The sequence below is a fragment of the Lactuca saligna genome, chromosome 7, assembly GCF_052625555.1.
Source record: "Lactuca saligna cultivar CGN05327 chromosome 7, ASM5262555v1, whole genome shotgun sequence".
In the NCBI taxonomy this organism is placed as follows: Eukaryota; Viridiplantae; Streptophyta; class Magnoliopsida; order Asterales; family Asteraceae; genus Lactuca; species Lactuca saligna.
This window is the reverse complement of record NC_136423.1, coordinates 71,407,376-71,479,464: the sequence shown is the minus strand read 5'-3', so window position 1 is coordinate 71,479,464 and position 72,089 is coordinate 71,407,376. Positions and strand designations below refer to the sequence as shown.

The window sequence follows — 72,089 nt, the reverse complement described above, 5'->3', positions numbered from 1 at the left end:
CCGAAGATAATGGGGGTCGATTCAAGGATACCCCTGGTAATCTCCAACGCGATGAACTCGCGTAGCCCCTCGTCTACTGGCTCGTAACCTGATCCCGAACCTGACCCCTCTCCTGAACCGCCATCTATCGGCCTCGAACGTAGTACCACCATTCTGCAATACATAATTTACATTCGTTAGTGATACTGATACTTTTTGAGGGATCACATCTATTACAAGTTCCCTGATCTTATCTTGGCCTTCCTTGGTTCGGGTACGGATCCTCTGCTTTCAGTAGTACGGGCCCATACTACATTCCACATCTATCTGTACCTTTTTTAAGGACTTCCACGACTCCACCAGATCCCTTCCACTACTCCTGACCACTGCTATACTCATCCTAGGCTAGCCCTAGGGAAATCTATGTCCCCATCCTACTCGGTCCTCAGCTGCTGAAGGCCTCCTTGTAATGCCAATTAACCATTACCTGAATACCATCACATGTGATGAGGCTCAGATAATCCTTCGAGTAACAAACTCGTCCCTACGATGGTTAGACCCAGACAAGAGCTGTGCAATAGGGCCAAATCCAGCACTATAAGATTATTCAACCCTGATCACATGTGACGTGACGTATTCACCTAATGGCTAACTCCCATCACTCATAGTCCTACGAAGCATAAAGAAAGCAGCATTCAGACAAAAAGAAACAATATCAAGCAAATTCACTCTCATAGAGAGGAACTGAACTAGCATACAGTGCTAAACTCATACTATGAGGCATAACCTAAACAGGCTATCCTACCGCTGACTACTCGATTCTAGCATGCAATTTTCATACACTGAAGCACATAAAGCAAGCACATACGGTATCACTCCTAGATCCTTAGTCCAATTCTAGCATGCTATTGTACTGAAACTGATAACATAACATAAGCTTGTATGGGTACTTTAGGGAATACTTACTTGAGCTTGGCCGGTCGCGCACATCACACACTTTGTTCCTTCTTAAAACTCTTTACTTAACCCTTTAGAAAAAAAATTTCTTTCTCAAAATCTTTAATCCCTCGATTTGAGTTCAGACACCCCCGAAGGTGTGTCCGAATCCCTCAAACCAGGGCTCTGATACCAACTTGAAACATCCCAAAAATACGAGCCAAAAATTCATTTTTTTTTAAAACATATACTTAGTAAAAGATTAGAAATAAAATGTTCACCGATCATAACATTTCATAAAGGATATCGTGTGTCTGAAAAACATTTTCATCAAACATAACAAATGTCAGAGTTCGAATCCCCAGGAAGATCTCCTAGTGCGGAAATACGAGACATGTGTGTGATGGGCTGCTACCGTGCCAGCTCCTTCACCTTCAAAGAAGAGGTACCTGAAACAAAAACTAAAAACTGTAAGCACTAAGCTTAGTGGGTTCCCCCATAATACCTCATACCATACAAACATACGATGAACAACTAGGAGATACGGGCCTCGCCCACACACATGAAGATATGGGCCTCGCCCACACTCATGAAGATACGAGCCTCGCCTACACTTTGCTAGCTGGGAGATAAGGGCCTCGCCCACACTCTGCTATCCGAGAGATACGGGCCTTGCCCACACTCTGCTATCTAGGAGATACGGGCCTCGCTCACACTCCACTATCAGAGAGATATGGGCCCACCCACACTCAACTGCTCAACCATAACATAAAAGTATCACACATACAACAAGTATAAACAATTCTATCATACTGGCATATATCATAATCAAACTCAACTGTGAGATATGGACTCTGCCCACACTCCGACACTAACATATCGTTTATACGGGCCGGCCTTCGTGCCTTAGACCCATTACTATTGGAAGGAAACTCACCTCGAAGAGTAGCTACCGAAAGTCTGACTGCTAGACGTCTGGTTGTTGCACCCGTAGTCTTTCGGCTACAAACCCATAAACATAGATTAGCCACTCATAAATACCCTTAGGACCACTGACTGACCTATCCCTGGTCCAAGGTCAACTTGGTCAAAGTCAACTTCCAGTTGACTGGACTCGCCGAGTCGTGGCACAGACTCGCCGAGTCCTTCCCCTACTAATCCGGTCCTACTCGCCAGGTCCCTCTTTCCACTCACTGAGTCACCCTCGACTCACTACTTGGGACTATGCGGCCTACTCGTGTCCCGAATCGCCGAGTCCGCCGCAACTCGCCGAGTTCCTCGAGTGGATCTCCTACTTGCTTCCAATTCTCACCAGAACACCCCATAAGAGGGTTTGGGGATTTTGGGACTACGTTACACTACTAATTCCACGTGCAGATACGAAGGGTTGAACCTTCAACACTTAAGCCCCTCTTACTCTGTGAAAGTTCATATGACTCGCCGAGTTTAAAGAACAACTCGCCGAGTACCAGGCAATCTTCAAAGGACTCGCCGAGTCTAACGCCATCTTCATAGAACTCAGCGAGTTCCACTTTGGGACTCCCCGAGTCCCCACATCCCACTTCCCAAATAGACTAAAACTGGGACATGCAACGCTTCAAACACATAGATCCATGTTCATAGGGCATGCTTATCACATAAAGTTGCAAACTTTACGTGCATGCATGGCCCTATAAGCTCAAGAAGGCAAATCTAAGCTCTTTAAGGAGTCAAACACTCAAAAGAGACCTCAATAACCCCAACCAAAGAGACTTTATACTTCTAGGATGCCCATAAGATCCCAATCCGAAGTCCGTACAGAAGTTAAAGTATAAATACATGAAATTTGAGGTTTTAGGGCTTGAAAGTTCTAAAGGGGATCTAATGAACTAATGAACAAGGTAAGAACTTTTCTACCTTAATGGAAGCTTCTCACAGTGTAGATTCCAGATCTACCTCTCCTCCTTGCTCACTTCAACCTCCTCATCTTTCCTCTAAGCTCCAAACCTTCTCTACTAAGCCAAAATCACTCTCAAGGACAATATGGGGGCTAGGATCTCCTTCTACGGTTCTTTGGAAGTGCTAGCAACTAAGGAGACCAAGTTAGAGCGTTTAAATAGGGTGGAAACACCCGAATTAGGGTTTTTGTCCAAACAGGGTCTACTCGCCGAGTCCAGGTACCGACTCACCGAGTACAAAGTTCAAACCTCGCGCCATGACCTGCTCCTACTTGGCGAGTTGTTCCTTCAACTCGCCGAGTCCAAGGCAAAAATGCATAAATTTAAAATATAATTCACAAGGAGTACGTACCAGGAACCAAGTGCTACAGTTTGTATAGTGAACCCTAGTGAAATGCTTACTTGTTATGTAAAGTGTAACTTTTGTAGTGACATAAATGAACACATATAAATGTATAAATAAAGTGTTTGATTCGTATATGTATAACAACGTATTTAATTTCAAAAGACAAGATGTTATTGTGATATATTTTGTGTACAAAAGTTTCCATGTAGTAGTTATGAATCACGTATGATCTACTTGATAAAAAGAGTATATAGTGAGACTTTAGGATACACACGATAATAACCGTGTGTTTAATTGTATTCCCCCCCCCCCCTTAAAAGTGTATAAAATCATTGATAACACATTTGAAATGTAGTTTATAGGGGTATGAACTCACTTGTTCGGTTTGAAGAGAGTGAGACTAGAGTCGAGCAGAACTTCAACTACGAAAAGCTGCGTCTTCGAGCTTCTCGGGGATCTCGGTAGTGTAGAACCTTCTTCGGGGGCTCAGATGTAGAATCGAGGGTGTCGGGAAGGTCTCTGGGGCGTACAAGTGTGTGAAAGTGAGTGAGAGTTTGAGAGAAGTCTCCGAAATCCGGAGTTCATGCCCTCTATTTATAGGGCTGACGGTGTTAGTATGAGGGGCGTACCACCGGAGTATGTTGGGTGTACGCGGTACGCTGGGCATAACTTTCCATCATGTCTTACTACTTGGGTCTAGTTAGGCGTAGAGCCTGCAGCCGATGGGACTTGACCCTGCACCTGAGTACGCTGGGCATACTCTTGAATTACGCTGGGCGTAATTCCTGTTTCAATCTTCTAAATTCCGTAACTTTCGCGTTCGGGCTTCGTTTTTCGTGTTCTTTATATCCACGCGTAGGTGAAACTATGGTCTACAACTTTCATTTAGACTCCGTCCGCTAGTTTTGACGTTATTTTTAATACTATGTTTTTAATGGGTCGGGACTGCTAAAGCCCGTTAAAAATTTGTAACTTCTTTATCCGACGTCTGTTTTCGTTTGTCTTTTTACCTTTGAACTACTCTTGTCGAGACCTTCAACTCTTGTTTAACTTGTGTCGGCTAAAAATCGCTCGATCTCTATTTCGATTTCTTTGCTGTCTACTGCTGTCACGAAACATACAAAATTTGTAACTTCTTCATATGATGTCCGTTTTGGGCGTTCTTTTTATGCATGATGACGGTTTAACATAATCTATGACTTTCATTTAGATACCTAATGCTAAAAATTATTGTATTGAAACTTCGCGTTTTTCGCTTAATCGGTGTTGCCTGGTTTTGCTGAGAATTTTCGGTTGGTCATAACTTTTTCGTTATAACTCGGATTTTAGTGCTCTTTATATGTACAAAAGCCTTGATACGATTCCTACCACTTTATTTAACCCAAAAAATATTTTAGGAAAGTTATATTTTGGCCTAAATTTGATTGATGTTACATTTTATTGTCTAAAAATATCAGGTTGTCACATCGAAGAAGATGATTACATAACTTAAGGGCTTCAGACGAAAAATCCTGCTGAAGTTTGAACTAAATTGTTCGTTGTTCCATTTTCACATCCTCTGGAACAGGCCTACTCCCCGAATAGTTACTGATGTGAATTTCCCTTCCATGAATCCGAACGACATTCTTACTTTGACCGCCTACTTCGGAGCAAATCAAAGGGATGACCTTAGTATGGGAGCCTATCATGCTGCAGTAAGCTTCTTGAAAGATTACGTTGCATAATTCAGCCGAAGACATTATGATCTTGCCCATCTTTACGAAACCGAGCAATTTTTTCCTAAAACCGATTTCATCCTTCTGGAAGTTGAACTCCTCGCTAATGGTCCTATTGAAGAGTTTGTCTAGGGTTTGTCTACACAACAAGAAAAACAAACAAGAAGGACTGCTTCTGAGTCCTGGACAAATACCTGATTCCTACCAAAGCTCTAAAGAAGTTTATTTCGTGTGCATCCAAGACTGATCCTCCGGAACATGTGAAGGAAAAGTTTGTGAGTCAACTGGCATGGTACACTGAAGTCTGTGAATGGTTATTACGGGCCTACACCTTCATCAAGGAAGAAAAGATCTAAGCTTGTTGGATTGCTAAGTTCACTTAGGGGAGATTGTTGGAACCTGAAAGTGAACATCTAGCAATCCTAAGTATATATTCTGAAGTATGTTGGTTCCAAAGGGAAAAGTGTTCCGGAACCTGTCCAGAGCTGAAGAGAATAAGAGGAAGAATATTATGAAGAGGAACACATTCTGGAGTGACTCTCACGTCCGGAATGTATGATGATCCGGAAGAACGTTGTTTTGTCTTTTGTCATTAATTATCTTTGTATTGATGTAACGTTTCATAGGACTTAGCCTTTTTGTTGTATTAGACAATCAGAATGTCATAAATACTTCTACTGTCCAATCCTATGTAAGTTACTTGGTTAATTCACTGTAACATTCTCTCCTATATAAAGGAGCATTCAATACAAGTCAATGATGAATCTTTTCACTCAACTTTTGGCATTTACTTTTTTATCTCAAATCTTTTTCAAACATTCTTCTTGTTCTTCATTTATTAGCTTTACCTTGATCATTTACTTTTATTCTTCATTTAATGTCTTGATCATTTGTTGAATATAATATCGAAGAATTGACTGGTCTTTCCAGTCTAGACTTGAACTTTTATTAGTAAGCAGACATTGATCTTAAGCATATATTCAAGGTTTGTATTGTCAAGCCTTGTCCATGCACAACTGATCAAATTCTAGATCCTATAGAAATCAATCTATGGATTGAAGCAAGCTTCTTGCGGATGGAATCTTTTCTTTGACGATAAGGTCAAAGAGTTTGGTTTCTCTAGAAGGGAAGATGAATCTTGTGTATATGTCAAATCTAGTGGAAGTATAGTAAACTTCCTAGTTTTTTTATGTTGATGACATACTTCTTATAGGAAACGGCATTCCAACCTTGCCAGAGGTTAAGTCTTGGCTTTGAAAGTGTTTTGCTATGAAGGATCTAGGAGAGGCTTCTTATATTCTAGGGATAAAGATTTTGAGAGACAAGAGTAAAAGGCTAATTGGACTTAGTCAAACTACATACTTATAAAAAGTGCTAAAGCGTTTTAGTATGGAGAATTACAAGAAAGGAGAACTGCCCATACGGAGTAATACCAAACTAAGTAAGACTTAGAGCCCAAGTACTGATGCAAAGATAGTAGAAATAAGTAGAGTTCCATATGCTTCTGCAGCTGGATCTATCATGTATGGTATGACATGTACTCACCCTGATGTTGCTTTTTCTTTGAGCATGGTCAGTTGTTATTAGGGAAATCCAGGTAGAGGTCACTGGATAGCATTTATGAATATTCTCTAGTATCTGCGAAGAACTAAGGATTGAGTCCTTGTGCTTGCTGGCAATGATATGTTGAGAGTTACTGGGTATATTGACGTCAACTTTTAAATAGACAGAGACAACTTCCGTTCTCAATCTGATTGGGTGTTCACGTTATATGGAGGAGCGGTAACCTAGAAAAGTTCGAAAGATAACCTGGTAAATTTGCAAACAGGAGACTGTGGCTGATTTAACCTGTGAATCAGAGTATATAGTGGCAAGCGAAGCATCAAATGAGGCCATTTGGTAGAAGAACTTTATCGGAGACCTTGGATTTGTTCCAGCCATCAATGAGCCAATGGAGTTTTTTTGTGATAACGAAGGGGTAGTTGCCTCTACAATGGAACCAAGAGATCATGGCAGATCAAGGCATATTGACATAAAATACCATTTCATTAGACATAAAGTTGAAGAAGGTTACCTCGTCGTGAAAAGGGTGTCATCAGAAGAGAATCCAACAGATCCCCACACAAAGGGTTTGAGTAGAGTCAAGCACATTCAGCATGTAAGAGCATTGGTCTGAAGGATGATATTAGTTTTACTAGTTAGATAGGTATTTAGAAACTTGTAACGAAATAAATTTAATTTACTTTTGGTGCATAAGTAATGGAGATTTATTTATGTGTTAGATTACTACCTTTTGTCTATTGTTTATTTTGTGTTTCATTTTGCATGTTTTACTTTCCAGAATAATTTGATTATTCAAACTCCATAGTCGTTCATAATTTTGGAAGTAAGTAGTGAATTAAGAATTTCATGAATTGGGTTGTAGATTATCTAAAGGTTTTAGACATACCAATGGTTTGCTGCAACGTTCATGAGTACATGAAAATAGGGATTTTAAGTATTGGATTAATCCACGCTCAGAGAATTACTTCATGGGATTTATCATGAATAATTATGAAACGATAATATCTTATAATCTTTCAATGGAGATATATGAGATGTAGTTTACAAGTTTGTTGTGCATTGATGATACGAAAATGCACCAATAACTTGATGTTAAAAAATGTATTATTGTCCATAATTTGATGAGTAGATAACACAAGAATATAAGTCAAATCTTAACTATTCCTTTTTACCTTTAGGGGAAAAAGCAATATATTTGGGTCCCTTAGTGATTTGGTGTTTAGGTTAAAACATAGAAACATCATTACAAAACATTCATGATCATAATCCATGTCTGAAAACCGGTGACATCATAATCAGAATACAGAGTACATCCCAGAAAATCCATAGTGCGGAAAACAAAAGCGTGTGTGTGATATGCCGCTACCGCGCCGGCTCTTTTCCCTTAGCTGAAGAGGTACCTGAAACCAAAACTGAAAACCGTAAGCACGAAGCTTAGTGAGCTCCCCCATAATACCTCATACCATGCAAACATATAACATACAACATTCAGCTAGGAGTTATAGGCCTCGCCCACACTCATGAAGATACGGGCCCTGCCCACACTTCGCTAGCCAGGAGATACGGGCCTCGCCCACACTCTACTATCTGGGAGATACGGGCCTAGCCCACACTCCACCCTCGGAGAGATACGGGCCTTGCCCACACTCAACCGCTAACCCATAATATACAACTATCACACAGACAACAAGTATAGACAACTCTAGCATACTATCACATATTTCATAATCAACTAAACCAAGAGATACGGGCTCGGCCCACACTCTAGTGCTAACATCTCGTCTACATGGGTTCGCCTTGGTGCCTTAGACCCGTTCCTACTTGAAGGAAAACTCACCTCTAAGTAGCTGCTGGTCTGTGTGGGAATTGACTGTCTGCTACTGCTGCTCCGGAAATCCTCCGGCTATAATTCCCAGAAAACACTCAATCAAACACCGTTAACTGACCCTCGGGTAAATTGACCATTTTACCCTTGATCAAGTTAAAAGTCAAAGCCAGAGTCAACTTTCAGTTGACCCGACTCACCAAGTTGGCTCTCCAACTCACCGAGTCCTTGTCCAAACAATTATTCTGCAACCCGTCTCTACTCGTCGAGTTGGGCGTTGACTCGACGAGTTCTCCTTCTAAACTAATGTCCAAGTCCTTCATCCTACACGCTGAGTTGTATGAACAACTCGCCGAGTTCATCTTCATCCGATGAACAATTTATACTATGACTCGCCGAGTTGTATGAACAACTCGCCGAGTCTATTCTTGATCTAAGAAGGTTGCCTTGAACTCGCCGAGTCTGGGCATCGACTCGTCGAGTTTCCTCATGGGTGATTTTTGGCTTCCAACTCACCGAGTCCACCCAGGACTCAATACACAACTCGACACAACGAAAAAGGGGACAACTCGGAGATTCGCGACTAGACTCGTTGAGTCAGATGAGCGACTCGTCGAGTCTGCTTCATGCAAGAGCCATATACGTGATTTTGCTAGAATCCAGTCCATGCAATTCACAGATCTGGGTTCCTAGAGCATGAATAACACGTAAAGTTTCCAACTTTACATGTAGATATTCCTCCATGAGAGTTTTAGGGTTCAAAATGCACCAAAAGAGTGGATCTGAGGTCTTCATGCAACATGGGTCCATAAAGGCAGTAGATCTGAGCTCCTGAAGCTCAAACATGCCTAGATCTAGAGGCCAATCAGCTTATTACGAATGATTTTGCACATACAAGCTTGGGGAAGGGCTCAAGAAGGACTTTAATGGAGTAACAAGCATAGAAACATGGGGAAAACGAGTTATACCTCAAACAAATCACTGAGAGAACACGAAGATGTTTGGCTTCCTTCCCTTCCTCTTGATCTACTCCACTTCCTTCTCAAAATCTTCAAGAACACACACTAAAATGCCTCAAACTCACAAGAACATGGGCTAGAACGTATGGAGAGCTTCTGAGGGTTAAGGGGGCTGGCTTAGGGCGGAAATGAGGGCTTAAATAGGGTGCAAACCCCTGAAACATGGGGTTTCACTAAACAGCGGTGACTCGCCTAGTCCAGGATATGGACTCGCCGAGTCGCCAACTTAAACATGTCCTAGGTCCCGTCTCTACTCGGCGAGTCGAACCTATGACTCGCCGAGTCCAAGGCTAAAAATGGAAAATACTTAAAGAAGATTTACGTACCAGGAACCAGGTGCTACAAATATCCCCCACTTATTTTAATCTTCGTCCTCAAAGTCTTCCGCTCGATCCTAAAACAGCTCGGGGTAATGCTCCATCATCTCTTCCACCGGCTCCCAAGTCCATTCCGAACCCTTACAGTTGATGGGTTTTGGCCATATGAACATTCCTATGTGTACATGCAAACCCTAATGCTTGGATCTATGACTTGTAATTTAAACAAGCTTGTATCCAAGACTTCTAATGGCTAATTAGGTATAAAACAATACAAAATCAGATCTAGAAACATACCTTTGATTCTCTTGTTTGTTCTTGTTGTCTTGGAGCTCTAGAGTCATAATTGTCACTCCTCTAATGGCTTACAAACACCAACTAGCAAGAGGATGATTTAGGAGAGAGTTTGGGAAGGAAATCGGTCAGAGTATCCTTGATTTGGACGAGGTGTCGATTTCCCTTACCCAAGGGGTCTATTTATACTTGTAAGGCTCCTAGGGTTTCACCTTTAAACCCTAATTGGATAACTTAAACTTCAAGTAATCCATATCCTCATCTAAGATAACCTTATGGACGATTTTGAGCTTTCCTTAAGCTCCTAAAATCCGTCCATCTCATATCTCTAAGGATATATAGCCTAAAGTAAAACTATCAAACAATTGGCAGTTTATGCCCTCATATTTAATTAATCCCTTTAAGTCACCAAATTAATACTAATTAATCTATGACTTATATTAATTAAATAACTATATTATTAATCCTTATATTATTCCCATAATATATTAATAATATCTATTCTCTCATAATAAATCATCCTATCAAGTTGCTATAGTGAAGGCAACCCAAAAGGACCATGCACAATCGGGTCAAATACTTGCCTAATATAGTTGCAGCCTTAGACACTATTCCAACAGTCTACCACTTCGATAAGTCTAGTAACTATATGTGCAAGTACAATTCGATTTGCAATCGTAGCTCTCAAAGACGCTGTCAAACTCTGATCTAATCAATCTTGTCCTTTAGATAAGGGATCGTACAGTCCTCTGTTAGATATCATGCTGACAATTCTATGGAATGATTAGTCAAGCATTTAGGTTTCTCGATCTCTGGATTATTTGACATAGAACTTAATCGAACACATCAATTCAGTTCTGACCGGGCCCAACACATAAGTCAAATCTAATCATCGAGCGGTCGAGATATCTCTTCTATCCTTTTAGGATAAAATTTACAGACAAACTTCGACTTATATGCATTTACTTATTCAATAATCAACTATACACAACAATGTGTTTTATAACATTGAGTTACCAATGCGTTTTCTCATTATCAATGTATAATCAATTAGCAAATAATAAATCATGTATCTAGGTTTTAAGATTATATGATATTATCGTCTCGCGATCACCTTTTATATCATATTCCATACGGTGATTCCAGCAAGCGCGAGTTTGTTCCAATGCTCAAAACCAGTTCATAAGCACTCATGAACGGCGCAACAATCTTTTGCTATGTCTAATACCATTTAGACAATCTATGCACCAATTCACGACAATCTTCATTCATATCTACTTCCAACATATGAACGATTGTGGACAATTTGAATAATTCGATATTCCTAATAAACTCAATTATTATGGAAGTCAAAACATGCAAAATGAAACAATAGTTAAACAATTAACATATGACAGTAACTTTACTCATAAATAAAACTCCTTTATTTAATCATCAAATGTTAATTACATTTATCTATTACACGTTTCTAAAAACTATCTAATCTATGCTAATAGCATCCTTTAGCCTAATGCTCCTAGCATGTTGCAAGTGCTTAACCCTACTCAATCCCTTCGTAAGCGGATTTGCTGGGTTATCTTCCGATGATATCCTCTTCACTATGAGTTGTCCTTCTTCTACACGATGTCTGATGAAGCGGTATTTTCTGTCGATGTGACGAAATCTACCATGATCCCTCGGTTCCTTGGTTAAGGTAAATGCTCCTTCATTATCACAGAAAATCTCCATGGGCTCCTTTATGGCGGGTACAACTCCAAGATCTCCGATGAAGTTCTTCAGCCATATTGCCTCCTTCAACGCTTCGCTCGCTACAATGTACTCTGATTCGCACATTGAATCAGCTACGGTTTCTTGTTTGGAACTCTTCCAAGTAACTGCTCCTCCATTTAGGGTAAAGACCCAGCCCAACTGCGAACGGTAGTTGTCCCTATCGGTTTGAAAACTGGCGTCACTGTACCCTCGCACCTTCAAGTCACCACTCCCCCCGAGGACTAAAAACCATTCCTTCATCCTCCGAAGGTACTTAAGGATATTCTTCACAGCAATCCAATGTGCTCTGCCAGAATTCCCTTGATATCTACTAACCATGCTCAAAGCAAAGACTACATCAGGGCGAGTACAAGTCATAGCGTACATGATTGAGCCAACTACGGAAGCGTATGGAACTCGGCTCATTTCAGCTGTCTCAGCTTCGGTACTCGGACTTTGAGTCTTACTCAATTTGGCATTGCTTTGTATCGGTAATTCTCCCTTTTTCGAGTTTTCCATACTAAAACGTATTAGTACCTTCTCTAAGTAAGTGTTTTGACTAAGTCCAATTATTCTCTTACTTCTTTCTCTTACTATCCTTATTCCCAAAATGTAAGAAGCTTCTCCGAGGTCCTTCATAGCAAAGCACTTCCCGAGCCAGGACTTAACCTCCTGCAGAGTCGGGATGTCGTTTCCTAGGAGCAATATGTCATCGACGTATAAAATGAGAAAGCTTACTATATCCCACTGGCCTTGACATACACACAGGATTCATCCTCGCTTCGTACAAATCCAAACTCTTTGACTTTCTCATCGAAGCAGAGATTCCATCTGCGAGATGCTTGCTTAAGTCCATAAATGGACTTCTCAAGCTAACACACTCTATTCGGATGCTTTGGATCCACAAACCCTTCTGGCTAAGCCATGTAAACATCCTCAGCCAATTTCCCATTAAGGAAAGCGGTCTTGACATCCATTTGCCAAATCTCATAATCATGAAATGCGGCAATTGCTAGCATCACTCTAATAGATTTAATCTTCACAACTGGAAAGAAGCTCTCTTCATAGTCAACTCCGGGAGTTTGAGTAAAGCCCTTCGCAACCAATCACGCCTTATATGTGTGTACCTTTCCATCCACGTCGGTCTTCTTCTTGAAGATCCATTTGCACCCAACGGTCTTACGTCCGGGCACATGATCAACCAAATTCCAAACTTGGTTATCATACATGGATTGGATCTCGCTATCCATCGCCTCTTTCCATTTCGCAGACTCCAGGCCTGCCATGGCTTCCTTATTGGTATTAGGTTCATCAAGATTTACTAGTGTACCATCACTAATATACGTGTCCCCTTCGGTAGTAATATGAAAACCATAAAACTAGGGTTGAACTCTAATTCTATCGGAACGTCTAAGAGGTAAGGACTCATCAATTGGTTCAACCAGAGTTTTCTCCTCGGGTTGAGTGCCAGCGGTAGAGGTTCCTTCATCTATCGACTCTTGAATCTCGTCAAGCTCGATTTGCCTCCCACTATCCTCTTGGCCTTTGAGTTCTCTCTCTCGGAAAACTCCTTTCCTCGCAACAAAGACAACATTGTCCTTCGGTCTATAGAAGAGATATCCAAAGGATTTCTGCGGGTAGCCGATGAAAATACATCGCTCACTTCGAGGTTCGAGTTTGTCATGAGTATCTCGTCTTACGAAAGCCTCGCAACCCCAAACCTTGATATGTGCCAATGAAGGAGCTTTCCCCATCCACATCTTGTGAGGTATTTTGGCAACCTTCTTAGTAGGGACTCGGTTAAGGATATGGGCGGCAGTCTCTAAGGCATACCCCCAAAAAGAGATTGACAGTGAAGCATGACTCATCATAGAGCGAACCATATCCAATAAGGTTCGATTACACCTTTCTACCACATCATTCAATTGTGGTGTCCTAGGTGGCGTCAATTGTAAAACTATTCCACACTCCTTGAGATATTCGTGGAATTCAAGACTTAGGTACTCTCCTCCTCGATCGGATCGAAGCATCTTGATCTTCCTTCCCAATTAATTCTCCACTTCATTCTTAAACTCTTTGAACTTTTCAAAAGTTTCTGACTTTTGCTTGATTAAATAGATATACCCATATCTACTTTAGTCATCAGTAAAAGTCACGTAGAAGCGGTTTCCATCCTTCGTGGTTGATCTAAACGGTCCACATACATTGGTATGTATTAGGTCCAATAGACCTTCACCCCTTGCGCATGCTCCAGCGAAGGGTGACTTAGTCATTTTTCCAAGCAAACAAGACTCGCATGTGTCATCTTCCCTAAGGTCGAATGACTCCAACACTCCATCCTTTTGGAGTTGGGCTATGCGTTTCTTGTTGACATGTCCAAGACGACTATGCCATAGGGATGCTTTATCCAAACTATTGGAAGAATCTATATTCAAAACATCATTTCCAAACTTATCAACAATCATGACAGTCTCATATATTCCATTACATGGTATAGCTTCAAAGTAAAAGACACCATTTAGATAAGCTAAAATAGAACCATTCTCATTATTAAAAGAAAATCTAAAGCCATTTCTAAACAAACCATGAAATGAAATGATGTTTCTAGCCATTTCTGGCGAATAGCAACAATTGTCTAAATCTAAACACAAATTATTCCTAAGCACTAAAGAATATACTCCAATGTTGGTCACAAGCGATGATCTTCTGTTCCCCATGATTAGATTTATCCTTCCTTGCTCCACATCCCTACTTCTTTTTAGTCCCTGCACATTAGAACAAATATGGTAACCACAACCGGTATCAAGAACCCAAGAAATAGCATGATTAGAATCGTTAGATTTAATTGTGTATATACCTACAAAAGATGGCTTGATCTTTCCTTCCTTGATGGCTTGCAGGTATTCTGGGCAGCTTCTCTTCCAATGTCCTATCTTGTGGCTGTAGTGGCACTCGGCCTCTTTAGGTTTAGAGCAGGGTTTAGCGGGATCAACTTTGGTCCCACTAGAAGAGGCACCATCTCGGGCTTTCACCTTGTGTTGGTTCTTGGATGAAGCCTTCCTCTTCTTTCCCTTCCCTTGACCAATTGCCAAGACAGGAGCAGCGGGTGGATTGGGAGTTGGTGCAGCAGACTTGTCTTTGAAGTTGCTCTCAGCGACCCTCAAGAGACCTTGGAGTTTACTTAGGGTGACCTCCTCTTTGTTCATGTGGTAGGTCATCCTAAATTGGTTATAGCTCGGAGGCAAAGAGTGAAGCACCATATTGATCGCGAAGTCTTCCCCAAAGTCAACATTTAACTTGAGAAGGCGATCGACATACCTTTGCATCTTTTGCAGGTGCACGGTAAGAGACTCTCCATGACCCATCTTAGTGGAAATCATGTTAGTGAAAATCTCATGACGCTCTTGTCTCGCGTTTTGATGGTATCTCTCCAATAAGTCTTGATGCATCTCATACGGGTACATGTCCTCATAGGAATTTTGGAATTCGGAGTTCATTGTGGCTATCATGATGCAATGAACCTTCGTTGCATCGCGCTCATGAGTTTCAAAAGCTTTCATTTCAGCCAGAGTAGCAATTTCAGCGTTGACCCTTTCAAGCTTCTCATCGAGGACATACTCCTTGTCTTCTTAGTGAACAATGGTGCGAATGTATCTTATCAATTCGCTAAAGTTCGTTCCATCGAAAGTGACCTTTTGGCAAAGGCTCATCAATGTGAAAGAACTATCGGCAGCGTTGTTGGTCTTCGACATCTACAATTAGAAAGGAAAAAGATAGATTAGAATATGAATCCCTAAATTTCACCCAATAAGAAAATTAGGGCTAGGATCCAACAAAAATATTTACATTTTAGAAAGGGATGACGATTCACTAATTCTCCATCATGAAAAACCTAACTCTAAGTTCTAAATGTATTGAGAATTCCTAGGTTCGGATGAGATTCATTGAAACTTTTCAATGGCATGTTTAAATCTCGATATGCCCCTCTCGTTTGTGACTGGGATACCGAGGATCACAAAGTGGGTGTGAATTACCATGCAAATTCACATGGTGCCTTCGTTGTAACAATCACCTATTCAATGTACCGGTAAACCACACACGCTCCATCGAACTATGATAAACAACAAATCACCCTTTGCCACCTTCGCTTAGAACCAATTAGTGTGCCGGTAAACCACACACGCTCCACTAACTTCTTATCAAGGTGCAAAGTGTAATTTCATGGGATTGCATCAAATTCACTTTTCCTAAAGTAACTAAGATTGGGAAATTTTGAAAATATTTAGTTACTTGTATTTCCTATTATACTTTTAATGAGAGGATGAGGTTGCCCTATCCTACCCGTTCGGCTAACGACCCTCCACTGATCAAGCAAGCGGTGGGTGTGAGTGTACACCCATTAAGCACCATTTTATAGGCCGCAACCTTATACCCACCTTATAGATCGTCTTCGTGAATGAGGCCTACTAGCGGTAAGACTAGCATTTAGTTATACATATATATAGATATTAATCTTGTAATATTATATTAGTATAAGGTTGAATGTTAAACTTGTAAAACTCTAGGGTTTGAAATTTAAATTTATCTAAATTAAACTTTTAATCATAAAACACAAATTTCAAAACTTGAGGGCAAGTTTTAAACTATTCAAAACATAGAGGATCAAATAACAAATAATTCTTTATTAAGAATTAAACACATAATTATCCATATTTGATTTATATGAGATTTCTTGAAAAACAATTTACCAATTAAATTAAAATAATTAATAATTATCATACAAGTAAATTAAATATTTTATTAATTGATAAATATCATTAATTAGATCAAAAATATGGTCATATTTATCACAAAATCGGATTTGGGATGATCTAATATGATAATGGTAACTTTCCATAAGATAATTACAAAGAAATCCCGAAATTGGCTCTTCCTGACGCTCGGACTTGTCGAGTACCCATTCTGGACTCGCCGAGTCAGGCCTACTCGCTGTGTCCCCTATGGGACTCGCCGAGTCCATGACTCAGAAACACAAAAATCGTGTTTTTCAGTTAAGATTCAAACAAACAAGCAACACTTTAAAAGAAACAAAGCTAGTCTCTGATACCACTTATGGGTTTTGGCCATATGAACATTCCTATGTGCACATGCAAACCCTAATGCTTGGATCTATGGCTTCTAATTTAAACATGCTTGTATCCAAGACTTCTAATGGCTAATTAGGTGTAAAACAATACAAAATCATATCCAGAAACATACCTTTGATTCTCTTGTTTGTTCTTGTTGTCTTGGAGCTCTAGAGTCACAATTGTCACTCCTCTAATGGCTTACAAACACCAACTAGCAAGAGGATGATTTGGGAGAGAGGTTGGGAAGGAAATCGGCCAGAGTATCCTTGCTTTTGAAAAGGTGCCGATTTCCCTTACCCAAGGGGTCTATTTATACTTGTAAGGCTCCTAGGGTTTCACCTTTAAACCCTAATTGGATAACTTAAACTTCAAGTAATCCATATCCTCATCTAAGATAACCTTATGGACGATTTTGAGCTTTCCTTAAGCTCCTAAAATCCATCCATCTCTTATCTCTAAGGATATATAGCCTAAAGTCCAACTATCAAACAATTGACAGTTTATACCCTCATATTTAATTAATCCCTTTAAGCCACCAAATTAATACTAATTAATCTATGACTTATATTAATTAAATAACTATATTATTAATCCTTATATTATTCCCATAATATATTAATAATATCTACTCTCTCATAATAAATCATCCTATCAAGTTGCTATAGTGAAGGACACCCAAAAGGACCATGCACAATCGGGTCAAATACTTGCCTAATATAGTTGCAGCCTTAGACACTATTCCAACAGCGGTGTTGCCATTGCACCTTCACTAGCTCCACCCTCTTGTTCCTCAAATCCTTCGACTTCCTATCGAGGATTGCAACTGTGCGCTCAATGTAATTTAGGCTGTCATTAACCTGTATATCCTCTAACGGCACTACTGCTGAATCTTCCACTAGGCACTTCCGCAGCTGAGAGACATGGAAAGTGCTGTGGATCTGGCTGAGCTCGACTGGCAGATCCAGCCTATACGCCACCTTGCCCACCCAGGCTACAACCCTGAACGGTGCGATGAATCTCGAGCCCAACTTGCCCCGCTTCCTGAATCAAATGACGCCTTTCCAAGGCGACACCTTCAGGAGAACCATGTCCCCGACTTAGAACTCCAAGTCGGATCGACGCTTGTTGGCGTAACTTTTCTGTCGACTATGAACAGTCTGAAGCCTGCTCCGAACCTGCTGAATCCTCTCGGTCATCTTGAGCACTACCTCGGTGCTCCCCATGACTCTCTGACCAACTTCACCCCAGCATATCGGGGTCCTGCACCTCCGACCGTACAACATCTCAAATGAGGAACGATCAATACTCGTGTGGTAGCTGTTGTTGTATGAGGACTCGGCCAAGGGAAGATAGGTATCCCAGCTACCACCGAAATCTAACACGCATGCCCACAACATATCTTCCGAAGTCTAGATGGTCCGCTCGCTCTGACCATCCGACTGCGGGTGAAAGGCTGTACTAAAATGCAAACGAGTGCCCAACTCGTCATGGAATCTCTTCCAACACCTGGAAGTAAAACGCACATCCCTGTCCGAGATAACCGATACTCGCACCCCGTGCCGCGCCACGATCTCCCTGATATAGATGTCAGCCAATTTCTCGGCCGATATGCTCTCTGGAATTGGGATAAAGTGAGCACTCTTGGTCAACCGATCCACGCTGACCCAAATCGAATCCACTCCACGCGCGGTCCTGGGAAGCTTCATGATAAAATCCATCGTGATATCTTCGCATTTCCACAACGGGATGTCCAACGGCTGCATCTTGCCATGCGGTCTCTGATGTTCGGCCTTGACCTTCCTGCAGGTCAAGCACTGCTCAACGTACCATGCCACATCCCGCTTCATGCAGGGCCACCAATAATCTGGACGAAGATCCCTATACATCTTCGTCGCCCTGGGATGAATAAAGAATCGGGACTTGTGCGCCTCCTCCATCAAGATCTGGTGCACGCCTCCATGATACGGCACCCACACCCTATGGTGTAGTGTCAATAGTCCTCAGCTATCATAATAGAAGGAGGAAACCTGACCCACCACACGCTCGCTCTTCCGATGTTCCTCCTTGATAGCCTCCTGTTGAGCCTCCCGAATCTGCTCCAACAGGGGAGTCACTACGATCATCCTCACGCAAATATCCATGATCGGCACCGCCTTATGGCTAAGCGCATCGGCCAACACGTTGGCCTTCCCCAGGTGGTAAAGGATCTCGCAGTCATAATCCTTCACCATGTCCAACCACCGACGCTGCCTCATGTTAAGATTCGGCTGATCCATGAGGAACCTCAAACTCTTGTGGTCCGTGTAGATGGTACATCGAACCTCTTTGAGGTAATGTCGCCAAATCTTGAGGGCAAAAACCACCTCCCCCAACTCCAAATCATGCGTCGGGAAGTTCGCCTCGTGAGGCTTGAGCTGCCTTGAAGCGTAGGCAATGACATGCCCCCTTTGCATTAGTACTACGCCCAACCCTGAAATGGACGCGTCACAGTAAACCAAAAAATCCTCTACGCCCTATGGTAGGGCTAAGATTGGTGCCTCGCACAATCTCTGCCTCAGCGTCTCAAACGCAGCCTGCTGCTCAGGTCCCTACCGAAAGACCATGGCTTTCTTTGTCAGTCGCGTCAGGGGTACGGCTATCTTGGAGAAGTCCTGAATGAATCTCCGATAATAGCCTGCCAATCCTATGAAACTCCAAATCTCAGATGGAGACTTCGGAACCTCCCATCTCATCACGGCGTCGACCTTGGCCGGATCGACCAGAATCCCGTTTTGGTTGACAAGGTGTCCAAGAAATTGCACCTCGCGCAACCAAAACTCACACTTGGAGAACTTGGCGTACAAGCTCTCCCTCCTCAGGGTTTCCAATACCTCTCTCAGATGCTCCTCATGCTCTTCCTGTGTCTTGGAATAAACCAAGATGTCATCGATAAAAACTATCACAGACCGATCCAGCATCGGTCTGCATACAGGTTCATGAGGTCCATGAACGCGGCAGGAGCATTGGTGAGCCCAAACGGCATCACCACGAACTCATAATGGCCATAGCACGTTCGAAATGCAGTCTTCTGCGCATCCTCCTCCCTGACCCTCATCTGATGATAACCCTAACGCAAATCAATCTTGGAGAACCAAGATGCTCCCTGAAGCTGGTCAAAGAGATCATCAATCCTCGGGAGTGGGTAACGGTTCTTCACCGTTACCTTGTTCAACTCTTGGTAATCTATACACATCTGATGCGACCCGTTCTTCTTTCTCACGAATAGAATCGGGGCTCCCTAGGGTGAACTACTCGGACGAATAAATCCCTTGTCTAGCAGCTCCTATAGCTGCGTAGACAACTCCTGCATCTCGGGAGGAGCCAACCGATACGGTGCCTTGGCTATCGGAGCCGCACAAGGAACGAGGTCAATCCTGAGCTCCACCTGTCGCTCCGGAGGTATCCCAAGAAGCTCCTCTGGGAAAACATCTATGAAATCTCGAACTACCAGAACCTCGCTTACTGTCGCCTTACCCGCCTTCCGGGTATCCATCACATACGCAACATATCCTACGCATCCCTGCTGAAGACAGCGCCTAGCCCTCGCTGCTGAACATACAGTGGGTCCGCAATGTGGCCTCTCGCCATGAATCACTAACTCTCCCCCACCTGGGGTCCTGACTCGCACTAGCTGCTGTGCGCAATCTATCACCGCCCCATTAGGGCTCAACCAATCCATGCCTATAATCACCTTGTTCCCTCGCAACGGAATGGGAACCAAGTCTACCAAGTAGCGCTCCTCAAACAAACGCAACACACAATCCCAAAACACCATCGATGCTCGCACCGATCGATCATCAGCAATCTCTACCTCCAAAGGGCAATCTAACTCGCCCGAAGACTCGGGAAACTTCTTGCTAAGCGCAAGGGAAACAAATGATCGGGATGCACCCGAGTCGAACAACACCTGAACTGGGATGCCGTTCACATGGAACGATCCTAATGCATACATATACACAAAGCACATATCAATAACATAGCATCATAAAAACAAAATAGAGGGAAAGAATCATACCCGTCACCACATCGGGTGTGGCGCGTGCCTCCTCGGTAGTCAGCTGAAATGCCCGGCTCCTCACCACTGGAGCCTTTGCCTTGCCCTTCCGGCCATCTGTGATCCACAGGGTCGCTGGAGCTGGCGCCTTCACTGGCGCTGAAACTGTCAACTGGCGGCAATTGGCCTTCTTGTGGCCCCTCTGTTTGCAGTGGAAACACAGCAACTCAGATGTCTGTATAGCCAAAACAGGAGTAGTACAATCCCTGCTAAAGTTTCATGTCTTGCCGTACCTGCAGCAGCCTGCTGATCCCATCCGACATGCTCCCTCATGTGTCCTGCCGCATTTCCCGCAGCGGCCCGGTCCTCCTTGGCCTTTCGGCCTCCCCTCTGATCCCTTGGGCTTTTTCCCCGAAGCCCCAACCGCCTGCCCCGCCTCGGCTTTCCTTTTCCGAATGTGCTCTAAATCGATATCCCTTTCCCTCGCCCTGGCAATCATGGAGTCCAGGGTAGGGTAAGCTGAAAAGCTTACATGCTCCCGGATGTCAGCCCGTAGCATGTCATGATAACGGGTCCACCTCATATCCTCATCACCCGCATACTGGGGCACCAATAAAGCCCTCTCCCGGAACTTGACGGTGATCTCCGCCACAGTCTCCGTCGTCTGCCTCACATCCAAGAACTCCCTGGCCAGCTGCTGAAGCTCGACAGCTGGCGCGAACTCCACCCTGAACCTGGTCGCAAAGTCCGACCAGGTTATAGCCTCGACAGCCGAGGCTCCCAATGAGTCCCCCATGGACTCCCACCAATCCCTAGCTCGATATTGTAAACACCCCGCTGCGAACCTCACCTTCGACCCCTCAAGGCAGAAGCTAATCATCTGTGCAGACTCAATGTCGACAATCCATCGTCTAGCAACTATGGGGTATTTTGCCCCATGAAAATCCGGCGCACCACTACCCCTGAAGTCCTTGAAGGACAATATGTGAGATCCTGACTGGCTAGATGTCATATCACTCCTGAATGCCCGAAGGCGATCTTCCATCAACTCTATTATCCCTTCCTTGATCGACCCGAAGATAATGGGGGTCGACTCAAGGATACCCCTGGTGATCTCTGACGCGATGAACTCGCATAGTCCCTCATCCACTGGCTCGGAACCTGATCCCGAACCTGACCCTTTTCCTGAACATCCATCTATCGGCCTCGCTCGTAGTACCACCATTCGGCAATACATAAATAACAATCGTTAGTGATACCGATACTTCTTGAGGGATCACAACTACCACAAGTTCCCTGGTCTTATCTTGGCCTTCCTTGGTTCGGTTACGGATCCTCTGCTTTCAGTAGTACGGGCCCATACTACCTTCCACATCTATCCGTACCTTCTTCAAGGACTGCCTCGACTCCACCAGATCCCTTTCACTACCACTGATCACTGCTATACTCATCCTAGGCTTGCCCTAGGGAAATCTCTGACTCTACCCTACCCAGTCCTCAACTACTGAAGGCCTCCTTGTAATGCCAATTACCCATTACCTAAATACCATCACATGTGATGAGGCTCAAATAATCCTTCGAGTAACAGACTCGTCCCTACAATGGTTAGACTCAAACGAGAGTTGTGCAATAGGGTCAAATCCCGCACTCTAAGATTATTCAACCCAGATCACATGTGGTGTGACGTATTCACCTAATGGCTAATTCCCGTCACTCAGAGTCCCACAAAGCTTAAAGCAAGCAGCATTCGAACTAAGGGAACAATCTCAAGCAACTTCGCTCCCATAGGGAGAACTGAACTAACATGTAATGCTAAACTCATACTATTAGGCATAACCCCTAACCGGGTATTCTACTGCTGTCTACTCAAATTTAGCATGCAATTTTCAAACACCGAGCACATAAAGCAGGCACATAAGGCATCACTCCTAGATCCTTAGTCCTATTCTAGCATGCTGTTCTACTGAAACTGATAAACACAACATAAACTTGTATGGGTACTTTGGGGAATACTTACTTGAGCTCGGCCGGTTGCGCACATCACACACTTCGTTCCTTCTTGAAATATTTTACTTAACCTTTTAGAAAACGTTTTCTTTTTCAAAATCTTTGGATCCCTCGATTTGAGTTCAGATACCCCCGAGGATGTGTTTGAATCCCTCAAACCAGGGCTCTGATACCAACTTGTAACTCCCCAGAATTACTGGTTAAAAATTTCATTTTTAATTTAGGTTAAAACATAGAAACATCATTAAAAATATTCATGATCATAATCCATGTCTGAAAACCGGTGACATCATAATAAGAATTCAGAGTACATCCCAGAAAATCCATAGTGCGGAAAACAAAAGCATGTGTGTGATATGCCGCTACCGCGCCGGCTCTTTTCCCTTAGCTGAAGAGGTACCTAAAACCAAAACTGAAAACCGTAAGCACGAAGCTTAGTGAGCTCCCCCATAATACCTCATACCATGCAAGCATATAACATACAACATTCAGCTAGGAGTTACGGGCCTCACCCACACTCATGAAGATATGGGCCCTGCCCACACTTCGCTAGCCGGGAAATACGGGCCTCGCCTACACTCTACTATCTGGGAGATACGGACCTAGCCCACACTCCACCCTCAGAGAGATACGGGCCTTGCTCACACTCAACCGCTAACCCATAATATACAAGTACCACACAGACAACAAGTATAGACAACTCTATCATACTGGCACATATATCATAATCAACTAAACCAAGAGATACGGGCTCAGCCCACACTCTAGCGCTAACATCTCATCTACACGGGTCGGACTTGGTGCCTTAGACCCGTTCCTACTGGAAGGAAAACTCACCTCTAAGTAGCTGCTGCTCTGTGTGGGAATTGACTGTCGGTTGCTGCTGCAGCTCCGGAAATCCTCCCGCTATAATTCCCACAAAACACTCAATCAAACACCGTTAACTGACCCTCGGGTAAATTAACCATTTTACCCTTAATCAACTTAAAAGTCAAAGCCAGAGTCAACTTTCAGTTGACCCGACTCGGCGAGTTGGCTCTCCAACTCGCCGAGTCCTTGTCCAAACCATTGTTCTGCAACCCGTCTCTACTCGTCGAGTTGGGCGTTGACTCGATGAGTTCTCCTTCTAAACTGATGTCCAAGTCTTTCATCCTACTCGCCGAGTTCTATGAACAACTCGCCGAGTCTGTTCTTGATCTAAGAAGGTTGCCTTGAACTCACCGAGTCTAGGCATCGACTCGCCGAGTTTCCTCATGGGTGAGTTTTGGCTTCCAACTCACTGAGTCCACCCAGGACTCAATACACAACTCGACACAACGAAAAAGGGGACAACTCGGAGACTCGCGACTAGACTCGCCGAGTCAGATGAGTGACTCACCGAGTCTGCTTCATGCAAGAGCCATATACGCGATTTTGCTCGAATCCAGTCCATGCCATTCACAGATCTGGGTTCCTAGAGCATGAATAACACGTAAAGTTTCCAACTTTACGTGTAGATATTCCTCCATGACAGGTTTAGGGTTCAAAATGCACCAAAAGAGTAGATCTAAGGTCTTCATGCAACATGGGTCCATAAAGGCAGTAGATCTGAGCTCCTGGAGCTCAAACATGCCTAGATCTAGAGGCCAATCAGCTTATTGCGAATTATTTTGCACATACAAGCTTGGGGAAGGGCTCAAGAAGGACTTTAATGGAGTAACAAGCATAGAAACAGGGGGAAAACGAGTTATACCTCAAAGAAATCACTGAGAGAACACGAAGATGCTTGGCTTCCTTCCCTTCCTCTTGATCTACTCCATTTCCTTCTCAAAATCTTCAAGAACACACACTAAAATGCCTCAAACTCACAAGAACAAGGACTGGAACATATGGAGAGCTTCTGAGGGTGAAGGGGGCTGTCTTGGGGCGGAAATGAGGGCTTAAATAGGGTGCAAACCCCTGAAACTTAGGGTTTCACCAAACAGCGGTGACTCGCCGAGTCGCCAACTTGAACATGTCCCGGGTCCCGTCTCTACTCGGCGAGGGGGACCTATGACTAGCGGAGTCCAAGGCTAAAAATGGAAAATACTTAAATAAAATTTACGTACCAGGAACCAGGTGCTACACGTATAGTGTCGGGTCCGAGTAGGAATTGATTGATGTGTTCGATTTGAAGTTCTATGTCTTTATAGATCAAAAATCGGGAAACAGAGTATTGAACAATGAGATTAACTATGTTTCATGTCTCATATCCTTATGATACCTTGCAAAAATGAGGATTATATGGTCGCTTATCTTAGGACATGTTACTAACTAGATCAGAGTTCAACAACTTTTGGTAGCTACAATTTGCTAATCAATTAGGAAGATTATACTAGCAGTTATAGTTAGTAGACTTATTCAAGTCGCAGACTGTTGGATTAGATGTCTAAGCCTATAAATATAATTGATATTAACATGAATTGATAGTAGCACAGTCCTTTTGGGTTGCCCTAAAAGCAGACAATTAGAGAAGATTATACATGAGAAAAAGTTGATTTATTATTTGATTAATGAATTGGAATAAATGATTTGTTAATATATTATGAGAATAATATATTATTTTGAAATCATAATACTTTATTCATAATTGATAAGGTATTAATGAAAATTAAGTTTGAGATTAAGGGGATTAATTAAATAGTGCAGGGGCTGTTCGGCAATTATCAAAAACAACATAGCTTCAATAGGCTCTTTGCTTCTCTAATCATTTTATCAAGCACCTGTTCGCACACATACCATTATTGCCTTGTTGAATACAATCGTATATGTCGCTATTTAAAAATGAACAAATTTAATGCTTCAAAGTAACATACCACGATAGGATAAAAGAGAAATTATCAATCCAAAAACCAGAGTGACTTTCAAGGTCTAGGAGTAATGGAGTATTCTGTTTCACATAATGAATAGCTCAAAAGTTTTACAACAAATAATAACATCATATTTTTGTTTTAAAATCCTAATCAAAGTTAAGAAATATAACATCTTGAAGCTAGAGATAAACTGAGAGGAATCACACATCACATGAAATCGTTCAAGATAGACGCTTTGGCTTCGCTGGAGCACCCACCAGTAAAATTTAGATTGAACGTTAGGGCTACAAGTCGCATATCGCATGAAATCGTTCAACACAGACATATCATAGAGAAGTAGTGACAGTAAGATGGAAAGGGTTTCTCGGAGCACAACGGCTCTTGCTGACCGTTCTAGTGACACCCGCCAAGAGCACCTTCAACATTTGTCTACGTTTTCCTTCCGCCTCCTCTCCTTGACAGGATTGAATAGAAAAGAGAAACCGACTTTCATTTCGTAGAGAATAAGAATTTAGAAACGATGCAAGGGAAGACTTCTGGAAACCATCTGTTGGAGAGAAGAGGGCAATCCGAATCGAAGTCAAAGCCGATGTTCATAAGCCTAATATGAATTAATATTATGAGCGTATTTGGCTATGTTTATTTAAAATAATAAATATTTTTTAACTTATAGTAAGTTTATTATACGTGAGTTTTTAATAAGTTAATTTTTTAGAAAATCTATCCAATCATTAATTTTAAATTATACGTGTGTGGAACTGACAATAATTTAAAATTTTATTAAAATATGGTTAACCAAACACCCACTATATATGTATAATAAATAAGATAAGTGGACTTATCGGAAGTAATATGTCGTAAGAAATCACCTCATTTGATCGTTATAATTAAACTAACGAACAAAGAGTTATGTAACTCAGATAAAACCATATTAACATTTTATTCCGATATTCTTAGATTGTCTGTCCAAATTAAAAAAATTTATTATAAAATCAGAAATTAAATATTTTAACCCCCAAAAAGATTTGTCATAGAAGAAATCCATTCAACACATGAATTAAAATACCCGAAGATGGCCATAGGTAACTTTGCATCGATCACAAAATCATTAATCAGGTAACTTTGCATGGATAACTTCGTATAATAATCAATCGACAAAAAAAAAATAGAATTATTATATTAGTACCCGCTGATCATCCCACGTTTTATATGTCCTACACTAATGTCAAACTAGTATAGTGGTGTGATAAAAGATTTTCTTTTTGTTATATATACTCCCACTCATTCTTTAAATGTGAAGAAAATATACTAAAATGAAGAACACTCCGAATCTAAAATTCCGAAGCAAAACAGTAAAATGCCTGGCGTCATTACACCACGCGCTAACGTGCATGTGCCACTGGACTGGAACCACACTCTATTCGTTCCTCCGGGCTCTCCTTCTTCGTGTGGATCCTTTTTGGCTGCAACTCTGTTACTTTGTTACATTATTCATGTTAGGGTACATGTCTTTATCCATCTTGGAGCCTCGGAGTCCTATGAATCGCCCAAAAAGCTATGATCTTCTTTTCACAGCTGTCTCAGCTGTCACTGTATCTAGCATGGCTACAGTTGAGATGGAGGTTTTCTCGAATACCCAACTCTTTTGTTTGGCAATTTTGATGTTATTGGGAGGAGAAGTTTTCACGTCATTGCTTGAACTTCAAATCCAGATATTTAAGTTGTCAGAAAGGAAGTCAGCAAGCTCTCCTTCCTCAAACATGAATGTAGAGAACGGATTGATGTCTACAAATAGCAACATCGACTTGAAGTACAAATCAATGAAGTTTTTAGGGATTACTGTGCTATGTTACTTCTTTACAGTGCAAGTAATTGGATATCTTCTAGTTTCTCTGTATGTGGGTCTTGTTGTATCCATAAAAGAAGTGTTGATGAACAAAAAGCTTAACCTACAAGTATTCTCAATTGTTACCACAATCTCTACCTTCACCAACTGCGGATTTCTCCCAACAAATGAAAACATGATGGTTTTCAAGAATAATCAAGGCCTGCAAGTGATTCTAATCCCACTCGTTCTTCTTGGAAACACATTGTACCCGGTGTTCCTCCGGCTTGTACTATTACTTCTTGGTAAAATAAGTGTTAGAGAGGAGATAAAGTATGTTTTAGAAAATGAAGATGAGTTACGTTATCCGCATTTGTTATCAGGGGTAGATTCGTGGTATCTTTCGCTAACATCTGTTGGATTCACATTGATTCAGTTTGTGCTTTTGATGTCTATTGGGTGGAAATCTCAAGCCATGCATGGTTTAAATACTTCAGAGAAAGTAGTGGGTTCCTTGTTTCAAGTTACGAATACCAGACATACCGGTGAATCAGTCTTTGATCTTTCCCTCGTCTCTCCAGCAATCATTGTCTTGATTGTTACCATGATGTAAGTCAATCCCTCGCTCTTCTGAAGATAATTTAACGTAATATTTACTTTGCTTTATACTAGTTTTAATGTCATACATGTTATAGTGAATGCGACTGAGTAATCCAACGAAACGCTGAATTCGATATCTACACGATTAGAATTGCTAATAATCTATGTGGAACAAGCTCATACAAAAAAAATTATAGCTGTAAACATACGGGATGCATTTGAAATAATGTGAACGAATTAAAATTGATTATTTACTCCCTTGTTTGTTTTCAATCACTTTAGACACACGGACCCACCACATGCACTTGACAGGTAGGCAACGATATTGTCCGAATTAAATTCTAAGTTAGACTAGTCAGGAGCCCAGAATCTCATATTCCTAAGCATGATTTCACACCGCACTTATGCCCACTAATGTTTGGAAGAATACTATTCACCACTCTCTCATGGTAGTTTGAACTTAGGCACTAAGTATTATGCATTTATGGTGGCATATCAGATCTTATCTCAAATACTTTATTGGTATTTATATTCTATAATACTTTTCAATAAAGTGTATTTAGTACTATTTGTCTTCCGCGAAACTTAGTGATCTTTTCTAAAGAATATTTGTTTCTTTTTATTAAACTGATTTGGATTTGTTTTCTTTTTGGTAACCTTCGTACAATTTCAATAGCTATGATCAAGTATATATTTGTAATTAAACACCTGATTTCGATGGACACCTCATCAAGATATTGAACGGATATTTATCATATATTAGATTCTCTTACTACTTATTGACTCATGAACTTACTCCTTTCACAAATAAATAACGAACAGAACAAAAGAAAGCATAATGTCGTGAAACTCCTAAATCGCACTTTTATAATTAAAGAAAAACTAAAACATCATATTAAATTGTTGATACAAGTACAAGTATGATTAAGGTGTTGGAAATCAGACAACAAAATATCAAGCTACATACTAAAAATATTCAACCTGAATTAAGAATTAAAGGCACACACACTTGAAGAACTTTTTGGAAGTTTTTTATTCTAATGCTCTATCTTCAAGTAAAACAGGGATCCAAACATTTATAGACTACTACATTGAATGTTGAAATAAAGAGGCTTTTAAACTAAGAATTGAAACTGAAATACTTTACTACCTGGTTAACCATATTAGCTAATTATATGGTAACCACTTATTCATTCTTTAATGCATTAAAACTAAGTTAAACATGAACCAAATCAGGATTAATTCCAACACCCTTAATCTTGATTTATGTCTTCAAGTCTTCAACACCCAACAAATTCCGCATTTCTACAAATTTGACTCGTGGGAGTGCTTTGGTCAAGATATATGCCTTTTGTTCTTGCCCGCTTACATGCTCAACGCAAATGAAACCTTTATCTACACATTCTCGAATGAAATGGTACCGGGTGTTGATGTGTTTACTTCTCCCTTGAAATACCGGGTTCTTCATCAGCTCAATTGCAGATTTGTTGTCTACAAGAAGCTTTACACAGCTTACTTTAGAACCTGTCAGATACTTCAATCAACTCTGTAACCACAAAGCTTGACACGCTGTCGAAGTCGCCGCCAATAACTCGGCTTCGCAAGAAGACAAAGCTATTGTTCGTTGTTTTGTGAACACCAAGTGATTAGATTTCCTGAAAAATAAAATGCCATCCCAGAAGTACTTTTCCCATCTTCACGATCCCCATTGTGGTTGCTGTCACTGTAGCCGAGTATCTTCCCATCTCCTCCCTTCTGATACACTAACCCATAGTTGATAGTCCCTTTGATGCATCGCAGAATTTGCTTAACTGCTTTGAGGTGACTTTCTCGTGGTGACTCCATGTATCTACTAACGACACCCACTAAATAACTTAGGTCTGGTCTGGTGTGAGTGAGGTAATGGAGGCTGCCAATCAGGCGCCGATAATCAGTGGCATTGACTGGCACTCTATCTTCATCTTTTGTTAGAGCAAGCTTTGGTTCCATTGGGTATTTTGATGGGTTACAATCTCCCATGCCTGCTATTTGTAATATCTTCTTAGCATACCCGATTTGGCTGATTGTGATACCTCCATGCCCTTGTTGGACTTCTATCCTCAGGTAATAGGATAGACTCCCCATATCACTCATGTCAAAATTCTTTAGCATCCGCCTTTTGTATTCAGCCACCAGCTCCTCACTTGTACATGTCACGATTAGGTCGTCTACGTAAACACCCACAATCAAGATGTTATTTGATTTTTGGAGCTTGTATACGGCATATTCCTGTGGGCACCTTTGGAATCCCATCTCTTTCAAGGTCTTGTCAAGTCGATCATTCCAAGCTCTTGGTGCTTGTCGCAAGCCATAGAGCGCCTTGTTAAGCTTGTAGACCATGTTTTCTTTTCCAGCAATGACAAAACCTGTTGGTTGAGTAACATACACCTCTTCCTGTAGAATTCCATTCAAAAACGCAGATTTCATATCCAAGTGATGAACTTTCCACCCTTCACTTGCTGCTAATGCCAGTACCAAGCGAATTGTCTCCACACGAGCCACAGGTGCAAAAGCCTCATCAAAGTCTACACCCTTTTGTTGTACATATCCCTTTGCGACGATTCTGGCTTTGTGTTTTGTTACTTTCCCTTCTGCGTTCGTTATCAACTTGAATACCCACTTCAGCCCTATCGCCTTTTGCCCTTTAGGGAGATGAGTCAATTTCCATGTATTGTTGTTTTCAACTGATTCCAGTTCTTGTTTCATCGCATTTCTCCATTTTTTGTCACCTGAAGCTTCTTCATACGTGGCGGGTTCTTCACCTGCGTACATTAGCATCTCTAAATCATCTTCCATCTCCTGGGTTTCGTTATAAATGTCTGTTAAGGCCCTAAATCCTCGAACAGGGGTATCGTCATACGTGGACCTGTCTACGTCTTCTTCTGATGTTGGACTCGTGGAGTCTCCTGGACTTATTGGGACTTCGCTCACAAGAGGTGAATGATCTGCTGGTGTTGTGGATAACTGATACCCATGCGGTGGCAAACTAGGGCTACCAATTTCTCCTAATGTTGGATAGAGCTCCTCCATCGTATCTTGGGCTATTCTTTCACTAGGGAACCTGACCCAAGAATTACTTAGTATTGGGCCTTCACAGGGGACTTTAGCCCAATCCCATTTCCTTTTCTCTTCAAACCGACATCTCTTGATACATATATTCTATTTCGTTTAGGGCAATACAACCGGAACACCTTACTTCCGGCCTCGTTTCCTAAATACACCATTTGATCACTTCTATCTCCCAACTTTGTGAGTTTATTTGTTGGTATCTTTACGTGAGCTACACAACTGAACACTCTAAAGTGTTCCAATGTTGGCTTCATCTCCTGTAGAGCTTCATATGGAGTCATGTCTTTTACTCCTCTTGTTGGGACTCGGTTTAAAATATGCACGGCGTGGCGAACGGCTTCTCCCCACAGTGTTTCTGGGACATCCATGGCTTTCAGCAAGGACCTGGTGGTTTCAAGAATTGTACGGTTCCGTCATTCTACCACCCCGTTCTGTTGAGGGGAATAGGGTGCAGTCAATTGCCTCTTGATTCCTTCCTGATTGCAGAACTCAGTGAATTCATTTGACGTGAATTCACCTCCTCGATCTGTGCGCAACAAGTTTAATTTGTATTTCCCTTCACCTTCTACTCGATTCTTGAACTTCTTGAAGGCAGTGAAAGCTTCACTTTTGTCTTTGATCATCGACACCCACATGTATTTGTTGTAGTCATCTACCATGAGAAGGAAGTACCGGTTGCCAGCTAGTGTTTGGGGCGTTATAGGACCGCACAAATCTGCATGAATCAGTTCAAGTGGAGAGCTTGCACGCCACTGTGCTACTTTTGGGAACGGATATTGGGTCTGTTTGGCAACTAACATCCCTCACAAATCTGTGTGGGATGCTGAATTATTGGCACTCCCCGCACCATATCCTTTACCACCATAGACTCGATCACACAGAAGTTTACGTGACCCAATCTTGCGTGCCACAGCCATGATGTATCATCTAGGCTTGTACTAAGGCACACAGGTTGTGTTGTGTGCAGTACAATCTTGTACAACTTGTTCTTTGAACGTTGTACCTTCATTATCAACCTGTTGCTAGCATCATGAACCCTTAAGAATTCATGAAGCATCTCGATCTTGTATCCCACTTCTATCATCTGTCCTAGGCTAAGTATATTACTCTGTAAAGATGGGATGTAATATACCTCATAGATGACTTGTTGCTCTGCATTTTTTCCTTCCAAAAGAATTGTACCCCTTCCTTTGATCTGAACTTTAGACCCGTCCCCAAAACGCACCTGCCCTGTTACTCTTTCATCAAGTTCTGCAAAGTACTCACGCACCCCTGTCATGTGGGTACTGGCCCCATTATCCAAGTACCATGTATCCTTCTCATTTTCTTTTGTTGCTGGGAACACTTTGTCTTCATTAAGCAGTACCCAATTATCTGTATCTTCACCCCAAACAGTCAACAGTAAAGCGGGTCCTTCTTCTCCCATCTGAGTCAAGTTTGCCTCAACTCTTTTTTTTTTCTTGGTGCTTTGCATTCAAATGCATAGTGACCATATTCTTCACAGTTGAAACACATGATATGACTCTTATCCCTTCCTCTTTGGCGATTATTACTTGAGTCACGAGGCGCCGACGAATTACCTCGACCACCTCTGCCTCGTGCACTTCTTCTACCACGACCACCCAATCGACCCCCTCTTTCATGATGAGACGAGCCCCATCCTCTACCGCCTGTTGAGAACCCACCCTGTGAAGACTTTTGATTGAGCTTATTTTCTGTTTGAGTAAGTAACAAACTCGCTTCCCCACTTGTTTGGCTGCTACGGGACTTTAGTCGGTCCTCGTAAGCCTTAAGCCTACCAATTGCTTCTTCAAAAGGCATGTTATCCAAATATGAGTACTACTCAATCGATGCCACCAACTGGAGATACTTATCTGGAACTTAATCAAGTAGCTTTCTCACCACTGTGCTGTCTTCAAGGGTTTCACCGAGGCTGATAAACTTTGAAATCATTCGACTCAATTTTCCTGTGAACTCATTGATAGACTCTCCGTCTTTCATCCATAATGCCTCAAAATCACTTTTGAGTGTGTGTAATCTGGCCTTCTGTACCCTATCAGCTCCCAGGTACCTTAACTTCAAGGATTCCCAAACTTCTTTTGCTGTCTTCTTCGTTGCTACTTGCAACAGAATATCTTCAGGTACTGCTTGGAAAAGAAAAGCTCGTGCCGACTTGTTCTTCTTCTCATCCACAGCTTCTCCGGTTACTGGTTCAGTGGATTCCCATATTCCCTGGGCATCCATTATAGCTTCCATCTTAATTGCCCACGTGGTGTAGTTCGTGGGAGTCAACATCGGACATTGAAATGGCACTCCACCATTTATTTTGTAACAAGTTGGCTGGATGTCGACATGGATTCGTAGCGGATATATTTGGGCATGAACCGTGAAGCTCTGATACCAAATCTTGGAAATCAGACAGCAAAATATCAAGCTACACACTCAAAATATTCAACCTGAATTAAGAATTAGAGGCACACACACTTGAAGAACTTTTTGGAAGTTTTTTATTCTAATGCTCTATCTTCAAGTAAAACAGGGATCCAAACATTTATAGACTACTACATTGAATGCTGAAATAAAGAGGCTTTTAAACTAAGAATTGAAACTGAAATACTTTACTACCTGGTTAACCATATTAGCTAATTATATGGTAACCGCTTATTCATTCTTTAATGCATTAAAACTAAGTTAAACATGAACCAAATCAGGATTAATTCCAACATAAGGCCACTACAATCTCCGCTCATTTTGTCTCATACCAGCTTGGATATCTTATCATAAAAATAGGGTAGGAAACAATATTTTGGTAATCAAAGCAGGATTGCTCACGCATGCATCATGCAAAGTCATTTTCTGTGTGTTGATATGCTCCACTAAAATGCCTGGGTTACAAAGAAATTCAATTTGGGATAATTCTTATGACAATTTAAAGTTCCAAGCACAAGAAACAAAGAGCTCTTTTCTTCAAAAGTATATGGATTGCTACATTTTCGTCGTAGCGTTAAAAAATATGTGGAATGCATATACAAAATTTTCAAATGGGAAAAGGAATTCGCAGATTCTTTAGCTTTCACAGGTACTTCGAGCTGTCTGGCTGAAGCTATATCACATACAGGTTGGCCTAGAGCTATAAAAGACAACTTGGGTTGCCAACTTTGCGTAGGTAGCTTGGGCCGCCAGACAACTTAGTTTCCATGCAACAAAGGTTGGCTTTGAGTTCCATTTGAGCATCCCTAAATTCCAAGCCTAAATATTTCCTTCATTCTAGTCATGTTTTCCTAATTCATTCAAAGTCTAGACTCGATACCACCAACAACAATTCTTCGCATTTCGATTCGATAAGGGGCACAACGTCTTGACCCTCTTAAGGGGGGCATCACACCCTTCACCCCCTCAGTTCGTCATGTTCGGTACCAAACTAGATTATATGTACGTGTGGACTCTACACCATATAACCTCCATTAAGTCATAGTTTAATTCTCCAGTTTAAACTCGTGCTAATTCCCATGATATAAAATGGGTGTTAACACTAAAATCATAAAAAAAATCCTCTTAACCTATGAATTTACTCAATGAGTTAAACAACCCAAATCTTGTATATAAATCAAAATATCCAAAATCTTGAATTTTCTTGTTAGTACGTTATACATTTCATATATTTAATAATCCATTTGTTCAGTGGATTGAATCTAATACCAATTTAAATAAGTGAAGATGAAAGACAAAAATTTCAATATACTAATCTAGAAAAAAGAAATCATAAAACTATTATAAAGTTGTGAGTTCTAATCCTCTTTTAACTGTATAAAAGCGAAGTCCTTAACCTTTTGAAGTACGACCACACTTCATAATCTCATACGTAATTCATGTATATCATGTGTTCCAATCTATAAATATTAACTTTCTCCATTAAATGCAATCCCTAATATCGTATTATAAGGGAATTATTTGTCCCTCCATTATAGATTTTACATGGAATTTAATCCCATTCCACGAAAATTTTGTACCAAATCTATGGTTTAACAAACTAAACTAGGATTTGAACATTCATTTTTTGCATTCTAACAAACTAAACTAATTTCGAACATTCATGATTAAACATATGATTATGATATGTCCAACATCAAAGTTTCTAAACTTTCCATTATAAATTTGGATATATATCTTAGCAAAATTGACAATGCTATTACAATGGATACAATTAGGAGTAATCAACTTTGATTACAAAGGAATTTCATCAAAAAAATTCCTTAGCCACTATGCCTCATTACTAGTGGAATCTAACGCAATAAGATCATATTTCAACCTTTTGTTTTGTAATGAAACTTTTCTTATTTGATAAAACAACCACTCGTATGCAACACTAAGTAAACATTTTATTTTTCAACCACTAAGACCATTCATTCATTTGCAGAAGAGACAATCAAAGTATAATGCATTCACAAAAAAATGGAGTAAAAATATAAAATAGATAGTGTGGAATAAAACTCTAGGGGATGCGGAACGATGAAGTCGGACTCTTCCCTTTGGAACCATAGGTGCATGAAACATTTAAACATGAAAATGTAAGTACAAAACTTAGTGAGTTACCCAAAATACAACATATCTTACATACCATTATGGGTATATTTCAACCCTAAGTGAATGTTAAGGACCATATCATAGACATACAATCACATCATTCCATGGGCCAAGTCATAGTATTACATATAAGTGACAGAGGACATATATTGTTCTTTCATAAATGTATCAGGTGTCAGTTCGTTGTTGCTCATACAATTGCCAAGGGTCAGATCTTGGTCTTTCATTCAAAAGTCAAAAAGACAATCTATTATCCTATATAGTATAGTGAGAAAACTCACCATACAATTGAAATCAAAAGCATCAATGCTCTCACAGGCGAATAGATGGTCCTACACACCAGCTAATGAAACATTCAATGTCAAACCTCAATCTACCCTCTAAAACTAGTAGCCAACCAAAGTCAAGTAAGTCAAAAATCAATGGGTAATGATCACCACATCGTGGCCAATTACTGCCCACACCGTGGTTGTTCAACAGTCGCAACCAGATCTGCCACCACATCTCGACAAGCATGCCACACGTCATGGTAGCAACAAGATAAAACAAAAAAAAAAACATTCTCCTTCACCACGTTGTGGAAAGCATTGTACCATGTCGTGGTTTTTGTTCATGGAAACATAAACAGATTAACTTCTTAATTCATTAAGCCCTTTGTTGAAACTTTCCAAAATTCTTCTTGAGGCTCTAAAGGTTCATAAAAATCCAAAACCTACGGACATGAATGACCCATGCATGTCCTTCACTCAAGCTAGGTCAAAAGACGAGAAGATTACCCAAATCTCATGTATGGCTTCCAAAATACTCTCAACTTCTAAAACAGTCTAGCGACCTTGGTGAGTCATAAAGTTGCCAACTTTATGACACCAACCCACTTAAACTTTAACAATGGGTCATAATATTCTAACATAGATCTATAAGAAATGAACCATAAAGATTAAGCCTTAGAGACTTACAATGGTCCATAAAATAATAAAGCAATGGACACGAGTTAGTACTACTAGATCCTTATACTAGAAATCTTATTCTTCTTCATTAAAAGGTCATCGGATCATTAATATGAGCTTAAAAGCTTGAAAGGAAAAAGAGCAGTGATGGAGGATGAGAGTGGGCAAACCCTAGCCATCACATCGTTCAAATAGGGCTTCAAGCCTGAAATCATGAGTCTTATGTGCGGGATATCACCATGGTGTGGCCAAGATATAATCATGTCGCGACCACTTAAAAAGACTACAACCCCAAACGGTGATGTCTCATTGTGGTGATCCTCCTCAACACGTCGTGGCCACCCAAAATACATAAGATAAAAATGTAAAATTCATACCTTATACCGGGTGCTGCGACTCTTTCCTACTTGAATTAGATTTCGTCCTCGAAATCCATTTCTGTAAATGAGTCGAATTAATGCTCTATCATCATTTCCTTGGGTTCCCAAGTCTCTTCTAAACCCTTTCAGTGCTGCCATTACACCTTCATCAAACCCAAACCGTTGTTTGCACAAGGTCTTAATCTTCCTGTCAATAATGTCAATTGGTCGCTCTACATAAATCAGGCACTCGTCTACATGAATGTACTTCATGGGTACCACCACAAAATCATTAGCTAAATACTTCTATAATTGGGGAATGTGAAAGGTGTTGTGCATCTGACTAAGTTCGTGTTTTATAATTACTGAGTAAGAATGTGCTAACAGGAAAATGTTAGTCTGTGTAATAAACTCTTACTGAGTAAGAAACCATCATGCTTGATTGTATATCTAACTGAATTTGTTAACTAGTGAAAAATGAGCATTTAACCCTGATATTGTATACAATGATGGTTGATGTTGTTGAATAATTATAAAAACATACAAATTATGATACTAAACAAAAATTACATAGAAGTCATTTCAAAATCCAAATAAAAGTTGTCATACAGACCAAGTTAAATCATCTAGAACTTATAAGTTCATTATACTTTTTCTTTATATCATTTGTCATTCTATATTTTATAAAAATCATGCCCAATTATTACCTCATAGGTCAAAGTACCACCAGTGCAATTAGCTTGTCGAAGGGTAACACTGCAAATGACACCATTTGATCATAAAATGCATATTGCACAGCTCCTTCTTCAGAAAATCATATAACCATCGTTGTCACATCCTAATATAAACCGAAAAGCAAAGAAAAATTTATAAACACCAATAATCAAGAATTATTCAAGAACAATGTTGCATTTTCACATCTGTCATATATAATTTTTCACAAAACGCATAAGGGTAAAATAGTTAATTTACCTCTCCCATGTTACATTGACGATATGAGGACTAAAGTTAGCACCAACCGAACTTGAAACTAAATCACCTAAGCAAAAAATAGCAAACAATGTTAGAAAAACTAAAAACTTTTATCAATTACACATTATATTACTTCAAGAAGAAAAAGACTCGATAAATTCCTATAAATTGTATCATTATTAGAATAAAAAGCTGGTTGAAAAAACTCAAAAATGATTACAGAAAAATGTGGAGGAAAATCACTATCAAATAGGAACTTTGAGCCAACAACCAAACTCCACAAGATAAGAAAAGCAAAATCAATGGAGTTATGGAGTGATCGACGGGTGAATTTTAAAATCGGAACCCAAACATTAATCAAGAAAATCAATTAAATAGCATACATTCAAGAGAAAAATCAATTGAAACATAAAATATTTACATGTGAATGGTTATTCTTCATTTATGAATTATGTGAACGCCCTCCTCATAATCAAAGTGCCTTTCTCTAATTATCCCTTTTCTAACAATCGTGAGTCTCAAGTCTGAAATACTACAACATCACACTTAGAATTCTGATTGTAAATTTATCTGTTGTTCATGCTTGGTTGAAGCGTTTCATTGTTTGGTTACAGTTTTATTGCTATTTATATGTTTAACTATGGCTCTCTCACAACTACTAATTTTTGCCAGTAATCAAAAGGTAGAACAAATCAATTGAAACTCGGAAATAGCAAAATCACCAAAAATGAAATCTTTACATGATAAGAAGAGGTAGAAGATGTCAATCATTGGGTGGAAGAGGCAGAAATTGTCGATAACCATTGTTGTTTATAAGAGAGGGAACGTACCAATAGAGGCTTTGAAATAGTAGTAGTAGGGAAATGGCACAATTGGAAGATGCCTCTCCCATTCTCATTTAGTCAATTTTCATCTGCTTATAGATTTAGATTAGACTTTCCGACTCAAACGAATAAAATTTACTTATCAAACAAGTTTAGTTGACCGAGTCAGCCAAAAATATCTAACCTGATTTGGTCAGACGAATATCAAACACAACCTAAGCTCCTCTGGAAGATCTAATTGATATTTAACCTTACCCACCATGACAATAACACTGAAAGGACACACGCATATGGGACCCGACTTGCCATGCTTCTGAAACTAGATGACACTTTTCCATGGTGACACCTTTAGAAGCATATAATCTCCGACCAGGAACTCAAGATCAGAACGACACCCTTTAGCATAACTCTTCTCTCTACTAGGTGTGGTCCGTAGTTTCTGACGAATTTTAGTGTTTCAAATCAATAGTCTTGATCACTACCTTAATGCACCGCATCACTCCTTAGCCAACCTTACACCAAAAACGGAGTCCTATATTTCTTCCCATATATAAACTCAAAGGGAGACCAGCCAATATGGGTGGGAAAGTTGTTGTATGATAACCCAACTAAAATAGGGTGGGTATCCTAACTCCTAGCAAAATCCAAAACGCACTCCCAAAGCGTATCCTTGAGTTTCTGAATTGTCTATTAGCTCTTACCATTAGTATGTCACTGGTAAGCAGTTCTGAAATGCAATCGAGTACCTAACTCCTCATGAAACTTCCTCTAGAACCTGGAAGTGAAATGAAATTATGTTCAGAAATAGAAAGTCCATGCCGCACAACTACTATCTTAATGTAGATCTCGACTAATTTCTTGGCATATGAACACTCTTGAATCGGGATCAAGTGGACACTCTTTGTTAACTTGTTGAGAATAAATAAAATCTATCAACCCCACATGCTATCCTCAACAAATTTCTTGGCAAATTCCACACTATTTTATTATATTAATAAAATAGTCAACCATAATTAATATTAAAATTGAAATAATATAATCTACCAACCCATAGATTTACATACAAGTTCGGAATTCTATAACAAATAAAACACTTTACTTCCATGGAATAATCACGAGTTTGCAATATAAATCTATCTATTTACATGAAGAACAAGGAAATTACAATAATCACAATGTGTCTGGTGAGATTTTTTCCTACTTTTCATATCTTTCTTTCATTCTCATAATCATACTCCATCATCTACACTCTCTCTAATAACATAGACTGCTACTCTTTTTTTCATCTATATCTTCTATCTTTCTTCACTAAACTTTCTTTCTGCTCTTTTTCTTCTCCTCTATCTTTTTTTTATCACCTAGTATGTTTCTCATCATCTTCTCTATGCCTATTTACACAATCTTCTCATACTTTACACGTATTTCTAGCTTTATTTCTTCTTGATTCTTTCTCTAATCTTGTCTAGAGAATGGACATCTTGTTCTCATTTGGAACCAAAGATCATTTCTCATACTCCGATCTTTTCCATCTTCTAAAGGAATTAACATCTCAGTATCTCTACCGAGTATTCTCTTCTGGCGTTACCACTCTCCATTACAGATCTCTAATCATACATAATATAGATTTTCGTAGGAATCATCTATCTAGATCCCTAAAAGAGATCATCATCTCTTTCCCTATGGGGACATAATCTCATTCCGAAAGTAATCATACTCTTTGACGTTGTAGGAACCATACTCTTATTCCGAAAGGAATCATAGTCCTGTCCTCATAGTAGGCAAACACTTTTTCCTGAAGGAACCATACTACATTCTTCAAGGAAACATACTCTTTGTCCTCGTAGGAACATCTATCCCTTATTTCCTAAGGAATCTCTATCTCTTGTTTCAGAAGGAACATCTATATCTATATTTCTATGTTTTTCATGTGACTCATCTCATAAAATTTTTCCATTATACATAATAGTTCATTGTCTCATCAAGTATAACACCGTAAATTTCAAAATAATTTTTCGTATAATATAAAAACATATTCATTTAATTTTCATAAAAACATCAATGTTTAAAACTCAAATCCATGACATATAAAGAATCCCAAGATCTCATAACGTAAAAATCCCATGTGTGTACTGATCAAGCCAATGCCTTCCCACGGTCATCACTAGTACCTGAAACAAATAACACCAAACACTGTAAGCACAAAGCTTAGTGAGTTTCCTAAAATACCATACATAACACATATTAGCCACTCGAGGCTATAACTCTGTGGGTCCGTGCACCCAGGCTCTGTGAACCCTCAGGTTCTAACTCTGTAAACATGCATAAAATAAATCACATAGAATAATGCAGTGCAACATATAACACATAAATGGCATACAACACTGTATCACACAACTCTAGTTACCTATTGTGACATCCCCAAAATCACGACCAGAAAAGACCGGTTTTGTTTATACATTATTTCAAAATTAGAGTTATCTTTTAATAAAAGGGTTGCGGAATCTGTCCAAAAACAATAATATGATAAAGATTTATCAAAAGCATTTCCAGAGAAATGTATTTCATTAAAAGACTCGGGATGTCATGTTCGTACAGATCAAAAGTATAAACAGTACAATATAAGCCTTACTACATTATTTCATATCTACAGGCCTATATCCGTAATCCCTCGTCCAAAACATCACACCTATGCTCATGCACCACTACCTATAATACATAAAACTGAGTGGGTCAGGCTTGGGAGCTTGGTGAGCACATAGGGTTTTCAACCCACAATAAATAAGTTTATTAATTTCATCAATCAACAACAACCCGATTACCCATTCCCGTTATCCTCACATTACGTCCCTAAACACCTATTATAAGGGACCTAACCTAAGGATCATCATCGGGACGGACACTACTGCTAAGGGGATTCCTCAGCAATAAATGTCCTAATAGGCAACCATGTGGGGGATGGAGTACACCGGTGAGCACATCGTTCACAAAACCTACAGGTTGCGAGCCTGCTAGTGTTCCACTGGACTGTCTAGAAGAGTCCGTGGTCGTCATCTATACTCCGCTAGATGACTGGATCAACAACAACAACATCGAGGCCTCTCATCATTTTATCACACATCACATATTACATCTACCCATGTTTTACCCCAACATTTTCGTAGATATAAAATACATATACAGTTTAAATCATTGAAAACATGTATAACAACGTTCATCTAGCATAGATAGCAAGTATTCAGATAATATGCACACATAACACGTAATTTATATAAAATACTTCATATCTATGTGTAAGTTGAAAGTAACTATGCACTCACCTGATTAGGTGGTGACTCAGCACTCGGACAGCGCTTCGATACTCTCAAAATGATATTCCTTCGATAAAACCTAGTATCGATACCACTAGGGTTTAGTTTAATGATAACCGCAACAAATTAATTAGTCTGAGTATTATTAAGCATTAATAATACTCGATATATCTCATAATAATAGCCCAAATAATTATTTTAAGGACCTAATAACACTCCTATAATTATTTGAAAGCTATATTAAAAATTGCGTAAGCGTAGCATACTTACAGCGAATTTGATCGAAAATCGGAACTTAATTGGAGCAGCATTTCAAAACCGAAAAACTCCTTTTTCTCTGGACTCCGGTAGCCTCGGGGCTTCCTTAGGGTGCTAGGGGTTTAACTAGGACTTAGGGGTGGTTTGGGGTTGTAGAGAGAGAAAGTAGTGAGAGAAAGAAGGTGGAAAGGTGTGAAAAATGGAGGCATCCTCGGCCTCCTTTTATAGCCGTGAGGGCCTCGCTACGCTGGACGTTCGGTGGTGCTACGCGGGGCATTGCTCGGAGGTGGTTGCCAGCTTGCACCAGCTGGCTCGCACTCGGAAGAAGATCTGGATAAGACCGGAGGTACGCGGGGGGTACCGATCCTCGTACGCAGGGCGTATTGCAAAGGGGGCGTGTCATAATCCGAAGCGAAGACCGTGGGCCGCAAGCGACGGCTGGGATTGTGCCATGTCATCAACTTCGCAACAGGTTTCGCATTTTCATGCTTCAACTTTAAAAATTCGTAACTTTCAAATACGAGCTCCTTTTTCGACGTTCTTTATATCTACGCGAAGGTGAGAACCTACTCTACAACTTTCGTTTAGACTTTGTCGGCTAATTTTGGCTCGATTTTAAATTTTATATTATCAACCGGCCAGGATAGGATTTGTCCGTTAAATCCTCATAACTTCTTCATCCAACATCCGTTTTCGCCCATCTTTTTCTCGTTACGCTACTCTTAACGAGATCTTCGATTCTCGTTTAGGTCATGTCGGCTAAAAATCACTCGATCTAATATTCAAATTTCGGGTTGTACACTGCTATTCCGAAACTTCGAAAAATCGTAACTTCTTCATACGAAGTCAGATTTGAGCGTTCTTTTTATCGAAGTTCTTAGTTTAACATATTCTACGACTTTTGTTTACATTGCTAAGGCTAAAAAGTCTTCTATCGTAAATTCACTATTTACGTCTCCCGGTGCCGTGTTGGTTTTGCTGTAAAACTTCGGCGGGCCATAACTTCTTCGTTATAGCTCGGCTTTCGGCATTCTTTATATGTACGGAAACCTTGAGACATATTCTACAACTTTATGTAGAGATATCGGGATTATCTCACACTTTACTTTTGACGCTCATTTTTATTCTTTATTAATTATACATTTATAATTAATTAATAAACACATAAACACACATAATTCACATAATACTCAAATATTTCATATTTATTACTTAAAAAAAAGAGTTAGAATAGTTGACCTAGACTATTACATTGACAAAAGTGCTTAGCCCTGAAACCTGGGCGTTACAATTCTCTCCCCCTTAGGATGATTCCGTCCCGGAATCATGCATCAGCAAACAGATGTGGATAGCGACTCATCATGTCATCCTCTATTTCCCATGTGAGATTCGCCCCATTCGAATGTTTCCATCGGACTAGCACTAAGTCCACCATCTTGTGTCGTAACTTCTTAGTCTTACGGTCAACAATTGCTTCGGGCTCTTCGATCAGCCTTTTATTCGCATCCATCCTTAACTCTGAGATTGGAATTATGTCGGGAACATCTCCCATGAATTTCCTCAAATAACACACATGGAAGGTGTTATGAATACCATTGAGTTCTTCAGGCAATTCCAGCTTGTAAGCTTGGTTCTCAATCTTCTGAAGAACTTTGAACGGTCCAATAAACCTTCGACTCAACTTTCCTCGTTTCCCAAATCGTATAAGTCCCTTCCACGGTGAGATTTTAAGTAAAACAGAATCCCTAACTTCGAAGGTTATCGGTCTTCTTTTCTTGTCAGCATAGCTCTTCTGACGATCCTGAGCTGCTAACATTCTTTCCCTAATCGCCTTCAATTTCTCAGTAGTCTCATGGACTATCTTGGGGGCAATAAACTGCTTCTCTCCAGCTTCAAGCCAACAAGACGGCGTACGACACTTCTATCCATACAAGGCTTGATAAGGTGCCATCTTGATGCTCTAGTGAAAACTATTGTTGTAGGAAAGTTCTACTAGAGGTAAGTGCTCGTCCTAATTCCCTTGGAATTCGAGGGTACATGCTCTCAGCATATCTTCCAACGTCTGAATCGTTCTTTCGCTCTGACCATCAGTTTGCGGATGGTAAGCAGTACTCAAACACAACTTTGTACCCAACTCCTCTTGTAGACTCCTCCAAAACCTCGACGTGAAACGACTATCACGATCTGACACAATCGTAAGAGGGACACCGTGAAGTCTTACAATTTCCTTCACGTAAGCATTTGCGAGCTTATCCATAGACCACTTCTCGTTGGCGGCTATGAAGTGTGCACTCTTGGTGAAACGATCCACGACTACCCAAATCATGTCGTGTCCGTTCTTCGTTCTGGGCAGTTTAGTCACAAAATCCATGGTGATGTCTTCCCATTTACCCATGGGTACAGGTAAGGGTTCTAAAATCCCATACGGTTTTTGATGTTGTGCCTTCACCCTCGCACATGTTACGCACTCGGCCACGTACTTTGCAACATCGAGCTTCATCGTCGGCCACCAATAGTAGGGTTTTAGGTCCCTATACATTTTAGTGCTACCGGGATGAATCGAGTACATGGTCTTGTGTGCTTCTTCCATTAGAAGATCTCTTATTCCTCCCGTCTTAGGTACCCAGATTCGATCTTGGAATACCTTCAGTCCTCGACTGTTTGTACCGAACACTAACGTTTTTCCCAAACGTTCTTCCTTTCGGTCATTCTTCTCTAAGGCTTCTTCTTGAGCTTTCCTGATACTTTCCACAATCGTCGAGACGACTTCAATTCTTAACGCTCTTGGCCTTTTTCTTTCAAGATTGACTTTCCGACTGAGAGCATCAGCAACAATATTTGATTTACCTGGATGGTAAACTATATCACAGTCGTAGTCCTTGAGAAGTTCTAGCCAGCGTCGTTGCCTCATGTTCAACTCCTTCTGAGTAAAGAGGTACTGGAGACTCTTATGATCAGTGAAGAGCTTGCACTTCGTGCCGTAGAGGTAATGCCTCCATATCTTTAAGGCAAATACTACCGCTGCCAACTCCAGATCATGAGTGGGGTAGTTCTTTTCGTGCTCTTTCAATTGTCGAGATGCGTATGCTATCAACTTTTCTCTTTGGGTTAGAACACAACCCAAACCGACTCCCAATGCATCATTATAAACTGCGAAATCTTCGACTCCATCAGGTAGAGAAAGTATTGGTGCTTCACATAACTTCTTCTTTAGCTTCTCAAATGCCTCATCGTGTTTCTCACTCCATGTATACGTAGCTCCTTTATGGGTCAAAGCTGTTAATGGAGCAGCTATCGAAGAAAAGCCTCGGATAAATCGTCGGTAATATCTGGCTAATCCTAGAAATCTTCGAATCTCCGTGGGAATCTTCGGACGTTCCCACTTCATTACAGCCTCGATCTTGGCGGGGTCAACCATTATTCCCTCCTGGTTAACAACATGACCCAAGAATTGGACTTCCCGTATCCAAAAGTCGCATTTGGAGAACTTTGCAAAAAGCTTCTACTTCTTTAACACCTCCAACACTTCTCGTAGATGCTTGCCATGCTCTTCCTGGCTTTTCGAGTAGATGAGAATGTCGTCGATGAACACTATCACAGATTTATCGAGGAATGGTTTACAAACCCTATTCATCAAATCCATGAATGCTGCGGGAGCATTGGTTAGTCCGAATGACATAACCAAGAACTCGTAGTGTCCATATCTTTTTCTGAATGCAGTCTTCTCAATATCCTGCTCTCTCACCTTCAGCTAATGATATCCTGACCTAAGATCGATCTTTGAGAAGTAGCTCGAACCTTGCAGCTGATCGAATAGGTCATCAATCCTCGGCAATGGATACTTGTTCTTCACCGTTGCCTTATTCAGCTCTCGGTAGTCTATGCACATCCTCATGCACATCCGCATCTCCGTCGGTGCCAATCGGTAAGGCTAAAAAGTCTTCTATCGTAAATTCACTATTCACGTCTCCCGGTGCCGTGCCGGTTTTGCTGTAAAACTTCGGCGGTTCATAACTTCTTCGTTATAGCTCGGATTTCGGCATTCTTTATATGTACGGAAACCTTGAGACATATTCTACAACTTTATGTAGAGATATCGGGATTATCTCACACTTTAATTTTGATGCTCATTTTTATTCTTTATTAATTATACATTTATAATTAATTAATAAACACATAAACACACATAATTCACATAATACTCAAATATTTCATATTTATTAATTCAAAAAAAGAGTTACAATAGTTGACCTAGACTATTACATTGACAAAAGTGCTTAGCCCTGAATCCCGGGTGTTACACCTACTCTGGGTAAAGTATAGTGAGAAGACTCACCTCGCGTATCTCGGAAATTTGCAAATCCCTGAATCACTCTCCCGAGCTACAGTCCTCCTATAACACAATATATCTCTAATTAACACTTTCACAACTAAGGTTGACTAACCCTATCAAGTCAACACAGGTCAACTCTAGTCAATGGTCAACGGTCAACTTTGACCGGACTCAGCGAGTGCACTCGAGCGACTCGGGGAGTCTATACGTGTCCACTGACTCCCTTGGATCCCCCTTGGCTCGTCGAGTATTTTCCTAACTCGACGTGTTCCGTCTGGCATGATTTGCGGGGCCACCACAACTCAACTCGCCGAGTCTCAAGAACAACTCGGCGAGTTCCAGCTTGTCTCAGTCCACCCCTTGACTCTCCCTGACTCTCTAGGTCATCCCCCAATCCGGGCTATTACAATTCTCCCCCACTAGTACTACACTTCGCCCTCGAAGTCTCGCTCTACAAACAACTCCGGATGCTGCTCACGCATCTCACGCTCTGGTTCCCAAATCATCTCGGACCCTTTCCGATGTTTCCACTAAACCAAAACCAAGGGTACTTCCTTGCTCCTCAGAACCTTGATCTTCTGATCCACAATTGCGACTGGTCTCTCTGCATAGTTCAAGCTCACATCCACATGAATGTCCTCTAACGACACTACTGCCGACTTGTCGGCTATACGCTTCCGCAATTGCGACACATGGAAAGTGTCGTGAATCTGACCCAACTTTGCTGGCAACTGCAAACGATAGGCTACCCTGCCTACCCTCGTGACCACCCTGAATGGACCAATATATCGGGGCCCCAACTTGCCCCTCTTCCTGAATCGAATCACTCATTTCCAAGGAGAGACCTTCAGGAGCACAAATTCACCGACCTGAAACTCAAGCTAGGACCGGCGTCTGTCCGCATAACTCTTCTGACGACTCTGAGCGGTCAACAACCTCTATCTGACCCGCTGGATCTGCTCTGTCATCTGAAGCACGATCTTTGTACTGCCCATAATACGCTGTCCGACCTCTCCCCAACAAATGGGCGTCCGACACCTCCTCCCATACAACAGCTCAAAGGGCGGCATACCAATGCTCGAATGATGGCTGTTCTTGTAGAAAAACTCTGCCAAGGGCAAGTACGTATCCCAGCTCCCCCCGAAATCCAACACACATGCCCGGAGCATGTTCTCAAGCGTCTGAATCCTCCGCTCACTCTGTCCGTCTGTCTAGGGGTGATATGTGGTACTAAAATGTAACCTAGTACCCAACTCCTCGTGAAACATCTTCCAAAATCTGGAAGTGAAACGCATATCACGGTCTGAAACAATCAAGATCAGCACTCCATGCCGTGATACCACTTCCTTCACGTACACCTCTCCTAATTTCTCTACGGAAGAAATCTCACTGATAGCAAGGAAGTGGGCGCTCTTCGTCAATCTATCCACAATCACCCAAATCGCATCGACTCCCCTAGCAGTCCTTGGCAATTTGGTGATAAAATCCATGGTGATTTGTTCCCACTTCCATTCGGGAACCTCCAATGGCTGCAACTTACCATGCGGTCTCTAGTGCTCGGCAGGTTAAGCACCTCTCAACAAACCACGTAACATTCCTCTTCATACAGGGCCACCAATACTCTTTCCTCAGGTCCAAATACATCTTAGTGGCTCCAGGATGGATCGAGAATTTTGACCGATGAGCCTCTTCCATCAAAATGGTACGCGTTCCTCCCACAAACGGCACCCAGATACGTCCCTGGAATGTCATAAGCCCCCGACCATCGGTAACGAACTCTGAAACCAATCCAACAACTCGCTCTTTCTTCTACATCTCAGGCTGCACAAGCTCAGCATGTGCCCCACGAATGGCATCCAACACTGGAGCTATCACGTTCAATCTCAAACATACATCTCGCAGCGGGGTGCTCTCCGCCATGTGGCTCAGTGCATCGACTACGACATTAGCCTTGCCCGGGTGGTACAGGATCTCATAATCATAATCCTTGACCACATCCAACCATCTCCTCTGCCGCATGTTTAGGTTGGGCTGTTCCATCAAATATTTCAAACTCTTATGGTCCGTGTATATCGTACACCGGACCCCGTACAAATAGTGATGCCAAATTTTAAGGGCGAACACCACTGCCCCCAACTCTAGATCATGGGTGGGATATCTCGTCTCATGAGGCTTCAGCTGCCTCGACTTTGGCCGGGTCGACCAATATCCCTTTTTGGTTAACGAGATGTCCTAGGAACTGGACCTCTCGCAACCAGAAATCACACTTGGAGAATTTGGCATAAAGCCTCTTCGATCTGAGAACTCTGAGGATCTCCCTCAAATGCTCCTCGTGCTGCTCTCTAGATCTTGAATACGCACCCGCGGATTACCTCCGTGGCATATATTACCCTCTCGTCAGCTATGGAAACTCTCAAAGGCCGACTCAACACCTCACGACTAAGACTGATATGCTGACTAAAAGCCAACGACACAAAAGACCGACTCGCACCCGAGTCAAATAATACCAAGGCAGGTACGGAATTCACAAGAAAAGTACCTACACATAACATATCATAAGCATAATATCTCAACACCAAAATAAATACACGAAAGAATACATACCAGCCACGACATCGGGCTCTGCGCGGACCTCCTCCGCGGTCAACTGAAAGGCTCTCCCTCGTGCTCTCGGTGCCTTGGCCTTCACTGGCCGACTCTCGGTAGCTCTGATGGCGGCAGGGGCAGATCCCTGAGGTGCTCCCTGAGCTGATCTCTGTAGTTGCGAACACTCTGCCTTCCGGTGTTCGGTCTGGTTGCAGTGGAAACACACCGCGAACCCCTTGGGGTAGTCCTTGGCCATATTCCCCTCTTTTCCACACTTGTAGCAAGATCCCGCTCTAGAAACTCCATCATGACCCTTGCCACACTTCCCATAAGTGCGGCCCTTCTGGCTCCCCGATTTGGGATCAGCGGCCTTGGCCTGCTTTGCTACCGGCTGGGACTGTACCGGTCGCTGATCCCTCACCTAAGACTCCGCCTCCTCCCTAGCCTGACTCTCTAGCTCAATCTCCCTCTTCCAGGCATTTTCCTGAAGTTCGGTAAATGTCCGGTACGAGGAGTTCGCCACGAACTACCGAATGTCTCGCTTCAAGATACTCAAATACCGGCTCATACGTGCCTGCTCGGTAGACACGTGCTCAGGGCAGAACATCTCCCTCTCGTGGAAGATCCTGGTAATCACCGTAACAGACTCAGTACCCTACTTGAGGGTCAGAAACTCCTGGGCCAAACACTCCCTCTCTACCTGGGGAACGTACTCATCTCGAAACATGGCGGTGAACCACTCCTAGGTCACTGCCGCAAGCTCAGTAGGCGTAAACTGCGCCGTCACAAACTTCCACCAGTCCTTCGCTCCCAAGCGAAGCTGGTTTAGCGCGAACCGAACTCTCAAATGCTCAGGGAGATGAGCAAGTGAAGAAACACCCCTCTATGTCTGAAATCCATCTCATAGCCGCCACCGGGTCCTGCGTACCATCAAACTCCGGTGGCTTCGTGTTGCTGAACTCCCTGAACAACAACGAATCACCACCCTGCGGCCTCGCGGCAGCAATAGCTACGGTGGCTGCTGCAACAGCAGCCTCAGAAAGATCAGCGTAATGCTCGTCAAAAGTCTCAATCAACATGGTCTTAATAGACCCAAGCATCTCCGATATCTCTGCCCTAATGGCCGCAGCCACCTCCTCATGGATGATCTGGCGGATCTCCTCATCACTGGTCCCGCTGCCCTCTGGCGCTTGACGTGTTCTCACCATGATCTCCCTCTGAAAAACAACATACGATATATTAGAGACCTCCTCGAGTATAACCACACTCGATAACTCCACCCAACTTATTCCTTAGTGCCGGCTAACCGTACACATGTCTCTGCTCTGTGTTTTCAAAAATCTTTTACCCTTTTTTTTTTAAAATAATTCTCAATTCCTCAGTTTGAGTTCAAATACGCCCGAAGGTGTACTCGAATCCCTCAAACCAAGGCTCTGATACCAACTTGTAACACCGTAAATTTCAAAATAATTTTTCGTATAATATAAAAACATATTCATTTAATTTTCATAAAAACATCAATGTTTAAAACTCAAATCCATGACATATAAAGAATCCCAAGATCTCATAAAGTAAAAATCCCGTGTGTGTACTGATCAAGTCGGCGCCTTCCCACAGTCATCACTAGTACCTGAAACAAATAACACTAAACACTGTAAGCACAAAGCTTAGTGATTTTCCTAAAATACCATACATAACACATATTAGCCACTTGAGGCTATAACTCTGTGGGTCTGTGTACCCAGGCTCTATGAACCCTCAGGTTCTAACTTTGTAAACATGCATAGCATAAATCACATAGAATAATGCAATGCAACATATAACACATAAATGGCATACAACACTGTATCACACAACTCTAGTTACCTACTCTGGGTAAAGTATAGGGTAAAGTATAGTGAGAAGACTCACCTCGCATATCTCAGAAATTCGCAAATCCCTGAATCACTCTCCTGAGCTACAGTCCTCCTATAACACAATATATCTCTAATTAACACTTTCACAACTAAGGTTGACTAACCCTATCAAGTCAACACAGGTCAACTCTGGTCAATGGTTAACGGTCACTTTGACCGGACTCGACGAGTGCACTCGAGCGACTCGGCGAGTCTATACGTGTCCACTGAATCCCTTGGATCCCCTCTTGACTCTTCGAGTATTTTCCTAACTCGACGAGTTCCACCTGGCATGAGTTGCGGGGCCACAACGACTCAACTCGCTGAGTCTCAAGAACAACTCGGTGAGTTCCAGCTTGACTCAGTCCACCCCTTGACTCTCCCTGACTCTCCCTGACTCACTGGTTCATCCCCCAACCCGGCGATTCTACTCGCTGAACAACTCACGAGAATCCCCAACCCTACTCGCCGAGTCTCAAGAACAACTCGGCGAGTTCATGCCATGCACAAATTCTATTGACCTCCTGAGGTCAGATCTGCTTCCCTAGACCATAGATCTGGCCTTCCCAAGCATGAATGCCACGTAAAGTTCGAAGCTTGGTGCTTGTACAACCCCTCACAAGGCATAAAAAGGATATTTGGTCCCAAAATGACAACCTAGGTCCAAAACCTCCATAATAACCCAAAAAGCTCCAAGGGTTAACGTCTCTGGACCTCTTTGAGTCCAGATCCAAGGCACAAACTCGAAGAGGGACCATTTTCTTCTCATAATCACTCTCCAAAAGGGTTAGAAAACCCTAATTCCAAAGATAAGCCCTAAAACTAAAGGTGGATCGAACCATTACCTCAAAATGATGCCTCTGAACTCTGGATCTACTGGAATCTAGCCTCCTCCTTGCTCTTGCCACCCTCTTCTTGCTAAAAAAGGAATACAAAGGCCAAAAAGTGACTTCCTCTCTCCCAAAACGAATTAGCTCTCTTAGGGTTCTCTCAAGGGACTAGTAGCCGCAATGGGAGGCTATAAGTTCCCTTAAATAGGCTTCAAACCCGGGGAATTAGGGTTTCATTAAACAGCGTGGACTCACCGAGTCCACTCTTTGACTCGCCAAGTCCAGACGTGAACCCGTACCCATAACGGCGATCATACTTGGCGAGTTTGGGATCCAACTCGCCGAGTCTCCTCACAAATCATCAAAAATATAAGAATGAATAATACCTGGGAATCCGGGCTGTTACATCAAGATACCATTTAATATTTCTCTACAATTATTTAACTCATTTAGTAGTTAATATATATATCTATGTCTGGTGACATATTCCTATTTTGCACAATACCATTTATGCATAGACATATATTCTTACTTTTATGATTATATTGCATATAATCATCTTCTAACTCTTTCTTCTATCTCTTGGTCATTAATGAATACCCTCGTTATCCCTAACCACGTGTAGGAATATATTTCATATTTTCCTTTTGTCTCTTTATCTACCCTTGTAGGCATTACTCATAATACCTATATATTTCCATGTAGATATATACATGCTTAGGTTACACATACATTCTCAAGTACATGGTCTTACATGGATAACTACAACTTCCTAATCTTACATAGGAGCACATTTTACATGATCCTTTCTTTTCATTCTCAATGTCATGCTCAAGTACATGGCTCTAACCTACATAAACATACATACACACACACACACACACACACACACACACATATATATATATATATATATATATATATATATATATATATAAACATAGAGAGAGAGAGAGAGAGTGATTGAGAGTCATGCCTAGTTTGTTAGTTATTGAGGATTAATTACCCTTGTCGGCTCCTCTCTTCAATGGATGTATCGTGGTTCATCTTCTTGCCAAAGGTTTAATAATACATCAATTAAAGTTCCATAGGACTTATGTTAGCGTATATAGAGTTTAACTACTTCTTAATGTGAAAAATGATCATTAAGTGATCATAATTCTAACATCTCATTCTCTACCTTTAAATTCAATACAAAAAAATGTATTAAGCATCCCATAATACTGAATTCATCATAATCTAACATCTAATGCATCGATTAACATAATCATTGGGTTTGGGTTTCAAACTTCACACATGGTTATATCACCATTGAAATCACAAATAAAACTTTTTCAAAGCTTCTAAACACTATCAATAAAATCAATTAACAATCTTGTTAAGGGAAATCATTCACATCAAAATCAATTCCATAGATCCCCATTAAATCCCAAAAATATCAAGGATGAATGAGATGATTACCCCACATGCTTTTGATGTTTATTCCTTATCTCTAGTATTTTAAACCTCCACCAGACATGCCATCATTCTCCTAATTACCGGAGCTCCCTCCTATAACGGTTGGGGAATGTTTTTCGAAAAGAATGAGGCTAATAATTGGATTTAACCTATGTGACACCACTTCACGGTTTTCTATCACCAGGTTGTAGTGACCTTTTAACCCAAGATCAAAGGCAGTCATTTTCTTACTACGACATGGTTGTATTCTAGCTATGTTATGGTGCACTTACTCCATCACATCCTAATTTAAACACCACTTAGTAGTACCCATACACCGTGTCCGCATCAGGGTCCAAATCACCTTATGTGAAGAATTTCCATCGCATCGTGGAGATTCATCCATTGCGTCACAGTTCTGGTCTTGACAGCAGCCCTTGGATAATTCCTTTCAAACTTGGGACATTTTTCCACCAATCCTCAATCATTGATAACTTTTTTGTTACTAACCCATTTTCGTGTTCTTTATATACTCATTAGGAACATACTCCATAATTCTATTAAATCATACCTCACTGACTTAATATGGGTCTTAATCTATCAAGTCACAAACATGGCTCAAAAACATAAAAATTTTCCATTTTATCCTTTTGGCCAAAATACATCTTCACATGCATTGTTTCTCTTGAATTTACTCATATTACCTCTTTTAAGTGATTTAAATAAGTCTTAGCAATTTTCATGAAGTCATTACATCATAATCTCATATTTTTCTCATTATTGACCATTTTACCCTCTTAGTCAATATTAATTAAACGTCAACTTTCTCTATGTTTTTGGTTCTTACATTTGTCAACTTAGTTTCTTACCAAAATAAACTGGTTGGTGGTTCAACAAGTAAAATTCCATACTAACCCAAACACAAATTATTTATTATATGGGTTACACGAGTCAAATAAAAAGTGACATGAACGTGTTCATCGTCAAACCAAACATATTTATGTGTGTGGTGTTTCATTTTGTTTCCAGATTTTGCATCCTTATACTCACTAATCATTTCATAACTAATCATTTAGAAATAGCTATTTGTCTTTTGCTTGGAATTGTTCCAATTCACTATTCATCCGTTTAAAAAGCACATTAATCCTAACTATAAATAGTAATCATATCATTTTTGAAAGCTTATAGTAATGTAACCCTTTAATCATTTTAGAAATCTTACGTTAATGTAACCCTTTAATCCTAACTATGAATAGTAATCATATCGATCAGTTGTTCTCCAGACATAATTTTCTTATATTTTCTTTAATGCTGGAAACCGCAGTTATCAAATTGGTATGAGAAAGAAAAAGTTTTTAAAGTGATGTAGGTTGGTTGATCTTTCTTCGAAGAGGGTAGAAGAAGTTTCTTCGCTTAGAGAGGTAGCTTATACTTCAAAGAGGGATGAGAAGAATGTTTCTATATGAAGAATGGAATAATTTTCATTGATGCAACTTCTTCCCCTAGTTAAGTGCTTCTTAGAGTAGGAGAAACTAATTATTCATCATCAAAGGATAAGATCTCTTCAACCACCACTTTCTTTGTAGTGGCTTATCTTCTTATCCCTTTTTTGTGGAAGAAGGACCTACCTTATCCATAAACTTCACCTTAAACTCTTCAAAATTTTCAAATACTTTCACGAGTGATCCTCTAATGGTTTTGGACAGGGCATTGACTCCAACATTTACCTTTCGATTATACCACGACTCAACCTGTTCAACCCCTTGATTCATCTTTTAAATGTCCTCCACTAGAAGTTAGAGGAACATGAAACCTTGGTCAATAATCTTGGAACATATTACATCCATGAGTAGATTGTTCGTTCGGTCGTACTCAAGTGCTTCCTAGTAATAGATTTGGTAGTTATGGTTCTTTGAAAAGAGTGGTGAAACGTCACCTATTTGCTTGGTATAATCTTCATTTGCTGACATAATTTCCTTATTTGGAGATGTAATCTCCTCTATAAACTTATATTTTACCTTATTCCTGTCATAGAGCATACTCTCTTCATTGTCAAAAGCTGACTTGTGAAATTTTGGCAATACAGCTAGGTCTGTAGCTGTATTGAACCTGGATTTAGAATCTTTGGTTTCGTAAACTAGTGAGGAATTGTATCTATCTTTTCCTCCTATTGATTCACTTTTGTCTTGTCATACTTGACTCCACGACATGCTTGTGTTTGACCGTGGTTTCTTAGTGAATGTCAAAGACGATTCGGATTTTTGTTCATCCTTTTTTTATGGAAGGTTGCAAAGATGTTGATTGTAGCTGGGGTTTGAAGGTTGTAGACACAAGCTTTATATTGCTCATCGGTGAAGGTTGACTCACCTTCAAAGTACACAATGAAAATGCATTTATCATCATATTCAAGGTTCAGGATATCAACCATGATTTTTAGAGAACTTTTTATTTCCTTAAGAGATTGAAGGCTTTTTGTTCCAAATTTTTTACCTTTTGACCATGGACAATGAAAATTGTTTGTTAAATGATCATTATATGCATTTCTGTTCAAAAACATAAAGCTTATATGACAATCCATGAAGTCCTACATTATCTACCATTGATACATCGGTTTTCTTAAGGATTTGATTTGGTCTATTGTCTACAAGGGTTCTAACCTCCTTTGCTAGTACATGTTCTCTCTCCAAACCATCTGTTCTTAGCTTCTTCTCCTTGATATTCTCCCTTAATTATTAAGTACAGCACATGGCATGCCATATTTTTTTCTACTAGCACATATCTGAAGGCATTTAAGCCCGTTTAAAAATGCAGAAGTAATATGTTCAAAATAACGATCATATAATTTCGTACTTAAATTATTTGAAAAGACCATGAATTTTACCTTCTTCATGATATTGTGCCTAGATAGTGTCCAGTCGCTTGCCATAAAATAATAGTTTTTCACCCGAGTTCCTTTCATTTCATCATTTGACCCCCAACACCACACATTTTCCGCTTCATCACCTTCATTTCCCTCTCCCGGAGGAAAATTTCCTCTTCTCCTCTAGTGAAGAAATATTTTCTTTATCAGATTCATCCTTGGCACATTCTAGATAATAAGAATTATTTTTACAATTTGTTACATGCAATCACGAGTAAAGCTGTTTAGTCTATTATAGTGGTGGCAGACGATAATTTCTTTTTATTTTTTGGTTCAAGATATATAAAAATACACTCCCACCAAACCACCGTCGTTTTCACTCATCCCACTCCGGCCACTACCTTTTCGTGAAGAGTAACGAATAACGCTGCCAACAAACAACCATCCGCCACCATTGTATAGAATCTGGTCTAGCAAGTTTCATTCTCCTCTAGGTTTTTTCCGGTAAATAAATGGTGATATAAGAAAAATGCAAATCTATTTTGTTTCTCTCTTCTCTGAGAATATATGGACCACCGCGAGACTACCTACTTTCACTTATCTTTTCTCCTAGAACACCGTCTTAATATATATCGCTTCACGTACATTGATTTCCCTGTAAAGCTTGTTAAGCTTAAATGCTTTCTCTTCCCATCCGGACAACTGTCAATCTAGGTTTCGAACCACCCAATCGCGAATCTAGACTAAAAAATCATGTGGTTCGCAAATTAGGTGAAGCCAATAAAAAAAATTCAACAACACTTGTCTAGGGTAGGGTCGGGTCGGGTCGTGTACCTTAAAAAATTGAACGAATTAGTTCAACTTGTTAAAACCGAACAGACACCACCAATTAAAATTTTAAACTAAACGATTGAAATATAAATGAAAAAAGCAGTACGTTTTTAATGAAAAACTAGTTTATTATTAGTTCACTGATAAAGCGGTGAACGAGAGCGAGAGTCTTTAGTATGTGGACTTCTTTTTATTACAACAATTTATTTATTTATTGATATTTTGAGAGTACCGATTAAGAGTGGTTAGTTTTTTTGTTATCATTCTCAAAATTTAAAATAACAAATTGATCCTAATAGCTTATTTTTTTTGTTTTTAAATGATTTTTTAAGACATTTTTTTAAAAAACAAACTCAAGATAAATCCTTATTTTTTCTAAGATAGTTCCTAATTTTTCTACAATATATAATATCAATGAAATTGAAATTTTAGGTAGGTCGTAGGACCTACCTTGGGCCATACTAGATACGCCCACCGTTTGGTTTCAAACTACAACAATATAGGGTTTTGGATCAACCATTTGTGGGAGATTGGAGTTTTGTTTGGGGATTTGTTGATTGGTTTTAGGTTATTGGGGATTTCAGGTTTCGGATTCAAGATTCATTTAGGTTTGAGATCAAGGTTTGTTGCTAATTACAGGTTTCAAATTCGTATTTTAGGATATGGATGGTGACTGGTGGTGATTGAAGGAGGTGTCGGTGACAAGATGGTGGTTTCTTAAGTCGAGAAATAGGACAATGGAGATAGATGAATATAATATAAGGTGTTCTTAAAATTATAACTAATATAAAATAACTGATAAAATATAAACAGTGGAAAAATAAATGAAAAAGTAAATAGAAAAAAGAAATATAGTCATTTGTTGGGATGAAACATGAATGTTTAAAAATTAAAACAAACAATGGATGATAATTAATTTTTGAATATAATGAAAAAGTACCTAATCATACACTTGAATGAGGAATATTGTTACTCCAAATACTAATATAGCACCATTTCTTATGATAAAATTTAGACTTCCTGAACTTTCCAGTCAAATATCAGGCATGGTTTTGAATTGACAAAGCGGAATTGGGATTTACATTTGACCTTCGTTTATGTGGTTCAACAATTAACTCAGCTTATGCAGCTTTTTGATAGGATATTCCTTTATATCCATGAAATTACGTACGTGCGACTAACAATATATGATTTAAATCAAATTTCCCGAATAAGCTTGAGTAACAAAGATTCTACTTATTTCTTCTCAGGTATCTTCCAGCATATACCTATTTCTTGCCAAGAGAAGATAGCCGCACTCTTTCCTCCACTACTAAATGCAATAAAGAAAAAAACAAGATTTCGATTGGCTTTTTGCTGCTCTCACCACTTCCAATTTTAGTAATTATTATTATGCTTATCTGCATAACAGAAAGCGATAAAATGCAGAAAGACCCCTTGAATTTCAATGTCTTGAACGTCATCTTTGAAGTCATTAGGTCAGCTTTCTTTCATTATCGTATTTCAATTTAGTTACTATGTTTTTTCATACGTTTTACCTAATTTTTATGTATTTCTATTAAGATTTTATATTTTATCTGCAGTGCTTATGGCAATGTAGGGTTCTCATTGGGCTATAGTTGCAAAAGACAACTACAACCATATGAAGAATGCCAAGATGCATGTTATGGGTTTGTTGGTAGATGGAGCAACATTAGCAAACATGTTCTTGTTCTGGCAATGATATTTGGAAGACTTAGAAAGTTTCATCAGAGAGGTGGTAAGGCATGGAAGTTATCTTAGCCATAGTATAATTAAGTTTACTTAAACCCATCTTCGGTAGAATGTGTTATCAAGGTTTCTAATGTATTGAATCTCTTTAATAAGAAGAGTATTACAACAGATATATATATATCGATCTCATTGAACGGACTGAGATAATTAAAGGGCTAAACTAGTTAATAAAACAACTATATATTTGTTGGGTTTGGATAATCTTAATTGTTCAAGTCGGGTTGTGTTGTTGGATCATATGTAGGGTTTTAGTTTGAATAAGGGATATTTGACTAACTATTTAGGAGATGAACGTGTAACGCTTGGTCATTGAATGTGTCATATTATCTAGGAGTAGTAGCTAGGTTCTAGGTTGTTTTGTTTAACTTGGTTGTCATGTGCAGGCTATTTAAAGCCATTTATTTTCTGATTAATGTAGCAGTAGATAACCCACAAAACCTCATTCTTTCTTCCTTAATTTTTCTTTCCTGAAAAAATCACTCAGTTAAGTGTGTAAACTTGAGGGCATGTTCCAACACTTGGTATCAGTGCCTAGGGCTCGTTTAGAAGATTCAGGTTTGAGAGTCGGTGGCGAGAGAGGTGGAGCAGCCCTTAGCTACAAGGCTGAGAAAGAAAGAAGTGGACGGTGGGGTTAATTTCATGTTAATGAAAGTTGCAAGTTTGAGATAAGCAGAAAGCAGGTAAAAAGGCTTATCAAGGTGTGATTAGCAGAAAGAAGCATGCAGCAAGCAAATACTTTTGATCAAGACAGAAAGAAAAGAAGCAAGAAAGATAGCAGAAATCGAAGCAAGAGGCAACAAGATTCAAAAGATGACAGCAAGACCCGAAAGAGACTTTAGCAAGAATTGTAACATCCCAAGTTCAGAAGTGCAAGTTTAGGGTTCAAAGTGTAAATAAGGATGGCCAACTCGGCAAGTCCAGGGGTAGACTCGGCGAGTTGAGTCGCGATTCAGGTCGCGTGTTAAGTGGCCAACTCGGCGAGTCGGCAGCTGGACTCGACGAGTTGGTGCTGAAGAGAGAAAAACCCTAATCTTTGGGATTGCACCCTATTTAAAGGACTTAATGTCCTCCCTTCAGTCCCCTTAGCCCCCTTTGAAGTCCAGAAAACCCTAAATCCGTTGGTGAGAGCATTGGAGAGCAAATTGGAGCTTTGAGAAGTGAATGGTGAAGAGATTTTGAAGATTTAGAGGATTGGAGCAAGGGGCTTTTGTGACAACCTGAAATTTCCCATTCTAATCAAACCATTTCAATCCAATAGAAGTAGAGCAGTTACAATGAAAATTCAGACTTAGAACATAAGTTTGGCAGTTTTAGGGTTTTACACCAAAAAGGGGTATTAGGAGAGTGGTTGCACTAGGATTTTGTGCAACACTGTAAATTCCATTACCCTAGAATCATTAGAATCCATTCCGAGATTAGAAATATTTTCTGCCAAAAATCTCAGGACTATAAATAAAATTCTGGACCAAATTGGTTCATTATTTGATTTCCAATTAGAGAAAAGCCAAATACTCTCTCACGGATCTTCAGGTTTTCATCCCAGATTGTGAGTCTACTTCCCTAAATGTGTTTTAATACTTGTTATATGCGTTATAACATTGTTTACATGTCCAAAACACAAGATCCGGGAGTTTACCGCCCAAGAACGTTCTTGGGGAGTAAACTCCAAAATCAAGCCTAAAGGCCACCTAGTCCCATTTCCATGTTAGGAAACTAACTAAGGACTTAGTGTATGATCATTAGAGGCTAGAAACAAATCAAAATCACTTAGTTTGAGGAGTTTACGGCCAAGGAACAACCTCTTGGGCCGTAAACTCCAAGTAAAGGGCACAAATGAGTGCCTAGTGATCCTTTAGCCTTAGAACAATAACCTAGAAGCCTTAAGCAAGTGTTTTAGACCAACAAAACAATTAGAAACCCACTTTGGAAAGGAGTTTACAGCCAAGATGCTCCTTAGGCCGTAAACTCCAAGTTTTTAGTGCCAAAAACCACTTCAAACTCTTCCTAAGGCTTAGTCTCATTTTTGGCAAGTACCTTAATGTGTTTAGGACCTAGATAACACATGAAAAGCATAAGTGTTGAAGAGTTTATGGCCAAGAGTGTTTCTTGGGCCGTAAACTCCTTTAATGGGGTCAAAGAGCACCCTAAACACTTCCTAAGGCCAAGAGACTTTTAGGGCAAGTACCTAGATGAGATATGGACTAGTTAAAATTCTTAGGACCTCATGTGTGAGGGAGTTTATGGCCCAAAGAGTTCTATGGCCGTAAACTCCATCAAATGGTCCCATTTAGTGCCATAAATCTTCCTTAATCCAAGTATTGAAGCCTAGACTTGTTCCTAGAATTATTAGAGACTTGAAAGGACAATAAGAACCCTCCCAAGGGAGTTTACGGCCGTAAACTCCAAGGGAAAAGGGGTCTTTGGGCTGTAAACTCCCCAAAGGAGTCAATGTGGTGCCCAAACACTTGTATAGCCTTGAAACAATTCCCCTCTAAGGTTGTAGTACTTCTAAACTCCATTTCATGACTTGGTTGGGAGTTTACGGCCAGGAGCTTACTCCCCTGGGCCGTAAACTCTAATGAATATGGTCTTTTGACCTTAAACTTCCATTAGGGGCATTGCACTTCTTTGTTGCAACCCATTAGCCTCCTAGCACTTGACCAAAAGTGTTGACCTCGCGCTTAAATGTTATTACTTGTATAATTAGTGTTATAATCACTAATTATTTATATACATATGTTTTCATATGTAATTAGGATCATTGTGTGTGTCTAAGTCTCCACTTGACACCAAACACTTGTCTGATCCTTTCGTACGATAACAGTCCGTTCAATTCCAGTCACTTACCGCAGGTGAGTTCATACCCCTTAACTAATGTTTTAAACTCTTTTTAAAGGTTTTATGGGGGGGGGGGGGATACAAGTAGAATCATGCTACTTATTATGTCAATCACATGTGATTAGTAAGTGGGATTATATTACTTATTACATCAATCACATGTGATTAATATACAACATCAAATGATTTGGCTACTCATTAGCTGTTTTACCAAACAGTTTCCTTCAAATGACTTTTTGTAACATTTTATACGTTTTAAACTCCTTTTTACACTGTACAGCTTACTCCGTACATTTCCTTTCAAACTTATTTACAACTGTGTTTCAAACAAATGTTTCCTTATACTTAAATTGTTTTATTAAACTTATGCCTTCAAATTGTTTTATAGATTGACACCAAGTCGATCTTTTCTTAAAATAATACTTATATTTCAAATGTCTTACAAATCTTATTTATGCTTTTATATTATAAACTGCATGCCTCTATATGTATACTTATATAAGAAATGTTTAAAAGACTTAGGAAGGCTATACACCCTATTTCCTTTTCGCGCCTTGAGATGTGGTCTGGTGGGATTTTGGGTATTCGTCCGAAGGTCGTTTAAATATTAGTTATATATCATGTACACATATATAGTCATAAAAGGTCCTTCCAGTTCATCCTATGCCCTTGGGTAGCAAGGGTATACATCCATGTCCATACGTACACTTAGATTACTAGAAAGCTACCATATGGGTAGTTCAGGAAGATACTAGAACCATTGCTAGAACGCGATATCATTCAATGAGTCAGTTCATTCATGAGTCAATACTTTCTAGAACATTACTGTACATTACATATACAACTATACTAGAACGTTTACATTACTATACTTGCTAGATAGAGAGAACATACATTACAGCTAGCACACATAGACCATTACAGTTCATTACATTACAGCTAGAACAGTACATTACATTACATATACGAGAATACGTGAGTTACTGTGATTTAAATCGGAGCATGACTTAAAACCTCATGACTTGAGTTGCGGCCAGAATTCTCTTGAAGGGAGAGCGTGAGTTTGCGTATAGATCTATACTGGATTGACAATCCTACACCTTGCTGCTAGCTACAGCCGGACCTGCAGGTCTGCGGATGCCAAACGTCATTCCGTTATTACGACCATTCATTTGTCGTTGTTACTAGTCGATAGTATGGTGCAATTTATCACAGAATGCCTTAGCCTAAAATACGGTTTAAGGTAGTTAGTACGGTAGTAGTCCTTTTAGAGCTTCGTTTTAGTACTACGGTAATTTTTCCATTTACATATTTTTAGTGATAACCTCACTTAAACATAAATGTGCAAACTATATCTTTGGATAATGATAGTTATACTTTGGAAAATACATCCTCTTACAAGAGACATACACATGCAGAACAGTTAGGTCTTGGTAGAAGACTACATTCAGAACAGTTAGGTCTTGGTAGAAGACTACATTCAGAATAGTTAGGTCTTGGTAGAAGACTCCTTTTGTTATTAATAGGAATCATAGGGATTCTAGGGTTTTTCAAACACTTACAGTTCATATACACTTTCAATACTTTTAAGTACATATAGTTACATTTTCTCACATACAAATTAAGACACTAAATACTTATGATCTCACCAGCTTTAAAGCTGATACTCACTTTCAAAATTACTTGTATCCTCAGGTCATCATAGACAGGTACCGACGCAAGGAGAAAGGAAGATGGAGCTTGTTCAAGACTTATCTTTCATTTTGATTTATGCTTTAGTGTTTATCAAAATTTGACAGAACACATTTGTATAATAATTATATTATTAATGCAATAGATGATGTTGTTGCTTGTTTACTACTTTACATTGTTGTTGATATTATACATGACGTCCTCCGCCCCAGAACGTTTCCGTCGTTCCTGGTTTTGGGGTGTGACAGATTGGTATCAGAGCATTGTTTATAGTGAATTGAGTATATCAACCCATAAAAGATATACTAACTATAAATACATAAGGGATTAAAAATACTCTGACCAAGAGTTTATACTTTAAATAGTAAAATATTTAAGTAGGTATACATGCTGCATTCATACTAAAATCAGTGTCACTAGGACAGTACAAAAGAATTACGATTGTTGGACAACACAAGTGGGCTTAGAGACATATGGTGAAAACTGGGAAGATATAGCCTGATCGCCTATATTATCCGAGGGTTGACTAGCATGTGCCTAAGTTTAAGTGTGTGGTTGCAACAATGCTAAAATCTTACCAACCCTACCACAATGAGAACAATAGAACCTAACAATAAATTTAAAATACTATAGGTGTATTTTGGTGTTACTATGAGTACTTTATACTTGAGAATTAAAACGGGATCTTCATTACTAAGTTGATAGTTGCTAAGTGGATACACTAAGGCTGCATGTAATTAGGACGTTATAGACTTAGAATCTGTGATAATTTTGCCTTACCCCTATTCTGTTTGAATTTGGAATTAAGGTCACTTATTCGAAGGTCTATCCTATTTAGATTACACATAGCTGGTATGCACTTCATAAATAGCGATGTAACTGATGAAGATTTTCTACATAATTATCTAGATAGATCGTATAATAATTATTCTTTTACCCTAAATTCTCGCATAGAAAACATAACTGGACTCCATCCCCTCGATAGCCAGTACCTTCCAAATGAAGTCATAGCTGGTTGGTTTGGAGAATAACCAGAGAATGATCATCCTGTTCCCCTTGAATGATCACCATGATGAAGACCTTTCGTCTGATGCTAACTCTGAACCAGAGTTTGAGAACCTACCCCGAGCAGCTCCCTTTCCAATTCCTAACCCTCGTCCGGCTTTTCATGGCCCGACCCTGAGTGAGTGGAATGCTTGGAAACAAGGAGCCAAGGACAAGATCAGCCTATGCTATTTGATGGCGACCGAAGCTTTTACGACTTGAGGAATGAGGGCTTAGCAGATATAGTCTTGCCAATCTTGGTCCGCAGAGTGGCCCGAAATGAGATTCAAGGCAGGACAGCCCTACATCAGATTACAGAAGTTGTCGCCTATGCTAGAATGCATACCCTCCACACCATCCATCTAGAAGATGCACACGAGAGATCAGAGAGAGACCATGAAATCCTTCTGCAAGCACTGGCTGAATCACGAGCCGAAGTCATAGAGCTCCAAGTACGCCAGATGGTGCGTGAAAGACACCTACTTGACATGGAACGTCAATTGGTTGAACTACGAGTTCACCAGAGGGATGACCGTCGCCAGTTGTAGACGCTTTACTTTATTTCCCTTATAAAAAAAAGGAATCGTATTTTCTGTCTATGTTGGATGTGGCATTTTCTATGAAATTATCTTGTACCGTAAGTACTTTAGTTAGGTCTTTATGCTGTCAGGAACTATCTTTAGTGTATATGATGTAAGACCTTTCCAAGGTCATTTTCCAGAATCTTTACATCGTGAATATCACAGATATTGACAGCCGGCTAACTTCTGTGTCATTCTTCATTCAAGTACTCTTGTCATTCATTCATAAGAGTCTATCTGAATCATGCTTTAGTAAAATCATTGGACTATAGCGATTTATCTCCAGAGGCATTTCCAAGTCTCTTTCAGTGGTTGGATCTTGTTATTCACTAACCCACTATACCTTAGCTCGAACGACAAACGTCTTGAGACCATTCTACGAACATACTTCCATTCCGTACTAGGACTGCATCATAGGGATGTAGGTCAAACCTTAGTGAACATACTTTCATTCTTTACCAGGACTGCATCATAGGGATGTAGGTCAAACTTTCAAGATAATACTCTTACTGTTTCATAAACAATCTAAGTACATCAGGGTCAACCAGAATCGCTCACAAAATCTTTATTCTTTCGTGTCAACAGAATCATTTCATCATCCGGAAATAACCAGCCAAGCAACGAGACCTCTACTTTTTCGATGGGCGCCGCTACCTTTCAAACGACATTAACAGCTGCTGTAGTGGCTGCCGTAACCGCGGTCATTGCGCACCGTAGCGCTAGCAGCACAGTCGATATTGCTGATGGGAATGAAGTTCCCAATCGTGATATCCATCCAGGAAATCACCAAACAGGAACAGTCATAGGCTCGCAAAGCCAGAAAGCAGAGAACAAGAAACGAAAGCATCAAGCCCGGAAGGAACGCAAGAGAGCCCAAAAGCTGGCTATACAACAGCAGCAAGTGGAAACCCCTGCCATCCCAGTGTCGAGCAGGCCATACGAGGGAAAACTCCCAAAGTGTGATACTTGTGGTTTCCATCATCATGGAAATTGCCATGAGATGCAATGTTGCAATTGCCTAAACATAGGGCATCATGCTCGTGACTGTGGAGCACCGAAACGACCCATCACTCAAGTCCCTTTCATCGAGACTAACCCTGCGTGCAAGACGAGTTATAGTGCAGAACGATTTAAGAAACAATTTCCAAGGTGGAGTAACGAGGAAGGCACTCGTGTCCACATAACTTTGGCTAAACACCGCAATCCCGTCGCCAAAGCTAGTACTACCCAGGCATGCCACCAATGCGGGGAAATAGGGCACTTCAAGAAAGATTGCCTGATAACAAAGAACTCTGGTGAAGATGGGAGAATTCTCAGGATCACAGCTGCAGGAGAGCCTGCTCCGGAACCACGTTATATATAAATTAGGCGTTTTCGTTGTAACAGACTTATAAACTATCTAGAACTAGTGCAACTAGAGTCTTACCTTTTGCGAGATCCTATCTATATAAGGACTCTCGTGCTGCGTATACTTGTCTTTTGTAGTATACCTTATTCACAGCAATAGTCTTGTGGTAAACCTAAAGTACTGTAACTCTGTTCATGGTTGCACGGTTGTGTTTTGTCTGTAAACGTCTTATGTTCAAATCTAATGTCTTTAAGTTTCGGTTTGATTTCGACATTATCATACGACTCGATTCAATTTGATCCTCACGAAAACAGCTTCATACGTACACCCCTTTCTTCTAGATCACTTTTCCAGCAAAACCGTCACATCAGAATGCCGAAGTACTCATGTCAGGAGTACCTATTAGTTATTTTCTTTCCGAAGAAATCCCCGAAGTACCACTCGTGCAGTACGTCAAGTTTAATCCAGGGATTCATGCGGTTGATCTATCACTGAAGAATGTATGCATAAGAGTGATATATAATCAAGGTTCTACAGGTTTAGAATTGATGATTTCGCTTTAAATTCTTTTTTCCCCGATGGGATGTAAACTTAAAGAAGAACCAGTTATTCGACTACCTTTTCAACCTTAATTATATATGACTCGTATACACGAAAGGGTGACTGTGAAACTAGGTATGAATCCTAATATGAACTTCAGGACGGAGAACTGCCTAAGTATGAGTAATCACATCGTCATGAGAACAAGCATAGAACCCAGTACGACTCCCGAAAACAGGTCGCCCTATAGTTTAAACACCCACGGAGATACAAGAACAGTTTGGACAACTTAGCGAACTACACATAAATAGAATTAGAAGACTAGGTTTCTCACCCTAGAGAACCTCGGTCATATTCTTCCAGAGATCGACGGGTCGCATTGCATGTACCTCGATTATTGAGGACCCCGTCGAGATTTTTCATTAGAAATCGTTATCTCTGCCGCGCGTAGATAAAATGGTTGAGCAATCGCAAAGAAAGAAAGTACTTCCAGGAATGAATCCGGGATCCGAATATCACCAGTTCGAGTGTTAGGGAAAGATGTCCGGAAGCCTATCTCCCGAACTCGATACGGACACTTCGAGTCCGTAGTGATACCCTCCGGATAGGACCAATGCGCCCATAGCTTTCATGAGCTAAACGAGTAGGGTACATCTTTCTTACCTGGATCAGTTCGTCATTTCTCCTTGTAATGACTTACTTATCTACCCTTGTAGTAAGAAGGTATCGATATCAGAGATGCCGACATTCCTTCGCCAAACTCTAGGTCTTACCAACCTACCGCCTTAGTTCATTTAGAACTCCTCGCAAACTACAGAAACTCGTACGACTTTGACCCAGGAAGGGGTAGCCTTTGACTGGGAAGTTACGCAAGAAAGGGAACCTTTGAGATTCCAAATGAGTGACCAAGTTCTTTAGAATAACTCACTCTGGGAATGGCTTTATACGCTTCGTAAAGCGTGGAAAGCTAAATCCATGCTAGACAGGACCTCCGAGATTCTTATCAGAATCGGTCTTGTGCCTCGCACAAACTCGATCTACTCCGCGAGCTCAGTAACATACTTTCTACTCTTCGCATCTCGATCGTGAAACTATACCTTTCCGTAGGACTCTTGCAAGTCCACTCGTCGAGATCCTTGCCTTCGTATAAGAACCGTAGTGACCCTCGACCGAGAGGTCAAGCGGACGAAGCAATGTCGTCGCCAGTTAGTGAAGGTTCGTTGGAATGCCAACCGAGAGCCCGATTTCACTTAAGTGCGCTAGAACCAATCAATTAGGAAGTTTTCTCCTCACGTCTCGATCAATCGCGCATACTTCCATGCCTAAATTCTAATTTCGGGATGAAATTCCCTTTAACAGGGGGATGATGTGACAACCTGAAATTTCCCATTCTAATCAAACCATTTCAATCCAATAGAAGTAGAGCAGTTACAATGAAAATTCAGACTTAGAACATAAGTTTGGCAGTTTTAGGGTTTTACACCAAAAAGGGGTATTAGGAGAGTGGTTGCACTAGGATTTTGTGCAATACTGTAAATTCCATTACCCTAGAATCATTAGAATCCATTCCGAGATTAGAAATATTTTCTGCCAAAAATCTCAGGACTATAAATAAAATTCTGGACCAAATTGGTTCATTATTTGATTTCCAATTAGAGAAAAGCCAAATACTCTCTCACGGATCTTCAGGTTTTCATCCCAGATTGTGAGTCTACTTCCCTAAATGTGTTTTAATACTTGTTATATGCGTTATAACATTGTTTACATGTCCAAAACACAAGATCCGGGAGTTTACCGCCCAAGAACGTTCTTGGGGAGTAAACTCCAAAATCAAGCCTAAAGGCCACCTAGTCCCGTTTCTGTGTTAGGAAACTAACTAAGGACTTAGTGTATGATCATTAGAGGCTAGAAACAAATCAAAATCACTTAGTTTGAGGAGTTTACGGCCAAGGAACAACCTCTTGGTCCGTAAACTCCAAGTAAAGGGCACAAATGAGTGCCTAGTGATCCTTTAGCCTTAGAACAAGAACCTAGAAGCCTTAAGCAAGTGTTTTAGACCAACAAAACAATTAGAAACCCACTTTGGAAAGGAGTTTACGGCCAAGATGCTCCTTAGGCCGTAAACTCCAAGTTTTTAGTGCCAAAAACCACTTCAAACTCTTCCTAAGGCTTAGTCTTATTTTTGGCAAGTACCTTAATGTGTTTAGGACCTAGATAACACATGAAAAGCATAAGTGTTGAAGATTTTACGGCCAAGAGTATTTCTTGGGCCGTAAACTCCTTTAATGGGGTCAAAGAGCACCCTAAACACTTCCTAAGGCCAAGAGACTTTTAGGGCAAGTACCCAGATGAGATATGGACTAGTTAAAATTCTTAGGACCTCATGTGTGAGGGAATTTACGGCCCAAAGAGTTCTATGGCCGTAAACTCCATCAAATGGTCCCATTTAGTGCCATAAATCTTCCTTAATCCAAGTATTGAAGCCTAGACTTGTTCCTAGAATTATTAGAGACTTGAAAGGACAATAAGAACCCTCCCAAGGGAGTTTACGGCCGTAAACTCCAAGGGAAAAGGGTTCTTTGGGCTGTAAACTCCCCAAAGGAGTCAATGTGGTGCCCAAACACTTGTATAGCCTTGAAACAATTCCCCTCTAAGGTTGTAGTACTTCTAAACTCCATTTCATGACTTGGTTGGGAGTTTACGGCCAGGAGCTTACTCCCCTGGGCCGTAAACTCTAATGAATATGGTCTTTTGACCTTAAACTTCCATTAGGGGCATTGCACTTCTTTGTTGCAACCCATTAGCCTCCTAGCACTTGACCAAAAGTGTTGACCTCGCGCTTAAATGTTATTACTTGTATAATTAGTGTTATAATCACTAATTATTTATATACATATGTTTTCATATGTAATTAGGATCATTGTGTGTGTCTAAGTCTCCACTTGACACCAAACACTTGTCCGATCCTTCCATACGATAACAGTCCGTTCAATTCCAGTCACTTACCGCAGGTGAGTTCATACCCCTTAACTAATGTTTTAAACTCTTTTTAAAGGTTTTATGGGGGGGGGGGATACAAGTAGAATCATGCTACTTATTATGTCAATCACATGTGATTAGTAAGTGGGATTATATTACTTATTACATCAATCACATGTGATTAATATACAACATCAAATGATTTGGCTACTCATTAGCCGTTTTACCAAACAGTTTCCTTCAAATGACTTTTTGTAACATTTTATACGTTTTAAACTCCTTTTTACACTGTACAGCTTACTCCGTACATTTCCTTTCAAACTTATTTACAACTGTGTTTCAAACAAATGTTTCCTTATACTTAAATTGTTTTATTAAACTTATGCCTTCAAATTGTTTTATAGATTGACACCAACTCGATCTTTTCTTAAAATAATACTTATATTTCAAACGTCTTACAAATCTTATTTATGCTTTTATATTATAAATTGCATGCCTCTATATGTATACTTATATAAGAAATGTTTAAAAGACTTAGGAAGGCTATACACCCTACTTCCTTTTCGCGCCTTGAGATGTGGTCTAGTGGGATTTTGGGTATTCGTCCGAAGGTCGTTTAAATATTAGTTATATATCATGTACACATATATAGTCATAAAAGGTCCTTCCAGTTCATCCTATGCCCTTGGGTAGCAAGGGTATACATCCATGTCCATACGTACACTTAGATTACTAGAAAGCTACCATATGGGTAGTTCAGGAAGATACTAGAACCATTGCTAGAACGCGATATCATTCAATGAGTCAGTTCATTCATGAGTCAATACTTTCTAGAACATTACTGTACATTACATATACAACTATACTAGAACGTTTACATTACTATACTTGCTAGATAGAGAGAACATACATTACAGCTAGCACACATAGACCATTACAGTTCATTACATTACAGCTAGAACAGTACATTACATTACATATACGAGAATACGTGAGTTACTGTGATTTAAATCGGAGCATGACTTAAAACCTCATGACTTGAGTTGCGGCCAGAATTCTCTTGAAGGGAGAGCGTGAGTTTGCGTATAGATCTATACTGGATTGACAATCCTACACCTTGCTGCTAGCTACAGCCGGACCTGCAGGTCTGCGGGTGCCAAACGTCATTCCGTTATTACGACCATTCATTTGTCGTTGTTACTAGTCGATAGTATGGTGCAATTTATCACAGAATGCCTTAGCCTAAAATACGGTTTAAGGTAGTTAGTACGGTAGTAGTCCTTTTAGAGCTTCGTTTTAGTACTACGGTAATTTTTCCATTTACATATTTTTAGTGATAACCTCACTTAAACATAAATGTGCAAACTATATCTTTGGATAATGATAGTTATACTTTGGAAAATACATCCTCTTACAAGAGACATACACATGCAGAACAGTTAGGTCTTGGTAGAAGACTACATTCAGAACAGTTAGGTCTTGGTAGAAGACTACATTCAGAATAGTTAGGTCTTGGTAGAAGACTCCTTTTGTTATTAATAGGAATCATAGGGATTCTAGGGTTTTTCAAACACTTACAGTCTATATACACTTTCAATACTTTTAAGTACATATACTTACATTTTCTCACATACAAATTAAGACACTAAATACTTATGATCTCACCAGCTTTAAAGCTGATACTCGCTTTCAAAATTACTTGTATCCTCAGGTCATCATAGACAGGTACCAACGCAAGGAGAAAGGAAGATGGAGCTTGTTCAAGACTTATCTTTCATTTTGATTTATGCTTTAGTGTTTATCAAAATTTGACAGAACACATTTGTATAATAATTATATTATTAATGCAATAGATGATGTTGTTGCTTGTTTACTACTTTACATTGTTGTTGATATTATACATGACGTCCTCCGCCCCAGAACGTTTCCTCCGTTCCTGGTTTTGGGGTGTGACAGCTTTGCAGAGATTGGGATTATTCTTCATTTGGAGCTTTCTTTTGAGGTAATAATTCGTTGCTTGAGCTTTTGTGCATCTAGATCTATCATTTGTGGAGGTT

The 72,089-nt window shown here is 40.2% G+C and overlaps 1 protein-coding gene across 2 annotated transcripts; it reads left to right on the top strand.

The window, feature by feature from the left end:
• Positions 1-26,957: 26,957 nt before the first annotated feature.
• Positions 26,958-59,193, top strand: LOC145005446 (cation transporter HKT1;3-like). 2 transcript variants are annotated; one of them, XM_078964528.1, is made up of 4 exons: positions 26,958-27,302; positions 27,393-28,114; positions 58,488-58,715; positions 58,821-59,193. In XM_078964528.1, the coding sequence occupies exons 1-4, from the start codon at positions 26,994-26,996 to the stop codon at positions 59,017-59,019; spliced, it is 1,458 nt and encodes a 485-aa protein (XP_078820654.1). In that variant the 5' UTR covers positions 26,958-26,993; the 3' UTR covers positions 59,020-59,193. The 2 variants fall into 2 exon arrangements, with proteins under 2 accessions (XP_078820654.1, XP_078820653.1); XM_078964527.1 differs by having other exon boundaries at positions 26,960-28,114.
• The last annotated feature ends 12,896 nt before the right edge of the window (positions 59,194-72,089 follow it).

Excerpts from the sequence above, each read along its gene's own strand:
- LOC145005446 (XM_078964527.1), top strand. The coding sequence starts at position 26,994 with ATGAAGAACACTCCGAATCTAAAATTCCGAAGCAAAACAGTAAAATGC. Across the intron at positions 28,115-58,487 it reads GTCTTGATTGTTACCATGAT|GTATCTTCCAGCATATACCT; the intron begins GTAAGTCAATCC and ends ATTTCTTCTCAG. Across the intron at positions 58,716-58,820 it reads GTCATCTTTGAAGTCATTAG|TGCTTATGGCAATGTAGGGT; the intron begins GTCAGCTTTCTT and ends TTTTATCTGCAG.